This window comes from Fusarium phalaenopsidis (assembly GCF_050370095.1).
Source record: "Fusarium phalaenopsidis strain FUZ10S chromosome Unknown contig_32482, whole genome shotgun sequence".
Taxonomy (NCBI): Eukaryota; Fungi; Ascomycota; class Sordariomycetes; order Hypocreales; family Nectriaceae; genus Fusarium; species Fusarium phalaenopsidis.
Window position 1 is genome coordinate 1 of NW_028145373.1, and position 60454 is coordinate 60454.

The 60454-nt window shown below is 47.4% G+C and overlaps 13 protein-coding genes across 13 annotated transcripts; 5 read left to right on the plus strand and 8 right to left on the minus strand.

The window, feature by feature from the left end:
• Positions 1-4672: 4672 nt before the first annotated feature.
• LRP88_15013 (uncharacterized protein) lies at positions 4673-7810 on the minus strand (the record flags this gene model as incomplete). The annotated part of the gene is made up of 6 exons (XM_083251344.1): positions 4673-4693; positions 4732-5702; positions 6250-6423; positions 6498-6872; positions 6933-7348; positions 7401-7810. 6 exons carry the CDS (start codon positions 7808-7810, stop codon positions 4673-4675), a joined length of 2367 nt encoding a protein of 788 aa, XP_083092878.1.
• A 59-nt stretch (positions 7811-7869) lies between these two features.
• Positions 7870-11033, minus strand: LRP88_15014 (uncharacterized protein; the record flags this gene model as incomplete). The annotated part of the gene is made up of 3 exons (XM_083251345.1): positions 7870-10169; positions 10714-10874; positions 10927-11033. 3 exons carry the CDS (start codon positions 11031-11033, stop codon positions 7870-7872), a joined length of 2568 nt encoding a protein of 855 aa, XP_083092879.1.
• A 1170-nt stretch (positions 11034-12203) lies between these two features.
• On the minus strand, positions 12204-13502 carry LRP88_15015 (uncharacterized protein; the record flags this gene model as incomplete). The annotated part of the gene is made up of 2 exons (XM_083251346.1): positions 12204-12937; positions 13469-13502. The coding sequence occupies 2 exons, from the start codon at positions 13500-13502 to the stop codon at positions 12204-12206; spliced, it is 768 nt and encodes a 255-aa protein (XP_083092880.1).
• A 5174-nt stretch (positions 13503-18676) lies between these two features.
• On the minus strand, positions 18677-19867 carry LRP88_15016 (uncharacterized protein; the record flags this gene model as incomplete). The annotated part of the gene is made up of 1 exon (XM_083251347.1): positions 18677-19867. One exon carries the CDS (start codon positions 19865-19867, stop codon positions 18677-18679), a length of 1191 nt encoding a protein of 396 aa, XP_083092881.1.
• A 3474-nt stretch (positions 19868-23341) lies between these two features.
• On the minus strand, positions 23342-23689 carry LRP88_15017 (uncharacterized protein; the record flags this gene model as incomplete). The annotated part of the gene is made up of 1 exon (XM_083251348.1): positions 23342-23689. The coding sequence occupies one exon, from the start codon at positions 23687-23689 to the stop codon at positions 23342-23344; it is 348 nt and encodes a 115-aa protein (XP_083092882.1).
• Positions 23690-24004: 315 nt separating this feature from the next.
• LRP88_15018 (beta-N-acetylhexosaminidase family protein) lies at positions 24005-24803 on the minus strand (the record flags this gene model as incomplete). Its single annotated transcript, XM_083251349.1, has 2 exons — positions 24005-24220; positions 24765-24803. 2 exons carry the CDS (start codon positions 24801-24803, stop codon positions 24005-24007), a joined length of 255 nt encoding a protein of 84 aa, XP_083092883.1.
• Positions 24804-26857: 2054 nt separating this feature from the next.
• On the plus strand, positions 26858-28312 carry LRP88_15019 (fungal specific transcription factor domain-containing protein; the record flags this gene model as incomplete). The annotated part of the gene is made up of 1 exon (XM_083251350.1): positions 26858-28312. One exon carries the CDS (start codon positions 26858-26860, stop codon positions 28310-28312), a length of 1455 nt encoding a protein of 484 aa, XP_083092884.1.
• A 684-nt stretch (positions 28313-28996) lies between these two features.
• On the plus strand, positions 28997-30801 carry LRP88_15020 (serine hydrolase domain-containing protein; the record flags this gene model as incomplete). Its single annotated transcript, XM_083251351.1, has 3 exons — positions 28997-29417; positions 29478-29919; positions 29985-30801. The coding sequence occupies 3 exons, from the start codon at positions 28997-28999 to the stop codon at positions 30799-30801; spliced, it is 1680 nt and encodes a 559-aa protein (XP_083092885.1).
• A 10088-nt stretch (positions 30802-40889) lies between these two features.
• On the plus strand, positions 40890-42713 carry LRP88_15021 (fungal specific transcription factor domain-containing protein; the record flags this gene model as incomplete). The annotated part of the gene is made up of 4 exons (XM_083251352.1): positions 40890-41436; positions 41493-41646; positions 41709-41867; positions 41933-42713. 4 exons carry the CDS (start codon positions 40890-40892, stop codon positions 42711-42713), a joined length of 1641 nt encoding a protein of 546 aa, XP_083092886.1.
• A 632-nt stretch (positions 42714-43345) lies between these two features.
• Positions 43346-44329, minus strand: LRP88_15022 (uncharacterized protein; the record flags this gene model as incomplete). Its single annotated transcript, XM_083251353.1, has 2 exons — positions 43346-43595; positions 43665-44329. The coding sequence occupies 2 exons, from the start codon at positions 44327-44329 to the stop codon at positions 43346-43348; spliced, it is 915 nt and encodes a 304-aa protein (XP_083092887.1).
• Positions 44330-44356: 27 nt separating this feature from the next.
• On the minus strand, positions 44357-44632 carry LRP88_15023 (uncharacterized protein; the record flags this gene model as incomplete). Its single annotated transcript, XM_083251354.1, has 1 exon — positions 44357-44632. One exon carries the CDS (start codon positions 44630-44632, stop codon positions 44357-44359), a length of 276 nt encoding a protein of 91 aa, XP_083092888.1.
• Positions 44633-45235: 603 nt separating this feature from the next.
• Positions 45236-46268, plus strand: LRP88_15024 (carbon-nitrogen hydrolase family protein; the record flags this gene model as incomplete). The annotated part of the gene is made up of 2 exons (XM_083251355.1): positions 45236-45414; positions 45482-46268. 2 exons carry the CDS (start codon positions 45236-45238, stop codon positions 46266-46268), a joined length of 966 nt encoding a protein of 321 aa, XP_083092889.1.
• A 2735-nt stretch (positions 46269-49003) lies between these two features.
• On the plus strand, positions 49004-50077 carry LRP88_15025 (uncharacterized protein; the record flags this gene model as incomplete). The annotated part of the gene is made up of 1 exon (XM_083251356.1): positions 49004-50077. One exon carries the CDS (start codon positions 49004-49006, stop codon positions 50075-50077), a length of 1074 nt encoding a protein of 357 aa, XP_083092890.1.
• Positions 50078-60454: the final 10377 nt, after the last annotated feature.

Below are 60454 nucleotides of genomic sequence, written 5' to 3' on the forward strand. Positions count from 1 at the left end.
CCTCTTTACAGTGCGGGCAGATATTTTGCAAAGCCAGAGAACACTATCCTCCGCAAACTAAAAGTGATAAAGAAAGCTGTTCGGCGACACCGTCTCACTGTTTCTTATTTCTTCGAAGAAGACCTCGCTCGAATCTTGCGATGCTTGCTCAAAGAAGGCGTGTTCGAATCGAAACGTAGAGCTCAGTCCATCTACTCAAAGCTCTTTCCACCGCCTGCGGTGCATCAAGAAATGGAGCAGGTATCTAAGCTATCTTCTGTGCCTAGCCAAGGCATTTCAATCATAGAGGAACAAAGACTATGTCTGCGCAGGCAAGTTAATCTAGGTATAATTCACGCCAAGGACCTGGTTCTAAGTAATTCATCAGGCTCTATATTACCGGCAAGTATTCAGACATCGATATTATATCAAGCAACAAGCTATACAAAGCCCACCGCACGGTCGTGTGTTCCTGGTCTTCCGTTATAAGTCTATCTTGCGAATTCAACGAAGCAAAGCTTATGAGGGCCAGGCCAGAACCAAGCGAACCCGGCAGCGGCACTACCAAATCTTCATTTAATTTTGGAGATGCCGACCCCCAGGCGGTAGACTGCATGGTACAGTTCTTCTATCTATGGGACTATAAAGTCGCCCCCCCTGCTTCAGGCGGCAATATCAACCATGGCGTATTCTATAAGGAGGACGCCGACGACTCACCTGCCGCAGACGATGTAACCATTCCCGAGGGTCCGCTACTGACCCTCCACTCCAAGGTCTTTACGCTTGCACACATATATGACATCCCTCGTCTCAGAACGTTGTCTGTCAAGAAATTCCAGGCAGTAGCTCGGTTGGAGTGGAGGTCTAGTTGTTTGTTGGATGCGGCACGGGAGGCATACACTGCTACCCCATCTGCCGTCTCAGAAATGCGAGGGGCTATCGTAAAGACATTCTGCGAGCATCGGCAGCTACTTGACGAGGGCCACATCAAGGAGTTTCTGCTAGAAATGCCTCACCTAACTTTGGATATACTACTGTACATAAACAAGCCTCCGCCACCATTAGGGTTCCCCAAGGCACGTAGCCGCAACAGTGCGAGTCGACAGTTGATCCTTCTCACTGAAAACCAGTAGTATAGTTGAACGATGGTGTTTGGATTGCCTGTTATGTTTCTTTATTTAATCGTGTCATACTTCGTTCAACATAACGTCGAATAGCAAAGACCGCGAACATCGCGACTTGTTAGACACTTCCTCCTTACCCTGCACTGGCATGGGCTAAAGAATGCTAACTAGCACGAACGTAAGTAGTCATCTTAAAACAAAGGCTCGACGAATCTCACGGCGTTGGCGTTACCAAAGCGAGCAGGCATGCCTCTGCGCACTGAGCATACAATGCGTTGCACCAAAGGAAGCTTGTTCCCATCGTGTATGGCCCGGTAGCGAGGCAAGCCATGAGAGCGCCAGCGCACCCGGCCTCACAAGCAGCTAGTGAGACAGGTCCTGCAATAACAACTGGTGCGAGAAGGAAGAACGGGCGCATTGCGGACTGTGATCGATTAAGTTAGAGCGCAGAACGACCAGCAGACATATAGGGCAGAGTCGATTGATGTTCTGATATCGTTATCGAAACTTACTGGTTCTAGGTATTACCGTAAAATGGCGGTGTTATGAGCGGCTCGCGTTAAGCCTGTATGGATAATAGAGGAGTGCACTGAGTTGAGTCCGTGGTAGTTGACGCTCTCTGATATACCCAGTCGGAAACAGCCAGCAGAGGGCGTCATTATATAGAGCTTCTTGTTGCTTTGGTATCGTATCTGACCACGAGAAGACTGCCTCGATCATCCATTTAGTGGCTTGGTATCCTTGCTGCCATACAGCGCAGATGGTCAGCTTGGCTATGCTCCAACTTGATAATGGCCAATCATGAAGGCAGCACCTAAGCCCGAACACAGAACAATGTCAGGCTCTGAGCACTCAAGTGCCCAGCCAGCCAGTGGTAGACAAGTTCCAGTGGGTCCTTTTTTCGGACTAATGCATTCGAGTTTTGTATGTAGCCAGTCATCCGAGCTGCATCGCTAGCGAGGTGTGGTGTGTGGCAATGGGTAGTATAGGTGGCGCCTTCTCGTTGGTAGCATTTGTCTTCCTGTCGCGAATGATCTAGCCACTGAATCACATCGAGCAGGGCCTCAGCATTTACGCCACCAATCGCATGTGAATGGCCTGAAAACCGCAGATCCATTGCACGGGTGAATAACAGATCATGTGAAGCTTGACCCTTACGGACCAACAATCTATATAGTGACCTATGGGGCTCACTTAGATCTATGTTACTAGCCCCAGCTCAGAATCATATAGCTACGATCTTATTCCACTACCCACCCTATCGATTACATTTGCAGCGTTAGCTATCGAGCGCTTTGCCAGACCGTTCAATTCATACCATCTCGAACATGGCCTATCAGCAATACCATGATAATGACTGGAAAAGGATGCGGCCTATCATCGAGGATCTTCTATTCGGAAGCAAAACATATGATCAGACGGCCTCGATTCTCAAGGGCCACTATGGATTCAGAGTCAGGTATGCTATAAGCGTCGCATCACATCACATGATAGCATCTGATAAGGAAATAGACCAAGCTGGATCCGAGATAGAGTTACTCGGAAGTGGGGGGTGGAAAGAACTTCACAAAGAAGCGCACCAAGCATTATCTCGAATCAGATGCCTACGAGACACCCAGCCTAGACTTATCATCTGGAACTAGGATGATGAGATCCGCGATCCGACACAACCTCAGGGTATCCGCTTCTCACCTCCACTGCTTGGCAATCATTCGTGACCAATACCTGACCCCGTCTCCTCTGGATTCCCACAAGCAAGTGCTCTTCTCTTCTGTTTCAACCTATGTAACCGGAGCCTTCGACAACCAAGAATGGAAGACCGAGACATTTTCCAACGGTATTATAGATGATTTCGAGCAATGGACGTTTGACAACCCTCCCGGCGTCTTCAAGACGTTCGCATTTCTAATTTGCGCGACTCTGTGCTGCCAGCTAGGATGCATGTTGGGGCCCAGCTTCTGCTGGAGTCCGGACTTAAAGAACTTCCGACCTATCTCAACGCTTATTCACCCGGAAGCTCTTCTAACCCTTATTGTTTTGTTGGGGTTTTTCAGTGATCGCATGCCTACAGAGCGCAAGAAGCTTCTGGATTACTGCATCTCTACGGTCGAAGAGGCTAATCCTTTGGGAGTTGTACTTCGTCGTATACGTGACGCAGAGCACGCAGAGCACGCAGAGCATCAAAGCCCGGATAGCGACTTTCGGGCAAGCTTGCTTCATAACGTCGCGACCATATTCTGCAACAAATTGAGAGATCGACTAGGGCCCGATAAACTTGGTTATGCCATCTTGCAACCCTTGCACGTTACTGGAGAGAAAGAAGATTTCGAAAGCCTCGCATGGGACGACCCTGGATTAGTCCAGAAAAAAGATCAGAAGTTTTTCAACTCTGACCTAAACATCAAACGCTTTATCGTCCTGGCTGTTGAGAGATTCGGTGTGCGAGAACTCCTCCAGATTGAGGATACACTGAAGCGGCAGAGAAGTCTAGCAGAAACCAACAAAGACCTTGAGATGATAGACCGTTATCTGACGTCTCTTCAGCGGCCAATCCAGAGGATAGGGTTTCGGGACTGTTTCGATGACGAGGAGCTATTTAGGAAATACTGGAAGCGAACAACTGGCGACTGGGAGTCGAAGCAGGAACCCCTGTGCCCTAACCATATTATGGATATGTTGCAAGGTATTGGCAGGTTCGAGCTCTGGGGAGATACGACCGAAGTAATGATGATTAGAAAACACCTAGATCATGTCTTCTTGGCTCTAGCAACGGACCTAGGAAAGCGCTATAGGATGGTTGAAGGTGCAAGTCTCTATGGAGTATTGCAGGAAAGCTGAGATAATAGCTCGTGGGGTATATTATACCTCAATTTCAATGATATTTCTACTCAAGTCCACCCCCAGGCCCACATAGATCCACGGCACTCTACCTTGAGTCCATCGCCGTCAAGACCATCTAGTAAAGTGTTGTTTTGCTGATCCCTAAGGCTCGTCATTGCTAACCAGTTAATTAATTAAGCCTCGCAGGACGCATAGATAGTCAATTCTAGGGGTAAAGGTAAGAGGGATAATAGTAATAAAGGCTTAAGGACTATGATGGGCACGCATAGACACTTACCCCCAGGTTTGAAGGGATTCCAAGACCAGCAGGATGCAAGGTCTCTAGAGTCGCGCCGGATGCTGTGTATAGAATTCACTTAAGCGGCGATGTTCTTCGCCGAATTTAGTAGCCAAAACCGCGGCACTCAGACTTATTATATTATTCTTCTTCTTAAGGCAATAACTAGTTAGGCCTTAGATACCTTTTGATTACTAGAGCGCTAGGATAGGAGAATAATAGATCTATAAATTATTTCCCCTCTACCACCCTGATTAGGTAGTGCTTAGTTTACGCCCAACAATCATAAACCCTAGGCCGTTTATCCCCTCATACCTACCCTATCGCATTAGCTAACATTCGCAACCTATATATCGCCGTCCTCTGCTTCCCCCCAAGATGCTTCTTCGTGTGTTCAGCTATGTGTGCCACCACGGACCGCCACGCATCCGTCGAATATACCGGCCCGCCATCACCGGGTGGTCCATCTGGCCTAGAACCCCCCTCGTCGTTGATCCATTCGATACTCACCATATTCAGCCTGCTCTGCACCTCCATCATCCACCCTGATTCTTCCGGCCAGGTCGAGAAGGCATCGTCGAGCACAATGACCTTGCTGTAGTGCACTATCGCTCGCAGCCGTTCCCCGAGGTCGATATCCATCGGCATCGGGTTCTTGTGGAACCGCCCTCGGCTGATAAAGTCCCTATCGCCATCATCCCCCGACACCACCGATCGGGCGAGGACCGCAATCCACCACACGAGCGGGTTGTTCCGCGGCGTCGACTTAGGCTTCCTCAACGCCTTCATAAGCAGCAGCTGGATCGGTGCCCAGACGCCCTCGAACCCTCCCTTCTCCCGCCTCCGCGCTATCGCCTTGAGATCCACCTGCCAGACCTCTTGCTCGATATCTAGAATGTCGTCGATCTGGCTCTCCGTCAACCGCATACCCATCTCCTCCAGCGTGCCCTCGTCTTGCGAATGACAGATGAACCCCACCAGGCTCGTCCAGATGGACTGGTATCGTCGTCGCCGACTGAGGTCGCAGACGGCCGCGAGGCTCTCAAACGCACCTCGACCCTCATCTTCCCCGCTCTCATCCATGCTGTTCAATGCGGCCCGCGCCGCCCGTGGCCATCGCTCCGTCATGGCCTCTATCCCGTCCAGCCCGTTCCAGAAGGCCGACTGGATGATCATGCGCCTCTGACGATCCTGGACAAATCTGCGTCTCTGCTCTCTCGCATCCTCGCCGCCACTCCTGAACTGCACAACCTTGCGGTTCGGTGCCAGCGCTGCATCCGGCGTGGGGCTCGTCGCCGATAGGTATCCGATCCAGTTTCTCTTGATCCTTTTCCAGACTTCATCGTCCTCTGCCTCCCTGGGCGGAGGAAGTTCATCTCCTGGAGCCATCCCTCGCAGGCTGCGCGGTCTGTATCTGATAGCCGTGCCATGCGGTGCGGAGCCTCGTTGTGCTCTGTTGGTAGATCTGGCTGTGTGGACCGCTCAAGCGCGATCGTGTAGAGTTCTGTAGCCGTCATGACTGGATATGCCGGATGTATGCGTTGGCCGTGAGTGTAATTCTGCTGTAATGTTAAGGTAATTGGTATTTGCCGTGAAAAAGGAAATTTGTGAAGAACTATTGAGAACCTTGCTCTCTCCCTCTGACTACTGCAGGTTATGGTTCTATATCACGTGACCTTTGAGATTATGCTACCTACCCTGCTGCTGCTACCTATCCTCAAGCTTGGCTGTTGCCATGTAATATGGAGGCCGCTAGTTTTCGGTCTTATTACTGGACGATCATGAGTCGATCGAGCCAGCCGAAGCAGTTAAGCCACTTGAAGTCCTCACTTAAGAGATGTCAAGGCAATAGAATGATTGTTCTACACTGAGAAGTTCTGGCAATTTATAAAATGGCCTCGTAGTGATGGTAATTCAAGTGCAGCATGCTTTTGAAGAATTTGTTTACTTGTAACCCTGTCTTAGCTACCTATCATTAATAATAGCCGAGCATCTATCTACCCATTCTTCCTTATTACTCTTGAATACACTGCCAATAAAACTCCTCGGCTCCTTCCATGAGAAATATTAGGTCGTTACGTAATTTGAAGAGCTCGTCTTTAGGCGTGAGACGTGACTCGCAGTTGCGTGGGCTATCCCGATTGCCCTTGACTTTAATCCAACCCAGTTCTCGAAGCATTCGGTTGTTGACCCCTTTGTGCTCTACGGTTACAGACGGTTAGGTAATCAGTCATCCTATTTCGTCGACGTTGAACGGGACCGTGGATATGACTCACCGATTTTCTTCGTCATCTCAGACACCCGCAGCACTGAATCACGGTCTTTGTCCCATGGAAATGCCTCCGGCCGCAGGAACCAGAGCATTCTCGTCACCATGTTGGCTGCTAGAAGAGCCGGGTCCCTTCTCCTAGTCGTCACGTTGAAGGCCTTTGTATTGGGCCGAACCTCGGGGGTTGCACTCGACGCTGTGATGGTTAACGTGAGCATGAGCATAAGATCACATAATGGATCCTCGAGGCATTCTGTCAGACAGCAGTACGCCACACAGTAGTGGGATAGTACGCCCTGATCTCCTTTCGCGAATAGCCGACGTATCTCGGTGAAGCCTCTTTCCACAATATCTGGGATCTGCTTGAACGGTATCTTACAGCCTAGATCGATTCGTGGTCGGATCCTCGCTCGCTTGACGCCAACCGAATCGACCGACCTACGAGCCTCCGCCTCGAGCGCCCGCCTCTTGAGGCTGTCGGGCCGAGCCGCGAGGACAGTGGCGGATGCAGCTGCTCCGACGAGTTGTACTACCTGCTGATGCGTCAATCTCCGGCGATGAGAGCCAGGTACCCACTCGATACTCGCAGATACCATAGCAGCTGCGATACCCGAGACCCACTGGGCCCTCGTTGCAAAGACGCCTCTGGTGTGTTGGATGGCGGCCCGGAGGATAGAAGGCCATGTCGAATGTGTCGGTGCGATAGACTCAACTCCTGGGTGACCCTTCCTGCCGCCCTCCATCAGAGCAACGAACATCTCTTCTGCAAAGTCGCGTCTCGTCTTTAGCACCATCCTCGATTCATCTGTCGGACGGTCATCGAACTTGAGTACTTGCGCTGATAGTTTTTCGAAATTTCTGTGATGATGTCAGGAACGCTGGGGAAGCTAAAGAGACTCCTGGCACGTACGATGTTTTGAAGGGACTGTCTTGCGCCTCCCAGGCCTCTAACGCAATCATCGCCCGAGCACTCTCCTCGTTACCCGTGTCGGCATCACCATGCGATCCAACGCCGTCCCTACCGCCACTACGGATACCACGGTTCAAGCCACGACGAACTTGGCGCGCGATAAAAGCGGCCGTCTCTGGTACCCATAGATCTCGGAACACCTCGTGGAGAAATGTCGTCATCCTGTCCATCCCGTCTATCGATCGACCCCCAAGTTCAGCAAACCACAATTGACTGTGTCGGTTGGATGCCACCGTTCTATCGTAGTGATACTCTAGCGAGGCAACGTGCATCAGAACGGGCCGTCCGTTGCTCAACTGTGGCCATCCCACAAGGTTGACGAGTCCTCGCCCTTCTCGGATGTCCAGCATTCGCGGCGATATGAATGGCCATCCGCATGTTCTTAGACTATCAATCGTACCGAGAAGCCTCATAACTTTGGTAGGGAGCACCTCGGGTCCCCGGTGAAGCAAAAGTTGCCCAGTCGATCGAGCGCAGCGACACCCTCGGAGAGAGCCATGCCCAGTCCTTTCGACCCAGCCTCGCGGAAGCGGCGGTCCATTTCTGCTATGGCTGCCTCCATAACCTTGGCGAAAGCCACCATGACTCCTGGGAAGATATCAGAGAGAAACGCCGGAGGATACCTGCATAAAGCTGTTTCTCTTGAGGAAGAGTCGCATGAGCTGGAAGATGGGCTGTAGTACGCTACTGAAGTTTCGACGACGGCGCACGAGTCGTGGAGCATCGATGGAAATAACCTGCTCGAATCGGAACGCAAACTCATTCGCCTGCATGGCTGCCTCAACCCTTTGTCTCTCCCGCGCAAAAGGTGTCGATGCGCCAGGGTTGTCAGGTGTGAGTCGCCCCCGCACCTGGGCCAGTAGCCGCTGTTGCTTGTCCTGAGCCGCGCCGTGCGCTGAGCCTCCGTCGAGGGGATGGTGAGAGCAGCTGTGGCGAGACCGTGGCTGGCTAGCAGGTCGTGAGGCCCATGACGGATAGACCGTTTCAGGTTGGAATAGCCCTGGAAGAAGCCGAACGAAAGCACGTCGGCACCCTGGTTCTGGTGGCTCATGTTCTCCTTCATGACAGTAAACAGGTCACTATCCAGGAAGGCAGGTGGACGATCCGATGTGAAATTGCCGTACGCTGGGTGGAAGCCGAGTGGGTAGAAGGTATAGTTGCTCCCGTAAAACTCCCCAGCCACCCGGTTACGGTCGGCAAGTAAACATACAGGAGGACCTGGTCTTCCTTCTGCATCGGGATGCTTGTTTGCTGCAGTGCAATGAACGTCAACAGCCAGGGCATAGGAGACGTGGCTGATGTTGTCGAGGTTATACTTCGCCTCAAGGGCCTCACGCAACCGCATCAGGCCAGGACTATACAACGCATCATGTTCTCTCTGGTCCTCCGTTGCTGGTACAGATGCTGATGATGGAGGTAGACTGGGTGGCGAGACGTCTGGCGCTTGCCTTGGACGGACGTCGCCACTACCGTCAGTATCTGGGCTCAACGGCTGCTGCTGGGAGTTGTCTTGCCCATCGTATTGATGCTCCTGATCATCTTGTAGCTGAGTCCCGTTATGTTGGCCCACATCAGTGTTCTCGGATTCGTTCATCCATTCAAGGAACCTCCGCTCCCGCTCTTCATCACCATCACCATTGTTGTCGTCGTCACCATTGTGCCTGTTCGCGTCGGCTTCGCCGTCAACAATACCTCGATAATCCGTATCGATTCGCCCTGGACTGAGGCTAGGTGGTATTTGAGAAGCAACATCATCGTCCGCCCTCTCCGACACGAACAGGCTATCGTTGTCTTCCACTTCGACGGTTGGTTGATCATCGTATAGCTCGTCGAGCTCATCCTCTCGTTCCTCCCCTCTAATTCGCTCCCATCCTTGCTGTGTCGCCGGCAAACTATTGTTTTCTCCATCATCATCACCGTCGTCGGTCTCGTTGGACTCGTCGTCCAGACCGTCGAGATAGGCTGGCCTGATGACTGTCTCTTCTTCGAGGTTCGCTATGCCTTCGTTGACTTCTATGTTGATGTTGGCGCCATAGTCGTACGCGTGGAAGGCGGGCTGATGATCGGTCCAGAAAGGGTCGTCTTCTACGGAGAACCTTTCGAGGAACTCCGTCCAGCCATCCATGAATAGTGTCTGGAATATGACCCACTTGTCAAAGGCAATCATCTGCGTCTCCTTGCCTCCGAGGGCCCACCTCGGCTCAACACCTTCACCAAGGAGCTCACCTTGAAGGAAGATGTCCTTGATGTACGATGCGAGTAACAGAGCACGGCCCTGTACGAGGGCAGTCCTCGTATGTGTTGTATCGTGTCGTCGGCGGGGGTGGTTGGTCCCAGCAGCTCTCTGGCTTGGATGCATGACGATGAACCAAGCTTCTCGAGTGGCGCCGGTGGCAATGCGGAAGGTACGGCCGCTCAGGTCGAAATCGACGCCCTGCACATGCTTTGCGACATATGGGGCACTCCAGTGGCGAAAGGATATTGTGATATTGTCAAAGAAGTGGCTAGACCGGCAGATCGGCCGACGCGGTAGACCGACGATGCTAACGAAATCGAGCCGAAATACGGGGTAATAATCGTCGTCCTCGCTCGCCGCCTTTGACCCTGTCTTCTTGCTCCCATAGTCCAATACAACTCGGCGCTGGAGGAGGTCAAGAGCACGTGTCCCGTCGAAGGCTTCGTCGTTCGTCTCGTCGATGAGCTCGTCAGCTAACACGACATGTCAGTCAGGACACCCCAGACAATTTGAAAAAACTAGCAGCGCGTTCTGGCTCAGGTTCTAGGTGGGGAAGAGCGTAGGAAGGGAAGGAAAGGACTGAAATAAGTCACTGCTCCTACACGCTCTTCGAACAATGCTGTGCCATACCATACATCCAGGAATCACCGGCGCGACGGTCTACCCTCCAGCCTCTTTGAAACTGGTCTGTAGCGTCTTCTGTGCTGACTGCACTCCCTTGGATGCTCGCGGGCTCCTCGAGATAATGTTCATCGGCCGAGAACGGCGATATAAGCTCTCGCGCCTCTTCTTGGTCCTCGCCGTCATCAATGTCAGGACCATCAGAGCGAACATCGAATTCGATTTCTTCTGGAAGCCCTAAGCACGACATGGTAGGCTTCTCAGCGTCCGTCACAACGGTTATGTTGACCAACGAGAGGTGACCCTGATGCTCAGAGGATGCTGACTGGTGACGAAAAGGATATGAATTAACATGAAGGGTACGGGGGAATGACAATACTGAGGAATACACACTACTTGTTTCTGTCAGGAATATTCCATCATCGTCACCTGCGAAACTGCTCGCTGATTTATAGGATTCGGCTACTGTGCAAACTGGTACGGCTAGACGCGAGACGCGTCGCTCTGCCTCGTGCTGTCGTGGTCGCAACTGAAGCTCTTTACCAAAGGGACCGCGTCTTCAGTAAGGTTCGAAAGGAGAGCAGCTACCGTACCTACCGCCAGCTTTACCCCGAACACATCCATAAACAACCCGGGCCGGCATACCCAGGGTTAGGTGTCCGAGCGCGCGTGTGGCTGATGTCAAAACCTGAAATATACAGCGCTATCTCATGCATCTTCTTCGAATTATCACACGGAATGACATCAAATCCTCGTGATGCCCTTATGCAAAGGGTTAGGGCGAAACCCGCGGGAAATGAGGTGGCTTGCTCGTCACAGGCACTATGAAACTCTGCAAGCTTATCACAGTTTAAAACAACAAGGGTACTCTACCCCCAGTCCAGTTCTTTCCGGCCTATCCGCATCTTTTTCCCTGTGTTTTCAACCTTTACCAGTGTCTGACTAGCCATCAGTTCCAGCAGGAGCGTACAAGTGGTCGCGATAGGAACGATTTTGGCCTAGCCTAGCTGTATCAATAACTTCTCACGGGTTAAAAACAATACATTTGGTCAAAAATTATGGCTTTTATTATCATTACTATTATTTTAATTACTGCTGCTTATTGTTTATTTATTGCTGTGCGACTGCCGATGGTTCGCCGGATTGAATCGTATATCTTTTGGTATAGGGTATGGCTCGCTCGTCGTTCCCAGCTGCCGCCCCGCCTGCCCTGCGGAAGGATCAACGCTTACTTCCGGACGTCGCTACAGGCCCATCCATCCAGGATGATCTCTTTTGTGGCTGCGAGCTAAGGGCTTGTTCCTGGTGACGCTGGCGTTGTCGTCTCGCCCTAGTCATCTGGGATTGGCTAGGGCTTGGCCGCCCGTTCGGTAACGTTGTCCTGGTTGCTGGTGATTGGTGGATCCAGCCGTTCCCAACATCTCCCTTTGGTAGTTTCTGCAACGGACGGCCGACTTCAGCTGCAATGTAAGACTTCTGAGGAGGTGGCTGATAACCGTGATCCGCGGCATTCCTTGCATGTGTTCCGTCTTGGTGGCGGGGGGCTTCTCAGTGCCGTCTCCTGGGCTGGAGGCAATCCAGCGAACGGCGGCAACGAAGGTGGCTGCTGTTGAGGATGTCTTGATGGCTGGCGCTGTTGCCGCCGCTGCTGCCGCTGCTGCATTCGGAGTAATAGGTCTTCTTCCATGGCCATTGTGCGCCCGCTGTCACGCTGTGCCCTGTCTGCCGTGTTGATCGGAACAAACCTTTGCGAAGATGGGGGCTCGATGATACGGCACCCTGTTGTTGACGGAGCACTTCATTCGGGACGTGGCTGATACGCTCGTCTGGCAAGTGCCGCTGCTGTTGCTGCTGATCATCGTGTTCGGAAATTGCAGTGGCGGACGTCATTCCTGCCAGGATCCTCTCGTACCCTGGTATGCCGCCTGGATCGCTTGGAGTGCTTCGCCTGACCAAGGATTTCCTTCGTCAGACTCGTTGCTTTCCACTGCTTTGCGGCATCGATCGGAAGCCCATGCGAGGACAGCATGATCGATATAGGCACCAAGTTCGCTCGAGGCGTACACGCCTCTCAATGCAGGATTCTCCTTCACCTCGGGAATATTTCCCAGCTGACTACAGATAGCTCGTGTGATGGCCGAAGCCGGTGGTCTGTGGCGCATCTCAGTCTGCGGCTGGTGAATCGCGTCATCCGCGCCGATGCGTTCAGGGATCGAATCCTCCCACACCGGACGAAATGCAGGACCAACAGCGTGTTGGACGATGTGAAATAAGCCCATCCAGAGATCGCCGGTGCTGAAGCGTTCTGCATATTGCTCATAATGTTCTTCTGGCATCAAGTCGAGATAGTGTTTCGTCGAGGGATCCCTGAACTCGGTCATATGGCTGCGGACGTAGTCGAGGACCTGCCTTTCCAGGGTCCGTGAACGCAGGTCGAGCCAGGACGCGACATCGTCGGCGCCATCGACATCGTCGTCTTCTCTGAGCCGAGTCCACCAATCGTCTCCATAAGCAGTCGCCTTGAGACTTTTGATCGCAGGCACCAGGTCTTCTCGTCGTAAAGGCTTGTTGTTCTCGTGAAGACCGATGATATCAGCGGGTTGGGTGTTGACCCAGCGCACTACATGGTCCATGACCTGTGCCATGACCTCGCCTTCCTCCTTTTGATCCGCAATAAAGGCTGCACATCCGGAAAACGAAGAGTAAGGTTCTGTTGAAGATGGCGGCAAAGACTGTCATAGGCTTCCTTGTCAAGCGAGGTCAGAAATCCGGTTCGCCGTGTTGCCTTTGTGCTCGGTTTGCCAGTGGAAGGAACCGATGGAGTGGAGTTGCTATCGCCGCTGCTACTGTCCTCCTTGGGATAAAAGACTTGGTATACATCTGCAGCATCATAGGTGTCGTTTTTGAGACTGCAGGCGAGCATGGTCCAGTCTGAAATCTGAATGGACTCAGAGGCGGAGGCAGGAAGTGCCCTTAAAGTTTCGAGTATCTGATAGAACGTATCGAACCAATACTGCTCGTGCAGGACGATGGTACACCCAAGTTAGCCACATATTATTCTAGGCAAGGCTTGATCCGAGACTGTCTGGGGTGGGAGAGGTGAATGAATAAATGGTAGGTCCATCACGGATGTCAAGGGTGAGTTACTCACATCGTCCAATCTGTACCCTGCGATCTGATACCATTTTGAAATGTTGAATGTGGTTCTCCCAGAGAGGTTCGACACCAGCGGGTAATGCGAGGTCTCCACCGCTCGCTTCTCCACAGCGTGACGAGACGGCTGATGGGAAAGCGAGCTTCACTTGTCAGGCACAGGATATCCAACATCCTTTTCTCGATACCCTTCTTGTTGACATTTTTCTCGGCAGAAAATAGAGTGGGGTCCCGGTCAAAGGCGGAGGCGAGCTGTAACCAGATCTGACCATGTGTATCGGGCAGGGTGAGATCGCGACGGTTGACACGAAGCTTGATGTCAAGTTCGACTGGTAGAGTGTCTGTGTATAAGGATGAGTATTGTTTGTTATGTATGTATAAGTAGTATATCAGGTAGAGAAGATCTGCGGATTGGGGGTGATTGAAGAGGGGTCACACCTTTGTCGTAAAATTCGCAAATCCACCACAAATCGCTCGAATCAGAATCCGTCTGTTTCACGTAGTCTTTCAGAGCCTCGATGCGATGCTGGCCGGCCATGAGCTCAGGTTTCTCGTCGCCGTTGAAGTCGGCCCAGTTTTTGAAGGATAGCACATGCTGACGTCGGTCTTGGGCAGTGCTCTGATCAGCGTCTGGGATGGCGTCGATCATTTTTGAACGGCGGCAGCACTGCAGGAGACCTGGACGTAGTGCTGCTCGGCTCGACGTGCGAGGCCGCCATTCTGGAAAGAGCGACAAAGATGGGCGACGTGATTGCGGTCGAGGGGCCTGTTGTTGCCACGAGACCAGGCGGAATGGAGGAGATGGATGGGCAGCTCAGCGACGGCGAGGCGGTAGGGCTCCGCCTGTTTCCTCAGGGAATCGACCTCGGTGAAGGAAGGTGGAGGAGGCTTTGGTGACTTGGCGGGCTTAGGTGGTGATGATGGGGTATCGTCGGGGACGGGAAGTAGGGAGGAGAGGTGGATAGACGGGGTTCACGGGAAGGGTGGGTAGGGGTAGTTTTCAGCCGTTTGGAGGGCCGGGGATCGGGGTTGGATTTGGGAGGTAGAGGGCGACCAATTTTGATCATTGTTTGTGATGATTGATTGATGATTATTATTATTGGGATTTATTGTTTGTGATTTATTTTATTTGATGTGGGATGTGGAATTGTAAAAGGGTAAGAAGCAACAGGTGGGAAGAGATGAGGGTTCGGGTTATTATATTGAATGGGAGTGTTAAGGTACAGGGGGTGGGGAAGGTGACTAATTAAAAGAAAGGAAGACGGGAGACGGGAGACGGGAGACGGGAGACTTCTGGGCTGCTAGTCAAGAATTAGATGTCGTCAAGAAGTGGCCAAAGGAGCATAGATGGTAGTCAGGGAGAACGAATGAGAAAGGTGGAGGAGAGATGGAGGCTTAGAGGTTTGAGGAGGGGAGGGTGCGCACGGACACCTAAACCCAGGTTTAGGTGGGGAGGGCGTCCAAAAATGGCAAGTTTACTGGTAGGCTTCTAAAATATTAGGGGCTCGTGGTATGGATAGCCCAAAGACGCATAACTTTTAACCCTAACCGGGACCGGTTCGGGGTGATCTTTGACTGCAATTATAATAATAGTAATATAATAATAATAATTATTATTATTATTATTATTATTATTTTTATTATTATTATTATTATTTTTATTTTTATTATTATTATTATTATTATTCTTATTATTATTATTATTATTATTATTATTATTTATTTTTATTTTTATATTTTTTTTTATTTTTCTTATTTTATATTTTTTATTCTTATATTTTTTATTATTATTATTATTCTTATTTTTAATTATATTTATATTATATTTTATTATATATATATTTAATAAAGCTAACTTATAATTCTTAATTACTTTATAATAAATAAGAGATTAAGCTACCTTATAATAAGTAAAAAATAAAGCTACCTTATAGCTAAAATAAGGTAAAAAAATAACTTATAATCCACCTAGGCTATGTGGTTAAACTAGCCCCACTATACCTTATCTTATTAGGATTACCTTTATATATCCCCTCATATATATGCTTATAGGCTTCGTGCCTCGCGGCCGGGGGGAATATAGCTGTAATCAGCCCCTACGAACCTGGCTCCTCCGGGTGCATAGCTACTAGGGGGCGGGCTTCGGGCGGGTGGCCGGGGCGGGCGGCGTTTTTTTTTTTTTTTTCTTTTTTTTAAAACTACCCTATAGCTAAATAAGCTAAAAATACCTTATATTCACCTAGGCTAGTGGCCCATTACCTTTTATTGCAATTTAATATAGCTAATAGCCCCTACAAAGCCTCGGGCATAGCTACTAGGGATGCCTAGCTATAGCTACTAAGGACCTTCTTTTCTAGCTGCTAGATGGGCCTATTAACTTTAGGCTATGCTATTTATAATAGGCTCAGGGGAAACTATATTTAACTTTTTAGGGCTATTTAGGCTATAGGGGGCTATTTGGGCTACAGGGGGCTATTTGGGCTAGGTTGGGCTACAGGGGCTATTTGGGCTACAGGGGGCTATTTGGGCTATAGGGGGCGGTTATAAGGGTTAGGGGCAGGGTACTTGGGCTATAGTGGGCTTATACGGAGTTCTAAGGGTCTTTTTAGGTACTAGGGGCAGTTATAAGGGTAAGAGGTAGGTATTCTTCTTTCTATATTATTTATTATAGGCTACTAAGGAAAATAGCTAAGAGGGCTAAGAGGATAGTGCTATTTTATTAGGTGCAAAGGGTATTATTATTATAATATTACTTAAAAGAAAGACCTAGTAACTATCCTAGAGTATCTTTTAAGCTATGCTAGGGCATATTTAAGGCCTCTGCTAGCTCTTTATAGATACGGCAGATCCGGATAGCATCATAGCTAGCCCAAGAGATCCTCTCCCCTAGCCAGGACCATAAGACCCGATGGTGCTTAGGAGCATAGCTAGGGGGGTTAACTTCCCCCTCAAAGCCAAGCTTCTTATATAGCTGGCTAGCTAGTTGTGGCTGCTGTAATACAGCAGAGCTCCAGAGGGTAGCAATAAGCCCAGGAAACTGGCAATTTCCCCCCTGGATTAGCTGCCAGCCGCCATTATGAGGATCTTCCTCCCAGCGGCTGCAAAGCTCCTGGGGCACAAGGCAATAGGCACAGGCTCCAAAGCTTCCTAGTCTATCCCGCTGCCTTAGGTAGCGGGTAATAGACTTAGTTAGCTCAAAGCCAAGGCGTATATCCTTGCGGCTAGAAGAAGTGGCCCGGGTGCAGCTTAATGGCAGATGGTCTCGCCTATCTAGCCCATCAAGCTTGCAGAAAAAGGCAGCCCTGAAGAAGCTGCTGAGAAAGCAGCCTCTGAAAGGTCTCAAAGTCTGCCCTTTCCCTCTCGGCCCGGGTAGCTGCTGTAGTACGCATCTGCTGTACCTGCATAGCTCTAAGCCTAAGATCCCTCTCTTCAGGGCTCTCCAAGGCATAGCCTTCTTCTGCGGTTAGAGGTAGGTTCTCCAGGCAAAAGTCACACTTTTCCTCCCCTGCCTCGCACGCTTGCCGGCTAGCTCGGCCATCTAGAGCCCTATCTAAGGCTATCCTGCGGCATTGGCTAGTAGAGAGGAATTCTCTGCTGCCTATGCTGAGGAGCCTAGAAGATTGGGCTTCTTGGGTCGAGCTTTGCAAGGGCCTGAGGGTGATAGCCTCGCTAGGAAGCCCATCTCGACCGGCACGGCCGCTCTGCTGCCCATAGTCTGCAAGCCTCTTTGGCATCTCAAGGTGTATAATAACCCTGATATTAGGGATATCAATACCGAGGCCAAGAGCATTGGTTGCAACTATAACCCTGCCGTTGCCATAGAGGGTCTCCCGGGAGCCTTCCATCCAGGCCTGCAGGCGTTCTGCCTTGCCATCGCGAGTATCAACCTCGTTATAGTAGGCATCACACCCCAGGGCCTGGGCTAGGGCTTCGGTTATAGCTATAGTCTTGCAATAGACTATAGCTTTGGCTGGGCGAGGGTAAAAGGCAAGCTTACTATCAAGCAGCTGCCTCAGGGCATTCTCAGCAGACTGCAGATAGCCCGCTTTGGGAAGCAGAGGGAACTCAACTACCTTATAGCTGATATTAGGCCGGGTTGTGGGAGCCCGGAAGATAGTGGCATCCTTGGCCTTGGTATAAACCAGACCTAGGAATTCACGCTCTTCAGCTATAGGCAACGTTGCAGTCAGGTATACTATCTGCACGCCTCGCAAGGCCAATAGGCCTAGCTGCCTTAGCAGGCCTGAACCGGGGGCTGCCTTCTAGAATCGTGTGACACTCATCTATAACTATGCGGTCAAGGCGGGCTAGGGCTTGAAGGCCATCTAGATAGGCCTGGAACCGCTTTGTCATAGCTGACTCGGGCGTCACAAAGATAATGGAAGCCCCCCTCGGTGCCCTATCAGCCTGCCACTGAGCAGCGGGGATATCCATAGCTTGGCAGCGGTCTAGGAGGTTGCCTAGCAGCGAGACCAGCGGCACAACTACTATAGTTATGCCATCTGGGCAGCTAGCAGCCGGCAACTGAAATAGAAGGCTCTTGCCGCCGCTAGTGGGCATGATGGCTAGGATTGGATTCCTATTACCCATAATGGCCTCTAGAATCGGCTTCTGGCCCTGCCGGAAGGTGGCGTTGGGCCGAGTAGCCTCTGCAGCTCAAGGTCAAGGTCAACCTTGCGCAGCTGCTTCCAGCGGGCTGCTTGAAGCTGCTGGAAATGCTCAAGGTCAACGGCAGCTAGGCCTCTCTTTGAGCCCGAGGGGATAGTTGCCCTTGAGAAGCCAGGGGCAGAGGGGAAACCAAGCAAGAAGTGCCACTCTTCACTAAGAAGCCGGAAGCTTTGCCTGCGCTGATAGGTCTCAAAGTGGGCTTCTGTAAGCTGCCGGCCGTAGACGAGGTTGGAAGTCATGCTGCCATGGCCGGTCTGCCTATGGAGAATAGTATCTCTTTCTCCAGGGCCCTCTTCATCAGAGCTGCTTTCGCTATCTCCGTGGTCGACTTCGCTATATAGCCCCTGGCTAGTAATAGCTGCATCGCGGATATAGCGGCGGCCTAGGGCGATAGCTATATGCCGCCAGCTACTGATAGTAAGAGACTCAATGCCGGCTAGCTTGCCCCAGCGCTTAAGGACCCGGCTAAGCCTAGCCGAATTCCAAGAGCCTGCTGCAAGCCCTATATGCAGCCTAGGGTTATCAGCCTGGCTGCCTCTCAGGCCCCAAAGGGAGAGTCTCTAGGGCTATAGAAGCCTAGCTCGGCCTGCAGCTGCTGCAGCTGGGGGTTATCCCCTAGGGCCTCTACCTTCTTGCTAGAACCCTCATCGCCATCTAGGCCAGAGGTCTTCCAGAGAAAGGGGGAAAAGGAGCCCTGAGAGCTGGGGTCAAAGTTGGCCTGCATAGCTTCCCAGAAGGGCAAGATAAGCCAGAGATAATAGACTAAAAGGGTGCTAACCTCCTGAGGAAGAAAGCGGTGAATAACCTTGAGTCTCTCTGACCTAGAAAAGCCCTTGTGAATACCAGTAACTAGCATAACTAGCCCTTGGTCTAGGAAGATATTGCGGATGCCCCCTGCGGCGGTATTGCGGTGCCGAAGAGTCAAGAGCTCATTTGACCTAGCCGGAAGACCGCTGCTCAAGTGGATCAAGAAGGCTAGCAGCTCAAGCAGCTTCTCGATGCTTTGGCTATAAGAAGACATAGCCCTAGCTTCTGGGGTTATAGAAGAGCTACTAGAGCTTCCAAACCAGCGGGCCTTGAGAATAGGGTCTTCCCAGAGAAAGGAAAAAAGCCAGCTCTTAGTGCCTCCCCTAGCTACCTCATAGAGGCTATCTAAAAAGGAATAACCCACTGAATTATCAGTAGGGTTATCCTGGATAGAATCCCAAGGGATAGAAGGCACTAGGGCTGGCTGGCTATCCTCCAAGGTATAGCTCTCTTGCATAAGAAGCCCCTGGAAGAGAAGAAGCCGGGCTTCATCTAAGGCCGCTTGCAGTATATGCTGCAGGCTAGGAAGGCTAAGCCGGTTGCCTCTATAGAGGATAGTCTCCCCTTCCCAGCTGATATAGCCGGGCTGGGCCGTGTTGGCCTTGGCAGCTATTCCATAGCTACGCAGCCGAAGGATAAACTGCATAGGGGTCGTATCAGCCCCAGCCGGGCTATTTAGCATGCACCTAGTTACGAGCTGTTGCACCAGCTCAAAATAACCAGGGCTCGCCTCTCGAGCTTCTAGAAGAGAGCTTCCAAGCTCGGCATGCTGCTGGATAGCCTTGTCTCTTTTTCTAGCTACTTCCCGCAGGATAAGTAGCCTAGAAATAGATACTAAGGCAGAGAGAAAAGGGGTAAAGGTCTCAAAGCCTAGCCAAGAGCCATCAGGGGATATACTAAGCACAGTAAGAAAGGAGACCATGACGCTATTAAATTCACTATCCTTAGTCTGATGATCTAGGATCGAGATGAAAAGCGCCAAGGTCCTTTCTTTTACCCCCTTATAAAGCCCTATAACCTTATGGCTAGAGAAGTTGCCTTTAGCTGAGAGCCAGGCCTCTTCTAGGTCATCAAGGTTATCAGATAGAGCCTTATAGCTAGCTAGCTGCTGCTGGCTTGCTTTGAAAGGTGGCCTCTCTGCGGGCTCAAGGTTAAGGCAGCGGAAGGTATAGACTAGAAGCTGCTTTGCTACTATGGCATAGCGGTCTTGCGTAGCCTTCTTATACCTATAGCTAAAGGGCTTCTTTGCTGGCTGCGAGGCATCTTGCCGGTTAACCTCAAAAGAGAGCATTCAGAGGAATCTCATTAGAAGCTATAAGGCCTATAGCTTCTTGAATAAGCTCCTCAAAAGCCTGCAAGAAAAAAAAGCAATCTAGCTCAGAGGTCTCTTTTAGAGATTCTTTAGTTAGGGTAAGGTCAAGAGAAAGCAGCTCTCTTAGGAAATCCTTTTCCCCACTAAAGTCAGCTAAGTGCCTTGCTGATCCTAGCCTTCGAAGCCAAGGGTTAGGAGCAGTAAAGTCATTTAGCTGCTCTATAGCCTCGGCCTCCTTGCTTCTGATAGCTAGGGCTTGGGCCTCAAAGGCAGCCTTGGCTTCTAGAAGAGAGAGAGCTTTAGAGCTGTCACTTTCTAGCAAGACCTCAAAGTATTCACTGCGAGGCCCTTGCTTGAAGAGTTGCTGATAGGCTATGCCGGCTCGCCAATAGCTTTCAGTAGCTATAGAAGGCTGCGAGGCTGCTGCCTTAGAAGGCCGGCCCTTTTGACCCTTCTGTTTGACCTTGTGAAAGGCCCGTAAGTGCTCTCTAATTCGGCGTAGCTGGGAGCCAATATAGAAGCAGCTAGGCTCAAAGGTACAGCGGAAGCCCTGTTGCATAGGCTCTCCAAGTTGTGAGATAGGAGGGCCTGGAGGAATAGGCTTAGGTAGCCTTATAAGGTCCTTCTGGCCCTGAAGAAGATCAAGCTTAGTAGCTTGCTCTAGGGTAGGCTTGATCTCTTGGAGGGAAAGCTGATGAGGCTGTTGGCGGAGGTGTTGTTGAATTTGGTTGAAAAGAACTGCGGTTTTGCAAGTCTTGCAAATTAGAAGGGAAAAAGCAGGGATATAACTAAAATAATCCATAATTATAAGACTTATAGATAATTAAGATATAGATAGATAAGGCTTTTAGATAATAAAGATAGAAATAAAGATAGAAATTAAAAGTAAATAATTAAGAAGAATTTAAGTCTATATAAAAGAGTAAAAAAAAGAAAAAATATAGAGGTTAAAGCTTATTGGCTAAGGAATTGCCTTAATTGTGGCTGGCGAGGTGGTTAGTGTGGCTAGATAGCTAAGTTGTGGCGGTGGTTGGTGATTTTTAGCGTAGCGCTAATTGCACTGACTACCCCATCAAAATTCCTCTTTTTTTATCTTTAAATAATTCTAAAAAAATTAAGAAATAAGATATAAGAAAAAGGACTTTATTTCTAAAATCCTTATAGCTTAAAGTTATATATATCTCTTTTATAGAGCCTTAACCCTATAGGAACCCTCTTTTTTAGAAAACGTCGGCTGGTCGAGAAAAAAAACGTCGGCTGCCCCATGGTCTGCTAGCGTAAAAAATTTCCCCCATACAAAAAAAACGTCGGTAGCTCAGCCGACGTTTTTAATAGATGATAGGGCTCCCCCTTTAGCCTTAACCTGACGAAAAGTAAGGAAAAGGCTATAGAGGACCTTAAGCTAGAAGGTTTAAAAGCCTTGGGCACGCACATAGGCCCTATCCGGCCTAGAAGAGCCTTCTTACAAGATAAACTAGCTTCCCTGCAGGAAGCCCTAGAGGCTCTGCAGGATCTCCCCAAGCAGCACTCTTTACTTCTTCTTAGAAGTAGTATTCAGCTCCTTCTTAGGCACCTTCAGAGGCAGCTAGACCCGACTGGGCTAGAAGACCTCTGGGAAGAAGCCGATACTCTGATAAGAGAAGCCATTCTAGCCCTAGTGGCAAGAACCCCGAGTGAGTGCCCTAAGAAGCCCAATCCGAGTCTAATAGCCCTCCCAGTCAGAGAGGGAGGCCTAGGAATACCCTTACACAAAGACCTAGCCCACGACCTCTTCCTAGCAGCCAAGGAGGCCTCGCAACCCACCATAGACCTCATCCGGAAACTCCCAGCCCCTTCTAGCCCTAGCGGTAGCCCAGGCCCTAGGCTAGGAAGAACAGCACAGCAGGTGCTAAAGGAAGCAAACAAGACCAGGCTGGCAGGCTTTCTGGAGAACCTCCCCTCTAGCTACAAGCATGCCAGGTTGGAAAACGCTAGCTATCTCGGCCGCAAGTGGCTTGGAGTCTTGTCCACCCAAAAAGCCCTATCCTTTACAGACTCTGAGATCACTGAGGCCCTCTGAAGCCGGCTCTTCTATCCAATCAAGCCCATCAACTTACCTTGTAGCTCCTGCGGAGCTATAGCTGCTTTAGGCCATCAAGATACCTGCAAGGGTGCTAACAGAAGGTAGATTGCAAGGCATGATGCTATAACTAGGGCTTTTATCAGAGCTCTAAGCAGCTAGCCTATCCTAGAGGTCGAGAAAGAACCCCTAGTCTACCCTGAAACTAGCCTAAGAGCCGACTTTGCTATTACCCTTGGAAATAGCCGCTATTTCTACGACATCCAAATCGTTGCTATCTCAAAGGATTCAGCCAGAGATGACCCTTACAGCACCTTAAAAGAGGCTGCCGATGAAAAACGCAGAAAATACAAGTCCCTCAGGGCTTTCTTTCAGCCTCTCATCTTCTCCGCAGGTGGCCTTATGGACCTAGAGACAGCTAAAGCCTATCAGAAGCTCCAGGACCTTATCGGCCCCTTTGCAGCTAACCAGCTAGACTCCTCTATTAGCCTCGCTCTAATAAGAACTAGGGCAACCTCAGCGGCTTCCATAGCCCGAGATCCCTCTAGCAACTTAGCTAGGTCAATCTAGAATACTTCTAGGGCTTCTTAAAGCTCTTCTTTACTCTTTACCTCTTATCTCTCATTCTTTATCTCTTATTTCTTATCTCTTACCTCTTATCCTTTATCTTTTATTTCTTATCCCTTATCTCTTTGCCTTTTCTTATTAGCTATATCTCTCTTTCTTAGCTATTTCTCTCTTTCTTAGCTATCTCTCTTTCTTAGCTATATTTCTTATATCTCTTTTATACTCTTATTTTTCCTTTTTCTTATCTCTTTATATCTCAGAAAAATCTCCTCTCTTCAGTCTATAAGCTATATCTTTAGCTAGAAGAAACCCTCCGGGCAAAATAGCTTAGATAGTCAATACTAACCCCAACCATAACCCTAACCCTCGGCCAGGTCCTTGACGGCGGATCCTCCGAGCCACGACTGCACGAGGACGTCACTGCCAATGGTCAAGTTCTACGTCATCACCGTCTTCTCCTATATTAGCGGGGTTAGACCGGCCGTGCGGACCTTTTTGTGGGTGTAGCTAACAAACTTTTGCAGCAGCGGAGATAGAACCTTGGTGTCGTTAGACCTGATATCGGGGTCAAGGTTCGAGTCGTTCTCCTTGAGCTCGTCACCGCCGGTGTGGAAGTAGGCCGTGTAGGGGGCGATGCGGGGGAAAAGGTCGCCAAAAAGCGTGTCGAGGAAGCTATAGACGGCAGTGCTATTCAGGCGGAAGGCGCCGCAGCGAGGCTCGGCGCAGTACTGGTCGTAGGGCTTGGCGTCGTAGGCAACAATGAGGTCCTTGTAGGCTAGCTCGACGACGCCAATGTGGCCGGGCATGTCAATCTCCAGCACCACCTCGACGCCGCGGGGTATGCCGTACTCGTAGAGGTCCTTGACGTCCTAGGGCGAGTACGAGAGGCCCCTATGGTAGGCGCCCTTCTCGGCTAGCTCGGGCAGCGTGGGGATCTCCAGGGGCCACGACTGCGAGTCGGTGACGTGCAGGTGCAGGCGGTTCAGCTTGCTCTAGGCCATAGCGTCGATGGTGCGCTTGATGCCGTCTACCCCGAGGAACGAGCGGGCGACGTCGAGTAGGACGCCTCTGTACGGGAACCGCGGCTCGTCCTCGATGGACACGGGGGCATTGGGCGTGTACTAGAAGGTGCCGGCGCTGTGCTTGAAGAAGAGCTGCGAGAAGAACTCGAGCCCGTAGAGCATGCCCGTCGACGACTTGGCCTTGATAGCCACCTTGCCGTCCTTAGAGACGGTCAGCGAATACGACTCGTCGACATCGCCGGCCTTGGGCTTAAAGACGCTGGGCGAGTCCTTATATTTCTGGGTAATCTCGATGGACTTGATCGACGTCTTAGACTTGGTATCGGGCTCAAAGTCGGAGTGGCGCTCGCGGAGCTTCCAGGGCACAAAGTTGTCCTGGAAAATGACCTTGAAGGCGCGTGAGACGCCGGACTAGACAATGTCCTTGCTGCTATAGTTGGCGCCGGCATCGGGAGTTTAGCCGTACGTGTAGGAAACCTGCTCGTTGAACAACGTCTTAGTCTCAGCATCGGGCTGCATAGCTTCGTCACGGCCACAGGCATCAGGGGAGTCCAGCGTATAGCTTATCCGTTGTAGGTCATAGGGACGGTTTGGTCCATGAAAAGCACTTTCTCTCCCGTGGAAATGTTCTAGGGGATGGGCCAGATGGCGTTGGCGGAGGCGAGGATGTATGCGGCCACGGCAAGGACTATCTTAGATAACATAGCGGAGAAGAGATCTCGGGCGGATACTAAGGAGTAACGAGGGCAAAGAGTGAAGCGAAGATTGCTCCTCTGAGTGCAGATGGAGTTCATCTGGATATATTAAGAGAAGGGAAACTAGTTGAGGATAAGGAAGCAGATTATATACCTTTGACAACATGCTCATCGGAAACCTCTGCCATGAGCGTCGAGTCCATTTTTGGCTATAGCTCTTCTGTGGCCAACTGGAAAAATAGATTGCGTCTATAACCAGATTTCTAGTACCGGCTTCTGCCATATATAAAGGTTTATTATCTCAGTTCTAAAGGCTCTTGCCACTCTGGATGCCTTTAAGTGCTTCGCTAACTTAAGTATCCCTATACTCCCTGAACCGTCGGTCTATATATAAGGCAGATATTTTACTTTCTATAATCATAGTATTACTATTAACTCCTTTTTAGCATATTTAAACCTCCCTAACTACGGACTATGTAGCTCGACTATTAAAGAAGCTCCAAATCTATCTTTCTTTGACCCTTAAATTGACCTAAAAACCAGTACCCTGGGTGAAGCAGGGTGAGAATGACCGACATCAGGGTAATTGGAATGCTGTCTAGAGCAATAAAGATACCTTCTTCTGATGCCAGGGGCCCATTAAATCCGTCGCTCAATTCTGCAACCCTCCAGCACGAGCGGAGAAAAAGACATGCTGAAGCAATAGCGGCGCCTATCAATGTAAAATTTGAATTAGCCAATGCCTTTGATTTTTTCCATGCTTGGTTGGGTTATATATATGCCACTCACCGAGCATAAACCACCGCTTAGGATCTGTGGCTAGCCTTTCCCTGGTACTCCAGAAGAGAATGAATAGCACAATGCAAAATATGGCGGTGAAGAAAACCTGCGTAGCAAGTCCAGCTATCATGAGGTTCACGCCGATGGGTTGATTGGAATAGATGGCGGCCAAGGAACCTCCCACGCCAATGAAAGCAAGACATATGAAGTCTCCAAGAATAAAAATGGTAGAAAAGAGTTTAGGACCGACGGGTGAGAAGCAAGTAGCATTGAAGTATCGTTGCAAGGCGCTGATCCCAAGATACAGTGAAGACGACAGGAAGGTGGGACCAAGAGTCAGCCCAATGATAAAGCTGAGAATAAGTCAGCCAACAGGCAGATTGTGGTAGATGAGTGAGTAAGTACAAACCCGATGTACGCATTTTTGTTGCTTTGGTTATGGGCAAGCTGGACCTTGGCAGCGTAGCCAATAAGTTCTAGGAGCAAACCCCCGATCATGCCGATGGCATAACCATAATATCTCCAGAAACGAAGGACGAGAATGCAATGTAGAAATAGGAGTATGCAAAAAATGGTTAGAAAGATAGCGTTTGCAGCTAGTATTGGGACGAAGTTGATTGCCCCAACACCGTTAGGGGCAACATGATTGGAGTCGGTGGAATTCATACTGGCTTGAATGTGTGGGCTTGAGGGTTTCTGAACTGGAATTCTGAAATGATGATTTCTTTTGTTCATTTATCTATCCTTATAGCTTGATGGTGGTCACCGTGAAGTCCCGTTTACAAGACCCACGCCATGTCCGTCTGAATCGCGCTATATACCGCTTAATTATATCCGTGGTTTGTCCGCGTAATTACCGCTTAAATCCCGCGTAAGTCCCGCTCAACCACCGATAAGCTTTTCTACTCGCGCCCTTTGCTTCCGCGACAGGGAACATTGCAGAATAATCGATAATTAGCCACCCGCCGCCTTATCTGTTCTGAATTACATCGAAATGCAGCTCAAGAGAGGAACTCAGCGTGGGTCGTGCGACTTCTGTTTCCGGCGAAAGATCAAATGCGACCGCGCAGTCCGAGTAAGCCAGGGCCACCAAAGCTGCTCGCATTGTGAGCTACGCCAGGTCCCATGCCGTCTTGATGACTCCGACGACGCTCGCATTCAAAAAAGAAAGCGGCCGCATGATTTTGATTTCAGGGAGTCTCAAGACGCTGCAATCAACTCGTCTCCCACCACTCCCCAGCCTCCACCCTTGCCTTCAACGCAGCACGGCGATATCGCAGCTCCCACTCCAGCATCGTTTATTCACTCTGCAGCCTCCTTGCCAGGACCAGCAACAGGCGAAAGCCATTCCAATCAGAGTCCACCTGTTAATTTCGAAATCTGGGATCAGCTTCTGGGGATTAGCTCAGACAGCACTTCCTTTCTCGATCAAATATTTATTCCGGATCAGTATGATTCGGCAGACTGGGCTGATCAGATGTTGATGTTGAATGATCCCAGCCAAACGCTGGGTGCCAACAATGCTGAAACAGGCAATGAGCCGCGCCGTGACGATAGACTCGAGACTGCTCCGCATTCATCCTCATCAGAAGCACAATGTATCGACCAAACTCTGTTTGACAATGCGTTGCACGCGTATTTTGATATTGCCGCCAGCTCGATGCCCATCCTTTTTGAGGACTGTTTCTGGGAGGATTACCGCTCTGGTCGATGCAGCCGTGCGCTTTCAAGTGCTGTGGCGTGCCGTGGAGTGCCCTTTATTCCGACAGGCTTGGATAACTGGGACCTTCAGCAGCGGCTTGCTCGTCAGTTTCAAGACGCTATCTTTGAGACTCACAACAGCCCGAATCATGGAGGGTCAGTCCGGCTAGATGACCTGGAGGCCCTCGCACTCATGGTGGGCTTTGAGTACGACGCCTCATACGGGCAGCCGCTTCAATCACACCTCGCCAAGCTTTTCCTTGGACACGACTCGCTCGTCATGATGACTCTGCAGTCCGAAATCCAGTGTCACCATGTCGCTTCATCATCGGAACGGCTGATGTTTTCAAAGGCCAACGAGCGCCGGACGCTTCTTTTTTGGCACGTATACGGCCTGGACGCCTTCCACACTCTCAACCGCAAAACCAGTTCACGGATCCGGGATGATGATGCCGAAATCGCCGAAGATTTATCTTTAAACAAAACAGAGGGCTACCTCGACACTATGCTCAGCCTAGCAATGGTTGCTCGCAAAATTGCACAGTCTCTTTGCTATGGTTCTACAAGACGTCTGGGGATCAAGCTTAAAGACTTGGACGGCCTCTATGCTGATCTTCAAAACTGGCGGGCTAGTTGTCCAGCGCATCTACAAATCCGAGCCGGTATTAAAGCCGACCCTTTGTCCGGGGCATCAGATCCACGTACTAATTTGCGTCGTGCGGCTCTCAGATGCCTGGAACTCAACTGTTACTTGCAAATAGACGATTGTGTCTCCAAGTTTGGTCTTCGGGAACAAAGCACATTGGATGGGGAGATTGCTGCTCTACGCATCGAGTCCGAGACTCTCCGTGCAGCCCGTGGCGTTGTTGAAATAGCCCAATGGGCAAAACAGACCATGCTTCAAGGGAATTCCGGCACATTTTACTCTCTGATTGATGCCGCACCTCAAATGCTACGAAATATATGTGCTGGTACCTGTTTTTGGATGTGCCTTCGGGGTCAGGGGCCACCTCGTCTGCATTCTCCGTTTCTCAAGCACAGCGCAGACCCAAAACAAAGGGTGGATGATGATCGAGGTGGTTCTTCGGATAATCGACATGTTAGGAACCACCTCGGTGCAGCGCAGAGCCTACGAGAAGCCGTGGCGGCGGCGAGTTCCCACCAAGATACTGCTGGGCGGCTTGCACAGCTTGACGGCCAGATTGAGTTGCTTCAGAGCCGTCTCGACTAGAGTTATTGAGTTCTCCTGTTTTAATGTGGTTTCCAGAGGGATTAGCGTATTTGGGCAATTCATGATCAATTATAGCCTAGATATATTCACGAGATGGGGGCAACGCAATTACGAGTTTTTACATCTATACCCATTTGTTTTGATTAGCAAGGACCTATTTGATGGTGGGGAGTTTGAAAACGACGTTCAATGATTATTTCAATGATAATGCGCCATGTTCTGCTCGTACCGTAGCCTGGATGTGTTCTCAATTGCGATCTTACACGGCCAATGTTGTAAAACCATTTGATCTTGAGGGCACCGGCTGGGTGGAATTGAACCACGGCGAATTGTCTAGACCACCTAACTCCCGTCTCCACTTAATTCCCGCTTTCCATCGACCGTCTAACGTCCGCTGTCTTCGGCGTCAAGTATCGAACCGCCTAATTACCGCTTCTGGCGATCTTGGCTATGGCGGGCCGGATGCTGCGAGACCAGCCACGCGGGAATACGGCAGATTAGCTTGACCGAAGATGAAATATAAAAATCTATAGGAGAATCGATATTAAACTTACCATTCATCACTCACGGCTTTTCATCTCTCTCAAGGACCTATAAACATTTTTTACCTGCTTCGTCAGAATGAGCCTCTCTTTGCTCGGACCCGTGGTGCCTCCTCCACTCAACCTGGGGTCAGTGGGAATCATGCACCCCGTTCTTGCCAACCTTTCCGACACCTTGAACACGGCATTTCGGGATCATGATGGTTTTGCCAGTTCGATGAGCGGTGAAGATTCAGTATCCATCACGGTCTTGTCCACTGATGCCGGCAACACTCCCTTGTTCGATTTCCATTACTCGTCTTCCAACCTCAACGAGAGTGCTGGGAGCACTCTTAATGTTACTCAAGACTCGGTGTATCGAATTGGTAGCATTTCGAAGCTCTTCACTGCCTACATGCTTTTGGTTAACTACGGGTGGGAACATTGGGACAAGCCAGTCACAGATTTTATACCCGAATTACGTGGGCATTCCAAGAATACGAATGATGCAATTGACTCTGTGGACTGGGATGAAGTAACCATTGGCTCCTTGGCATCTCATCTTTCTGGTATTGGGAGAGACTGTAAGTGGCTTACGTCTTGGTTGCCGGAAGTCTAGTGAAATGAAGCTGACTTTCCGATAGTTAGCAATGGTGACTTGGCGAGCCAAGACTTCCCCAGGGAAGAGGCTGGTCTGCCAAAGCTTCCGTCAAAGGATGTTCCTGATTGTGCGGGAAACTCTACTCTGCCGCCCTGCAACCGAAAAGGTAAAACTACTCTTACCATTGCTCTAATTGTTTGGCACGAGCCTAACACTTCACGGGTAGAATACTTCGAGGGCTTCATTCAAAGACATCCCATCTTCGCCACCCATAGCACACCCGTCTACTCGAACGCTGCCTACCGCATTCTGGGTTATGTACTTGAACGCCTCTCCGGGAAATCGTATCACGATCTACTACAATCATCTGTTGTGAAGCCACTGCGTCTCAGTGGTACGGGCACGGAGCGGCCAACGGCCCACAATGTCCCAGTGATTCCCAACGGCGATAGTGCGTGGTTTCAAGATACCGGCGACGAAGCACCGTAAGTTTACTTTTAGCCCCTCTCGCACTCCTCTGTCCTGGTGGTTCCACTGACACCGCAACTAGAACCGCAGGATTGTATTCCTCCTCACTGGATTTGGCTCGTTTTGGCCAAGCAGTCCTGCAGAACCGGCAACTGTCTCCGGCCATTACTAGGCGCTGGATGAAGCCCACTTCTCACACCGCGTCACTGAGCTTGTCCATCGGAAGTCCCTGGGAGATCCACCGAACGAGGAGCAACATAACCAACGGACGTGTCATTGACTTGTACACAAAGTCTGGCTCGCTGGGCAGGTACAATTCGTTGCTGGTGCTTATTCCGGATTTCCAAATCACCTTTTCTATCTTGACGGCTGGCATCACCAGCAGCCCCGCCATAAAGGTAGCCACAGAATTGGTGACATCGTCCCTCCTGCCTGCTCTCGAGAAAATCAGCGGCATCCAAGCCTGTGAGAACCTCTGCGGGACATACGCGTCAACCACAAAGCAGGAAAACTCCTCCATCAGTATCACGGCCGACGAGAAAGGGCTTCTAGTTAAAAGCTGGATCAGTCAAGGCGTCGACATTCAACAAGTAGCACAAGGCATGGTGGAAGATGGAGAACAGCAAGCCATACGACTCCAGGTGACCAATCTCCATACATCGACGTCTTCTCATGGGAAAAAATCCGGTCACGTTTCGTATCGGGCACTCTTTATGACAACTTCCAAAGGCAACAATTTTCACATATTGGATGATGCCCCAGAGCAATGGTCTGGTGTTGACAGTGTCAACTATGGGAATGTTGCTGCCGATGACTTCGTTTTCAGCCTGAACCAAGATGGTAAGGCTGCAAATCTGGAAGTGAGGATTCTAAGGGAGACCTTCAAGAAGCAGAAGTAAATTGGGCGCGATGACGCGGGCTCAGGCAGTGTTTATACCTGACTGTCCACTCTTAGCCTTTGGTTTTTCGTCGGTGGCTAATGGACATGTCCAGGAAGGTCTGGATATCCACCCGCTTCTTTGTGTTGGCGATATCTTGACTTTTCCATATCTGTTCTCTTCTGTTATTTCTTCCGTTTCGTTGGTTAGTACTATTAATGCAGAATATGGAAACATAAATCTTCGAATATATTTGCCTTTCCCAGCTACGAATAACCCCGCTCGTGACTTGCGTGGATGAGAGGAATACAGACTCCATTTTTCTACCAAGAAGGGGTGGGGGCAGAGACTCTGAGAAAGAGAGACGTGAAAATCGATAGACTACACATTTTTCATCGGCACGAATTAAATAGGTCTATTGAATCCCCTGTCACCTATGAAAACCGTCGGTTGAGCTACCGACAGTTTTTTTCTATGGGAGATTTTTTTTTACGCTAGCAGACCATAGAGCAGCCAACAGTTTTTTTTCTTGACCAGCCGATAATTTCTAAAAAAGAGGTTTCTAAGATAACTAAAGCTCTAAAAATAAGATATATATTAATACTAATTATTGCGATTTTAATTATATTTTTATTTTCTTTATTAGTGTGGTCTCTAGGATCAATGATGGGTTTAGGGTGTCGGATTTCACTTGTATTTGGGAGGACTCAACCAATAAGATAACGTTTAGGACGAACAGTCCCCTTGTCGATTTCCACAAGCCGAACAAAGCAGCGGCGCGCTAAGCCCAGGGTGGAAAGCTCGACACTAAGATACTACCGGTACAAGTCAAAGTAAAAGTAATCGCGGACGCGCTGCTGTTGTTGGATTGGGCCCTGTACGCAACAAGCTCACATGGAACCCGAGGAAGGAAATTGGCCTAATTAGGCAAGAAGGAGGGGGAGCTACGTATTTCATAAGTGGCGATGACCTCAGACAGTCAGATTGAACTCAACAAGAACAACAACACAATTGTAGTCATCTTGGTGCCACAGGTGCTTTCTGACAGCTTATCTCCTGAGTGCGTGCGGACCTCCGCAAAGTCACTCGCCCCACTTATCTCGGTCACCTCGGAAGTACGTGTTAAAGACTTCTATAAGAAAGGTCTTTTATATAAATAACTCTAGGAAATTTAGCTTATAAAATATAAGTCTAACAACTTGCTACTTTATAGTATATTACTAGCGCTATTTAATAATATGCTTACCTAAGCTATAACTGCTTATATGTAAAAGACTGAAAAATATAGACTATAAGGTCTGAATAAGGTGTAGGGTAGGTAATAGAGATAGAAGGTGAATAAGCAGTGGAGTCAGTCCTTTTAAAAAGCTGATTAGCTAGGTAAGGAATCATAGAGTAATAAAAGTGAAACAAATAGATAGTAGGGTTAAAATAAAGAAGACCAGCTTCTTATTAGTGTTCTTATTGTCTGAATTGGTTGAAGATCTAAGGAGTTATCTTAAAGAGAGAATCTATAGCTTATATATCTAATTGCTCGGAATCTATTAGCCCGATTCGGATAGAAGTTATACCGTCGGATAGCCCTAATTCCGGGCTTTAAAACTCTATTAGTTTTGCTAATTGCGAATAACTAAAAGCCAGGTTATGGCATAATAGAAGTTAAAACCTATAGGGTTTTAAACTAGGATATTTAAAACCAGATAGGAAATACCCTTTGGAAGGAAACGGCTTTAATGGAGTTATCGGGTTTATGATAAAGCCCTAAGTCCGAAGTCACGTGACCTTCCTAAAAGGGAAATAAGCCCAGAAGGGGCAGTATTGACACTCCCTTATATCTTGCTTATCTAAGTAGATATTGCTTAGGTAAGCATTTCATAGGGAAGCGCATAGGCTATAATATAGGGTAATAAGATCCTAGGCTTATATCTTATAAGCTTATTTTTCTAAAATTTTATTTTATAAAAGACCTTCTTAAAGATAAGATATTTTACAGGTGGGTCGCACGTGATCCCGGCGGTTGTCATAACCGGTGCCGTGACATAAGCCGTCGTTATTGGCCTTATAAAAATACTGCCAAAATCGATATATCATGTCTTTATGGATAACCTCTTCTCATCCCCGCCTCTCTTCCGTAACCTCCGCAAGCAGGGCTACGGGGCCACTGGCATAGCTCGTGCGAATAATGGCATCCACGAGGGATTAGTTAGGGATAAGAACGATAACGGCAAGGTTAAAAAAATATATGAATTTAATGCCGTTAAGGCGATACTAACCCCTAACAACTAGGTACTAACTTCAGATACTTTTAGCTAAGAATCTCCTACTAATTCGCCTTCATATTATAACTATAGGTTAACTAAATTGCTTAGAAGGATACTAAGCTTATGTTATTCTTATCTACTATGTTTACCGGCGCTTACGATGAGCGTGTTGTTGGATAGAGGAAGAAGCCATTATCTAAGAAGTCAGAGGCCAAGTGTTACGGGCGAACCCGTGAGGAAGGTTGTTTCCCCCTGGAAAAACCAAGACCGGAGAAATCCTTCTCCGTAGCCCCGCTGTGAGCCCTGCATAAGATCCGCAGCGGGGTCACAGCTAGTTCTTTTCCTTTTTTCTCTCCCTTTCTTAGTCTTAGATATTCAATCAACCAGTTCACCTTAGCTGCATAAGCTCCGGTCCGACCCTAGCACCAAGCCGATACGCCGTTTTTTTAGGAACAAAGCTATTAAAATAATTAATATACTAATAGTGGCTGCTGCTTATAACGATGAGATAAACTATGTTAACCGTGGTAATCAGCTGAGGTCATATTATAAGTATAATCATACTGAGTTGGGGGGAAAAGGTGCTAAGCCATTTTGGGCCATTGGGCAATTTCCTGTACGTAGAAAAAGGTCAGAGACCAGTTGCCTTCGGCCATCAGCATCATCATCGCTTTCGTCATGGTCAACGAGAAAGGAGCAGCTTTTGGGCTCTTTCTCTGACCAAATTTTCATTGTTATCAATTGATCAATTGCCCTTACTATTTTATATTGTGTTTACCTCACTAAGAAGCGTGTGAGATCCCTATTTTGAAAATCCCCCGAAGAAGGTCACGAAGCGTTCAACCTCGCTGTGGTTGGTGTGTTCTGTTTCTCCAATAAAATACCCTCCGCCGGGGCCCGTGGCAGGCACTAGCCTGGACCTTCCTCCTTGATATAGCCCTTGTTAATAGCTATGTTGCTTAACTTCACGGGCAGCTAAAGTAGAAGAGATACACGAATCATATCAGTGGCGAGAGTGTATTTATAACGAATTATTCAACGCCTATAGTCATAATAGTTTGGCAAGGCAGCTTTACTAAGCAGGAGACGAGCGTGATCTATAGGATGCTGAATTACAGCGTAAACACGTGGACCGGGAGATCAATTTTAGTAACTATTATGCCAAATTAGACTGCCTAGCCTGTCAAGGGTATCGGCAGGGGCAGCTGAGAATAAACGCCTCGGAATGGAGCCCTCTTACGGAGGTCAGCGGCAATCAGGAAAAAAAGGAAAGGAAGCGGCCTAAGGTGCGTAGTTAGACCACCTTCGGATGCCATATCTATGATATTGCGATATATTAAAGCAAATATTGCTGGGACTTCTATCACCACCTAATTTAGCATGGGAATTTTGTACCTTTTATTTCGCACATTTTAATTGGCCATACCCCCTCATCGTTACCACAGTGGAGGTCCGCACGCACTCAGGAGATGATCTGAACCCCACCTGCCGTCTGGCCTCATTACTCCGCACCACAGAGAGTGATCCACAACAATGATCCATAACGCCAAGAGCTATCAGGCTGCAATAACGACGGAATGGTCTCCCATCCCAGATCCAAAGTCTCGTCAGGATGCACGTCTTGAGCAATACAAAGAGGAGGTTGTTTGATCACTGACCACCGCTCGAGCCCCCTCAAACGTAGCACGGTCGATCACGCAACACCCCAGTAAGCCAGCTTAGCTCGACTAAAGCAAGGTGCAGCGAGGACGGCAAAGTGCATGACTGTTTTGGAGCGTACCTGCTCAAAAACATCACAAAACAGAGCGAGCAGCCTCGGTTACAGGGACTTGTCATTGAGATCAGGTGGGTCCCGGCGCATCCGGGAATCCAAGGCAACGAAGACGCAGGCCGAGCAGCCAAGGAGGCCACAGGCTGGAGAGAAGAGGGTCCCACGGGACCTAAGGGAACAGAGCCAAAAAAGCTATATCCACTTCGATCAACTTTGAAAACGTGGGCTCATAAAGAGACCATCAGATCCTGGGAGATTAACTGGACAACCGAAACACATGGCCGAGCATCCTTCAGACATAAGCCGAGGCCCTCCCGCAAGGTCCTGCAACTGCACGGTCTCAAAAAGAAACACAGCACCCTTCTCACGCAGCTGAGGACGGAGAAGATAGGACTCAAGGACTTCCTCTTTAACCGAAGGGTACCAGGCATCATCAACAACAGATGCCCCTGCGGAGCGGACCGACAAACGGTAGCGCATATCCTCCTGCGCTGCCGCCAACATCAACAACTTCGAGACCAGGAACTGGGACGCCTCCGAGGACGAAACAACCTCCGGAAGATATTGAACGAGCGCAAAGCAGCCCCAAAGGCAATCAGGTTCATGGAACTGACTCAGATCCTTGGGCAATTCAGGATCGAGACATAAAGCAGACTAAGCTGTACACTGGGGGGGGGGGCTGTAGGTACAATGTCGCATAGAAGAGGGCCAGGAGACCTGAGAGAGCCTAGAATTTTGTATGCGTTAGTAGGAAACCGCTGTTTACAGGGGCCGGCAAGCAAATGTAAATAGTGGTTAGGGAGAGAAAAGCGGAACAGCTGGTCAACGGTGTTGAAGTTGGCGAAGTGGAGCACCGCGGATCAATACTAATCCGAGGGGCTTCGGCTGTTCGCCGGACCCCGCTATCCGGGCATAATCGTATAGACGATTACAACCGCGTAGGATAAAATCAGTCAATCAATCAATTAATCAACGACGTCACACGGTCAACCTGAATCTGTTCAACCCGACTTACGCATCACCTCTTTCCATCGGAAAAAACTTGACATTCTAGTCCCTTCCATGTCCACGGTATTGATTTTACCACCAGAAGTGCTGCAGCAGGTAGAGTAACCGTGCGATCAATATGTGATCCAGCTTAATGCTTAGGTTCAGCGCAGATCCTGTTGCATGTCCACGGCGGCCTTAGGCGGCGTCAATTTGGTGGATTCGAATCTCTGCCGCGTCGCTACGAACTCAAAGGAATCGAGTTTCGTAAGAATCTGTCATCTCTACGCTTAGTTAATCGTGCGTTTTGTGATCTTGTTACGCCGTTGCTGTTCCAGCATGTCGCCATCAGCTTCGACAGCGGCATAGGCCGTCTTCAGGCAATATCTAAAAGCCCACTGCGCCGCCTGGTCCGTCGCCTTGACTTATGCGTCAAACTCCGTCCTGTATCTGGTTTCGAAAGTTACTGGGCGGCTATAGAGGATCAAACGGACGAATATCTGGCCTATCTCAAGCGACTGGCCATCGTTATTCATACTGCTTTACCACGGTTCTCTGAGGTCAAGGTCCTGAAGCTTGACTTTGTCGATATTCCGTACGATGACATCGATTGGGAAGAGAACACTACGGACTTGTTTGAATCACTGGCTACAGCTGTGCGAAGATCTGAACTTGATAAGCTGGATGAACTTGACCTTTGGCTACCTCTCGCTTTCGATTTCGGTCACTTTCTGGACAATGAAGACGCAGATGATTGCTCATCAAAGCCGCTCTTTCGACGGCTTCGATATCTTGACCTTCGATACGAACAATCTACCGAAGACGGAGAGGGTTTAGAGTTCCGCTGGGTATACCCAAACCAAGAGTACGACAAGTACATTCGAAAACTGCTACAGCTTGCACCAAATGTACATGCTCTGTGGCTTCAAGGATCAGATGCCTTGATGCTTGATCGATCAGCATTCTCCCCCTCGCACCGTCTACGATCGTTAAACTTGGAGAGCCTGTCAATAACTAGTGACGCCTTCTGTACGATTATCCATCAATCTATGGAAACCCTTGAATGGGTCATCGTAAGGGGCGTCTACCTGGAGTCCGGAAGATGGAAGAAAATTCTCTTGGAGATGTGTAAGCTTCCACTTCTTACGCACTTTTACATTGAAACTTGCGGTTATCAGGCAGAGGGGGAAAGTGCACACTTCAATCCGTCAGATTTGGGATCGCGCCCGGAGGACTCAATAATAGAGACTACTGAAAGTGATGATCTCGATGCTTGGCGAGCTTTGTTAAAGCGGCTGCGAGAGAACAAGCTTCGGATTCACGGGATCGACTATTCGGAAGAAGGCGAGTCGGAGAACTTGAGAGCCGAGAGAGAAGAGATTGAATGAGGCAAGATTTACTGAAAGCTTTGGTGAAGAAGATGGTTGCTGGCTTGCCTGATACTGAGCCGTCTGATACCGAGACGAGTGATCTCGAGGCATCTGACACAGACTAAGTTCGCCATGAGCCATTCGGTCATGTAAATTATCATGAGCTAGATATATTTCTTATATAGAGGCTATTAATTTTACCGTTTTGTATTGTCATTTGGGATAATCAATAATAACATTCAAGACTCGATACTTGGTATCTTCAACTCGAAGTTCCATTCTACCCACTTTCCCACCGTTACAATGCCCACAAGATGGGCAAAGCAGTGTCAGACAATTGGTTCCGCAGGGATCATTGGTGGCACCAGTCGATTGATGAGAATTATCTAAAGGACAAAAGAAATGGAACAACCATGTGTTCAGGCACAGTTATTTAAGTTCATGTCGTTAGGATTATGCGACAGGCCAGATGCGAAACCGATCAATTGTTGTTGGCTGTATTCTGCTTAAATTCAGGGTCAGGTTTTAGTTAGCCGCCATAGGAACTCAATTAAGCTAAGATTTGGCCCCTGGGGGTGAAGCTTATATGGCATTTGACTATCACTTTCCACCATATTGCAGTACGCAAAATAGTTCCCTCTTGCGGGTAGAATATATCTATTAAACTCTTTCGCAACCTTTATGGGTCCTATCGATAGGCGTTTTCACCCCTGGGGGCGAAATAGGGCGCCAGCTAGAATTTGGCCCCTGGGGGTAAAATCCAGAAGTATTAGATACTAACCACAAACACGCTGCAAGCGCTATCCAGTGCACCCAATTTCGTCCCCAGGGGCCGAATTTTCGTACTACTATATTAATACTTATGTCGTCGTCCCTGTACTGAACCTTTTGCAGAAATTGAAACGCAGTGTCTCCATCCTTCAGCTCACTAGATCCAGTGTCGAGTATGAAGATGTGGTTGATGTCACGCGGCTTTGTTCAAGCCCGCGGACCAACGGGCTCACGTTCCCAGGCCATTTCGGAGGGGAATCTCAAAGGAACCCTTTGTCTTTTGCAATGGCCACCATCATACTTGATCTTAGCAAACTTTAGTCACTATGCAGCCATTTTGCCTACCTAGCTTTCTGTGACCTAAGAGATTACTGCCATAGCAATTAAACATAGAGCAAAATTGAGCAAAAGCAACTTTCAATGATTTGTTTAGCCAGCACGGTATCGGTCGACTCGTCAATGCTCTCAACATGGTGTAGAAAGGTGGGAACAGAGGACAGAAGGGCCAGAACCGGGTGGAGAGGGTTTTGTTCCGGCTCTCTGATTACGTATGACAACGTAAGATTTGCTTGCGCGTCAGGGGGACGGTAGCACGACAGGGATGCCTTAGTCTGTGGCGCTACTGGACTGGTGCGCGAAAGGGGAGTGCCTCCCAACCCAACAGTTGCATTTGTCAAGCCACGTCCAGCCGTCCTCCTGCTTGTTCCGGTCTTACAGCAAATCCTGCCCCTTTCACAACAAACGACCAACAGAATGAAGCGTAAAGCGGGCGAAAATGCCGGCTTGCAATCGACGAAGCGACATTGTTAAGTTAGTGAGCCAGGAGTGAAGCAACATGACCACCACCTAACGTCTTGAAAGACCCTCCGAGAAACAAAGCCGCTCCAAGAAAGAGCACAGCCATATCTGCTCGGCACTGCCAAATTGCCACTGCAAGTCCTCACGACGACATGGAAGAACACTCCAAATCGTCGGCTAGATCGCCAGCATGAGTCCGATCTTTGTCACGCCTTCGAAAAGGGGACCGCTTTGTAACCTGCCCGCTCTGCTTTTCTGACGAGGTTCTCGGTTGTTTTCCGATTCTTGAACATGTACAATTGGAGCATGTAAACGTTGTCACCAAGCTCGTCCCCTGCCGCCTTGATATCTTTCAAGCTGGTCGTGGCATATGTCGACACGCCCATGAAGACCCCTGCTTTGGTGGCAGTCCTGGCCGTCGCCCGTTCTCCCTCTTCGTGCGCCGTGCATTGTATTCCTGATGGGGCGATGGCGAGCGGGAACTTCATTGTCTTCCCGAAACATGCCTTTGCGGTGTCTACTCGCGACACATCGCGTAATACCCTGGGCCGGATCTTGTATCTGTCGAAGGCGACAATGTTCTCTCGTAGCGCGATACCTTCTTCTGAGCCGTCGTTGAAGTAATCTTGTAAGGCGGTTAGCTATGTGCGTGGATAGCGATAGATTGGTTATGCCAACCAAGAGTGGTTTTCCCCAGAATGGCCGACGCGGCGCGTTCGAAGTCGTTGATGCAAAGAATGTCGGCCAACTTCATGGTCTGTGAGTTCAGCGAGGTGCCACGAAGCAAATTCAATCCAATTTGCAGCGTTTCCAAGTAACGATGGGGAGGGTGGAGGTTTTATTCCCGTAGCATACCTTGCTTGTCCGCGAGGCGCCAGCTGCAATTGACTCAAAATTTACGGGTGTGACTGGGCGCGGGTCACTCCCTTCTCATTTCGTCTCAGTCATCGGGAGGTTTCCGAGTGCAAGGCAAGCTCCAAGTGATACCTGCCGCAAGCAATCCCCGCTGACGGCACTTTTTATCAGAAAGGATAACAAGAAGTAATTCACTATAGGAACCGGAGTGCATTAGAATTGCAAACCATGGACTATTGCCAGAACTGACTCTTGGTACATACCTATCAAGGCTACAACGGGATGCTGGCAGTCTGTCTCGGAATGCTCAGCTAGCTACGGATAGTGGGGTAGTTTGATGATCCCAATAGCAAAAGAGTGTCTAGGCTTGCATGTACCAGAGAAGCTTTCGAAACCATCAACCCGGTTCCCGTTGTCCGCCAGTGCAAGAATATGGCTGATCTCAGCATCTCATCTCCCCCTCAATAGCTTACCAAAAGTGAGTGTCTTGGTTCTCAGGCAGGGGAACTAGACCTTATTTGGGAGATGGTCGGGCATTGAACTGAGCCCGCAATAGCGCTAACGGGTATTTCCCGAACCGTCCCAGACATTGTCCGTCCTCAAATCTTAACTCACTCACGACAAAATTCGTCATCACGTCTGGCTGATGCGAGCAGCGACGCACAGTCTTCCCCATTGTGAACAAGCTCTACGCACTCACTCGGACATCGAGAGCAACTCGGTTAACAACATAGCCCTGAAGTTACCTAGGGGCTCTCATCTCTGGACCCTCTGCGATCCTACAATGGACACCGATAACACACGAGCAAGAGTCGCAATGGCCTGCGAGGTCTGTCGCAAGCGTAAGCGGAAGGTGACAACTCCGCATCCTTTCATCCATGCCCGCTAGACCTGTGAACTGAGCTGTCACACATAGTGCGATGGAGCAATGCCCAAGTGTTCATGGTGTTTGGTGAAAGACACAGACTGCAATTATGTCTTGGATAAGCCGAAGAAGTATGCTGCATGATGACCCCCCACATCCCTCCCGTCTCCGCATCTCTCAGCGGTTAAACACCCAGAGACTCCCAGAACTTTAACTGACTAGGGGTCCCAACCAGGAGAAAGCCTGACCCAGACTACATTGTAACGCTGGAGGCCCAGGCAGAAGCTCTAAAGGCCGAAGTACGCCGGCTAGGAAGCCTTGTCACTGATTCAACGATACCGAAACATATTTGCGATATTTTGGAGGAGACACATGATACCGAGAATGCCCCATCTCAGCTAGACAGTAACACCAAGCAGATCTCGGAGGAAATGGATTACACGGGGGACTCGCCGGCAATCCACTATATTAGCGAACTCACTTGGCGACTGAAGATCGATGAAAGGGGCGAGACCGCCTTCATCGGACCCTCGGGCAACTTTTGCTTCCCAGTCTCAGATCCTCCTCGAGGGGAAATGAAGCGAAAGACGGACGCCGGCGATGATCACATACAGGAGCCGGTAACATTGAGGCTGGATCCCAACACATCTCGGGTCGCTAGGCACCTTGTTTCGCTCTTCATCACATTTGTGAATCCTGTTCACCAATTCGTTGACCAGAGCAGACTCGGAAGCCTTGAAGCCAATCCACATTTCAACACCGTGGATATTCTCACTTGCACGATTCTGGCAGCTGGCGCACTCTTCTCGGATGACTCGGAAAGCAAATCCCTTGGTGACAAAATGGCCCACTACGCAGAGTCTGCGATTCTACAGATTTGTCGCGAGAGACCAAGTGTAGAGACAGTGCAGGCCTTGTCAATTCTCTGTTGGCGAGAATTAGGACTGGATAACGAGAATATGGCCTGGATGTATAACTGTAAGTGCCCTCAATCGTGCCTGCAGCTGCCACAATCCCTAACAATCTCCCTGAAGCAATGGCCGCTAGCTTGGCGCTACACCTTGGGCTTACGGTCAGCTCCCTTGAAAACCTGGACAAAAGCGGCGCGCGCGAGACAGCTGGGGTGAGAGCTCCGAGTTCGCAACCTTTGCGCATACGAGCGCTCTGGAGTACGCTGCTTTTAGACAGGTGAGACATATGCAATTCATGTCCCGCCGCCACCCGTTGGACTTGAGCTGACAACGGTAAAGAATTGCTACATCAATGATGGGCCGAAACTGCATCATACCGTGGAAACAAGTTCAGGCATCGACGTTTGCCACTGCGACTCCAGATCCCTCGCAAGATGAGATAGTCTTTGATCATCACTGCAGGCTATGGTTCATACACGACCAGTACATGGATAGAATGTATGTCATGCCGGAAATCTGTTTTCTTGTCTTGCTTACGGCGACCAGCTAAACCTCGCCCACAGTTATGCCTTTGGATTCAACAAACTTGACGAGCTTGAACGCTTCAATCTGCTTCTCGAGGCACGCGAGCAGTTGTTGTCATTTTACCGTCAACTGGACCCTCGCATCCAACTTCAGAAGGACACTAGTTCCCCCCAGGTTATCTTCCTGCACATGTCGTACAACATGTCTCAACTCTTGATTCACCGGCCATACGTCAAGGAGCCAGTCGACAGCGCAGCCCATCGGTTGTCACTGCGGACCATGTCCATCGCGGCGGGCGCCATGGTTCGCCTTCTGCGTAGGTACGAGAAGTTGGACTCGTACGAAAAGGTGCCGCCCTTTGTTGTCCACAATGTGCTCTCAGCGGCAGTCACGCTTTTGTTGATGGCTACTGCCAAGCAATCAAGCCTGCGAAACCAATCAATCAGCCGGTTCCGTGTCTGTGTCAGCGCCCTCGAGGCCATCGGGCGCAGATGGTTGAAGGCGAGACAGGGCATCCTCATTCTGCGTCAGCTGGCCCAGCGCTGGCGCGTCTCCATCGCGCTGCCCATGCACCAAAGCTTCCCTCTCGCACCACAACCAGGCCTGGAACCTCCTGCAACGACTGCTGAAGATGACCCGACAGATACCACGTACACATCCACAAGCCCCGAAAACGATGCAGGGCCGGCGGCGGAACCGCGAATGGCTGAGCAGTTGGATGCCATGGAGGCCGCCTCGGCTTGGCAGACGATTGATCATGTGGATTTCATCCACTATGGTCAAATGGACCTCTGGGCTTTACAATATATCAAAGACTAAAGCGTAGTTTGTGGGGAAGATGCCGGGCAATCCACCACAGCGACGACACTTTTTTCACCGGTGAGGGCTCTAGTCCATTTGCAGGCGTTGGGTAATAGTAAATAAAACGAAAATTTTGAAACAAAAGAAACCCATGCGTTTTTAAACCCATACAATCACACGCAACACCACCAGATGTGAACTGCAGGGTCTAGCAAGATAATTGGATTTTATTACCCTGGACGCTGACTATTTACCATGTCGAATTCGATTTCTGCATACATCATAGAGATTCTATCTCATGTTTTGACAGAAGCCCGGATTTGTTTTCCAAAAATATACAGCGGAATTGTTATCAGAACAATGCCAGATGTAAATGCAACCCATGTGAAAAAGAAAACCTTGGCACCATGATTGGCATAGTAATCGTTCAACATAAAAGTGAGACCAAAAGCAAAGGCGCTCTTGACAAGCTAAAGAAAGACTTGGTTAGTTGCGCGTATACAAAAACAGTTTGAGGAGCAAGTACTCACCATGGTCACGCCAAAGGCATCCGCAGCTCTATGCTGGCAAACATCGTTTGAGTACGCAACAATGCCAGTGCAGCCTACCCCAACACCAAAGTTCAGGAACCCCAAGAAGACGGCACAGGCCTAGATAGATAAACTACCTGTAATGGCCATGCCTAGGCCGAATGAGCCAATAATAATGGTGATCAGGGTAGGTACGAACACTACCAGCCGGAACTCAGGCTCATAGACACCGCCATTTCGTTTGGCCATAAGCTGCGCCACCCAATCGCACATCCAACCACCCAGAATGGTCCCGATCGCAGATCCAACCAGAGGGGCAATACCGATGAGGAGACCTACAGATGTTGTGGACAGATTATTGGGGGGGGCCCTAAAGATCTGGTCGGCCACAGCACCCTGGATAATGACCCAACCGTAGGTGACAGATCACATTACACACGCCCAGATGATAGCTGGGTGCCGGGCGAGGCCCAGGGGGCGGAGAAGAATGGGTATGAGACGGGTGATGGGCTGCATCTGAACATTTTGCAAGCCCAGGGCTTGCTTCCACAGCGCCGGCTTGTCAGGGAGGTAAACGGAACTGGCATCTTTGACAGAATCTGGCGTCTCAGGCACCGGACTATCCGAACTCTTTTCTCTAAGGTGGTCCGAGACGGAGATGGAAGGTCCAACACCGGCAACAACCGAGTCACGGTCGAAGAGTGTCTCGGGCATAAGGAAGAAGCTCAAGACAAAGGCGAGGGCGAAGGAGATGGCTAGCAGACGGAAGCTCCACTGCCAGGAGAGGCCGGTGATGACGTAGCCACTGATGATTGGGGCTGCGTTGACCGAAACGATGACGGCAAAGTTCCAGAAGCCAGCACGACTACCGCGTTGGTGAACGAAGAAGACGTCGTTGATGGAAGCTGTGCCGGCGACGGAGAAGAAGGTGCCCATACCGAGCCCCTGGAAAATACGGGCACCCATGAGGCTGTTGTCGGACTTGGCACTGCCAGCCCAGACGCAACCAAAGACCATAATGAGCGTCGTAAACAGGAAAACAAGCCGCCGACCCCAGAGAGTGGTTAGAGGACCGCAGACGTAGGCGCTAACCCCCAGAGCCATGATCAGAGATCCATTGAGAAGCATCACCTAGGTCAGGTTAATTTGAAAGGCGGCGGCGACGATGGAGAAGCCCAGGACCAGGACAGGACCGACAACACCAGTCACGCAGGCCCCATAGATGAGAGCGGCAAAATACAGCTCTTTGCGGATCCGTAACATGTTCAGGGGATCAGCTGGCGAAGCAGACGGCTTCGGCACGAGTACTACCTCAGCATCTTGCGTGTCGGCAGACACATTTTCGAGGAGTGCTGTACCAGGGGGTGAGGGCTGGTCCGCCGTAATCTCGAGAATGCCGAATGCCATCGTTTTTTATTCCTGTAACAGAGAGGGACAATAGACCAGGACTGACGGAGGTGCAAAGAACAGGATAGGATATTGTTTGGCCAAGAATCTCGGTATGATGATCCGTCCACTATATAGTGCTTACTTTATCAATCAATTCAATATGTACTACCCATACCAAAGGTCCATCTAGGCAGTAGATAACTAAGTACGGGGATGTCGACGCTTGTGAAGGGTGACCAGAGATACGCGATAGCGGCACTGATCTAGCCGCCGTGATAGGCGCAGACGCTCCAATCAGAGCCGTTCCTGAGCGATAAAGGCCCGCAATCTTTCGATCGCGGCGGGAGTGGAGTTCCCGCCGTGATAAAGTTGGGATTACAAAGTAGATAGACATGGAATTGTGGGCAAGGTACCGATAAGATGCCCAGAGTTAACTTATCGATCTATCATCTTTGACTTGACACATTGCAAACAGGGACAAATAAGACACATCATGGACGCTTATCTGCATAGACTGCAAAAAGCATACAGCCTGCAGTTTCTCATAAATGCTCGACATTCCCTCTCGTTCGTCTGGCGCCAGACTCCTGATTATCACCCACTTGAGAGCCACCGCCCATCATGACACAATTCAAGCAGAAGCATGTTCGCGTCGCTGTCACACAGGCAGAGCCGGTCTGGCTCGGTCTTGCCGGTACTGTCCAGAAGACATGCGATCTGATCACCGAGGCTGCATCAACGGGCGCCGAAATCATCAGCTTCCCTGAGTGTTGGCTCTCGGGATATCCGGCTTGGGTCTGGTAAGTGGATCAATTCATCCATCAAATATGTACGAAAGAGAGAAAGTTACCACAGTCCAACGCTCAGTTGTGGTGACAGGGACCGTCCGGTGGACCCAGAGTTGGCTGCCTGTTATATTCGCAACTCTCTCGTTGTCGAGTCGGTCGAAGTGGAACGCATCAGAGCGTGCGCGGCGGCAAACAAGATTATTGTCGTTCTGGGCTTCTCGGAGAGTCGTCACGGCTCGCTCTACATTTCGCAGGCGATCATTGGGGCTGACGGACAGATCTTGACGCTTCGGAGCAAGATCAAGGCTACCCACATGGAGAGGACCATTTTTGGCGACGCTACCGCCGAATGTCTCGACAGTGTCGTAGATACGCTTCTTGGCCGGATCGGCGCCCTATCCTGCTGGGAGCACGTCCAGCCGCTTCTTAAATACCACACCTACTCGCAGCGCGAGCAAATACATATCGCCGCCTGGCCACCCGTATTCGACCACGACGGCAAGTCGCTGTGGTCCATGTCACGCGAGGGAACCGAGGCCATCGCTCGAACCTATGCTATCGAGTCGCAGTCGTTTGTGCTTCACACGACGGCCGTCATCAGCGAGTCCGGCATCGACCAAATGAGCACACACAATGGCTTGATCATGAACTCGCCCGGAGGAGGTTACTCGGCCGTTTTCGGTCCTAACGGTCGGAAATTGTCAACCAATATCTCAGCGGACAAGGAAGGCATTATTTATGCTGATTTGGACATTGACGACATCCTTCATTCAAAGGCCTTCTTAGATGTGGTCGGCCACTATAGCAGACCTGGCCTGCTTTGGCTCGGCGTGGATCCAGTGGTGAAGTCTCACGTTAAGTTATAAAAAGAACCTGGCACTCGTTAACAGTTTATGGGCGGGGATCAAGCTTATACTTGAGCGGCTGAAGGGATGAGGCTTTATTGTTGAAGGAGAAGGAAGGAGTTTGAAACAATATGATGCCTTTAGTTAAGCAAGTTAATAGTGCTTCGGTGCTTTCTCTTCTCACTACAACCAGGATGATCTTGTTACCTAAACTATGCCTATCAATCATACGTGCCACAACTCGGTTCGTTAGTGGCTGGGAATTACCCTGCATGATGCAGCTCAATAAAGTCGGGCAGGCCCTACTTCTTAGTCTCTCAGTTCACGTAGCAACATGGGGCCGTTGGCATAGTTCTCTCCAGTGAATATCTAACGCATTATAGTCTTACAATAGCAGGCTGACAAAAGACACAGGTTTCTAATTAAAATTCATTGATTTGAGAGTTTAATTAATATATCTTTTCTAGATGTCAGGGATAAGCAAACAGAAAATCCGGCCAAACCCACACACCGTCAAATTAAGCAAGTATAGCAGCAAACAGGATACATTAGGCTTGGCCTATTAAAATATAGTGCGGCGGATCTTGGTCAAGTATCATGGTTATAATACTAACTCTCTTACAGTATAACATTAGGCACGTAAACATGTATTAAACTCCCGGTTCTTTAGTTCCTCCAAAATAAGCTTTTCCATCACGCAGCTCCTCGCACATGCCCACCAGCATCTTTTTGGCGCCAACAACAAACGTCCAGCGCGATAAAAGTGAAAGAGGAAAACGAGGGCTCGCGAGTCTCCCTTTGCAATCAGCTCGGCGAAGGGTCCGCAGCAGAGAATTGGAAACCCATAGAATAACTCCTCAATATCGGCTGCGAGCGGCGTGTTATTGGTGTGTGTTGAAGCCGACTTGGGAAACGCACAGCAAAACAGAGGCGACATGCGGCGTATGACGTATTCAAACGACGAGCGAGTCGGCTGTGATGATGGTAAGGCTGACATGTCCTGATGATCGACCGAGGTATATTTGGTAGTAATTTTGATAACCGTATCCCTAAGGAGCACCAGTTTCTTCTTTTCATCATGTCCTTCCGACACTGCTGCTGTGGATGGTAAGGGCTTACGACATGACAGTTCTGTCTCCAACCCAAGAAGAAGACGCTGAGCGTAGGATACAGATTCAGCAGCCGCTTCAGTAGTGGTGTAACCCGAAGTCTGATAGCGTGGATCGTACCAGATCCTCATAAAAGGCTCCACGAAGCGGGCTGGGTTTTCACCTCTTCTGACTAGAGCTTCTTCAATGTTTAGCCTCGGATGTTGACGAGTCAGTTCGGTGAAGACGCTTCCCTGGTCGATGAAGATGGGCATGGCCTGAAACCACAGCTGCAAGATACCTGGACTGAGGAAGAATAACTGGTCCTGGCCGAGATCGAGCCTGGCCGCGGAGCCGGCGGTTTTCATACCGTCTAGAAAGCCGAGGTCAAACCATGATATGTAATTGACGAGAAGCGCTGTTCCCATCAGCGCCTCGCAGTTATCTCTTGTGAAGGGGTGCGATAGGTTCTTGCGAAATAGTCGAACCGTCTTGTCCATCAGCTGCATCGAAGCGTGCGAGTATTTGGTGCTATCTGGACAGAGTGCTGTGAGATGCATAGCGGCGACGCATAAGATGGCAGACATGATAAACCCTTCCTACGATACATTAGTACAGGTTATTGCCACGACTAAGGCAGGTATACATGGAAGGCACGTTGCATGACGATGGGCCAGACTTTGGGAAACGCGAGCGTTGAACGAGTTTCCTTATCCCAGTGATGGAATAACTCGAGGTGCAAGAGGCTGATATGGGGATTCATATCCATCTCGAAATGGGCGCTGTGCGTTGAGAGTCTTGGGCCAAGGATATGAAGATGGGACGGCGGTAGACATTGGATGTTGCGCTTAACGCAGCTGGAGCACGGAAGGCGCTCATCACACTGAGTCGTCAGGGCAGTCTTCAGAGGCACACTGCAGTGACGTACCTTGACCTTCCGGCGCTTGCATGCCACGCACCCTCGCCGACTTTTGAAATGGGGCCGCTTCTTACGCGCCTGGTCCGTGGCTCCGACGGTCTGTAGAATAGGAGTCTGGCCTGCCGCGTGTGGCACCAGGATGGTGTTGGCAAAGACGGGGGGTGTCGAAGTGTTGGACATTGGGAATTGATGGACGTGCTTGAGAGGACGGAGCTACTCCAACCTGGAGAATAAGACGGCGAGTGATTTTACCCCAGCTGTCAAGTGGAGACCGTGTTGGATTGGATCATGATGGTGGGCCTGAGTCTCGCATTCCGGATTGGGAATGCGAACGGCGAACGCTATGCAGGGTGGGTGTCGATGGGTCCCTTCTAAGTTGGCTGCCTGTGAGCGTCGTACCAAATGCTAACTTAACCTTGACTTGCCCTAAGACCGAGTTTGGCCTCGGCGGAGACCGAATTAGATAAACGAGTTAAACGAGTTGCTGAATGAGGTAAGTGAGTGAAACAACAGCAAGGTCGGGTCGTGGCCAACCGACACGTCAGACTTGAGCGAAAGAGCAGATGTTGCTATAGAAATTAGTCTTTCGAGGAAGGAAGGACCGGCCCGCACTGACGAAATCGTGTTTACTTACGCGAAACACTTTCTGGCCTTGTCTATATAAAGCGACCTATCTTCCCATCATCGAGCTTCCATCTCCCCAACGGCATCGGAACATCTTGCACATTTACAACACTACAACTCTTACAATGTCTCCAGTTCCACTAGGAGGTCTAATTCTCGTTTCCGGCGCCAACGGCTACATCGCCAGCGTCACCATCCAAGTTTTCCTCCAACGCGGCTACCGCGTCCGCGGTACTGTCCGCTCCGTCGCCTCCAATGCCTGGATGACGACCCACTTCGGACCAAGCTTCGAACTTGTGGAGGTACCTGACATTGAATCCCCTGGTGCCTTCGACATGGCTATCAAAGGCGTGGACGGCGTCGCCCACATTGCTATGAACATGGATATGAGCCCGCAAAAGCAGGCAATCATCAACAACACCATCAGATCCAACCTGCGACTTCTCGAAGCGGCTGGGGCGGAATCGAGTGTCAAGAGCGTGGTCATCACGTCGTCCCTGGCTGCGTGCATCCTTCCAGAAACTGGCAAGCCGTACAAGGTTACCCCAGCGACCTGGAACACCGCAGCCATTGAACAAGCAGCCAGGCCGTGGAACGGCGAAGGAAACCCCCGCTGGCACGGAATTGTGCTCTACGGAGCCGCCAAAGCGCGTGGTGAGCAGGAAGCCTTTGAATGGGTGCGCGATCATAAGCCGGCCTTCTCCTTCAACACAGTTGTGCCCAACGTGAACTTTGGTACCACTGTATCGCCAGAGAACATGGGCTACCGCAGCTCCTCGGCGGTCATCGATGCTGTCGTTAAAGGATACCCTGCTGCGCCATCGATTTTGCCGTCGCAGTGGTATGTCGATGTTGAGGACACGGCCCTGCTACACTTAGGCGCCTTGACGCTTGACGAAGTGCGTGACGAGCGTCTGCTTGCCTTCGCGGGAAGATACTCGTGGACGCAGATTCTGGAGATCTTGCATAGACGGTATCCTCAGGAGATCATGTTGCAGTCAGTGGACGAGCCGGCCGTAGATGCTGGCGAGGTAGAAAATGAACGCAGCATTGAGGTGCTGAAGAAGATGGGTAAAGAAGACGGGTTTACGTCATTGGAGGACACCCTTGTCAAGGCTGTTAATGTGATTATTCAGAACCAGTCTAAGAACGTGCCTAAGACGAGGATAGATCTTTACTACGAGTCTCTAAGTAAGTAAGTAAATAAAAGCTAGATCATTAGTCTATTTCGGGCTCGGGTTAAACGAATTACCAGCACGACTGCGCAAAGTAGCTTAAGGCAAATATATTGTTTCTTCCAACATTTCTCAACAACTGAAGGTGGATTAACGTGACAGTCTATTACCTTGAATCTCTGCACCAAGCGTTTTCGTGGTTTCCGGGTAAGGCACATTCCACGGTGGTCCTAGAGACAGAAGTCGATCCAATGCTTTGGAATCTCGAAATTATCCTGTGGTGTCACTCTCCTCCCCTAGCATCTCAGAAGCTGCGAATCTGCATTAAATTTCTGCCGGGTGCGTCAGATAACGTACATGATAAGCGAGCGTCGCAGACAAGTAAGCGTCGCACTTTTCCTTACCTCTTTATAATAGATCGCAATAAAAATACCATAAACTATTTAATTAATTAAAACTACTAACTATACTCTTCCCTAGACGTCTCAATCACTACCTAATAGGTCCTTATATTATGCCCGGGCTTACTATAGATACCACAACGCCGAACGCCTAGTCACGCTAACCTTCTTTAACTACTACTCCTCGACGATTCCGCTACTACCTAAGCATCTATATCTACTTAATTAATTACCTGCCTTCCTACCTCTACTATTATTACTCCTCTTTTCTATAATCTAGTCCTTTTTGCCCTCTGGCGCCGGCTTAGTATCTCATTCGCCTCTCAAAGGTCTTTAACCTTAGCCCTTAATAATGCAATCTTATATATATTTCCCTTTATTGCCTTCGTAAGAGACTTCATAGCCTCTATAATTGACTCTAGGGAGCTACTATGATGCCTTCTGATTTATCTTTCAAGGTATTCAGACTAAGATCCGGCCTTAAGCACGGTCTTTGGGGTCCTTAAGACCCAAGGGGTAAAGGGTTTAACCCCCTCCTCGGCAGGCATTAGAGTCCATAGCTACACATCAAGCTTTAAGACCATAGTTTCTGGGTCAAGGGGAATAAGGCCGGCTCCTTTAAAAGCCCCCCTGATATTTTTTTCCGTCATAGTGGCCTTATATGCTACATAGAAGGCCAGAAAGAACTCAGTCTTTAAAACGTGGGTAATAGAGCATCTAATCAGATGCTTTATTTCTCGACCATAAGCCTTCTTTAGTAGCCTAAAGCACCCGACGTTAAGTAGCTAAAGTAGGTAAGAGGAATAAGGTGGCATATAAAGCCAGATAATCTTCTTCTCCTCGTAATATCTCTCGAATTTGATGGACTAGTGACTTTCATGGCCATTAAGGATCAGGAGATAATAGCGACTATTTAATCGCTTAGCTATATACTGGTCAAAGTACTTGAGCCACTCGAGACCGGTCTCATTATCAGTCTAGCTATTTTAGGTCATTGCAATAGCCTAATCGCCCGGGAGGTTACTATCTTAGTACTAATTAGCGAGGTGATATTCGCCTGCGCCAATGATAAATGGCTAGATCGCCTGGCCTTCCACATTAATCGCCTGGATGACTATAATCCATTCCCGGTTTCCAGGCTGCACTGATTTCGGCTTTAAACGCCTTTCTAAACCTATGACGACCATTCCGCTTGCAATCATGCCCATAAGAAAGCCAGTCTCATCAAAGTTATAGAGATCATCTAATTAGATGCCATACTTCGCGATTATATTCCCCACGAGGCGAAACTAGTTATAGATAACTATTAGATCTTCGCATTTAGCTCTCTAGTAGTCATATTTCTAAAAGAAATACATCTTAAGCTCTAGGTATCGCCTAACAAAGTTTAAAGCCCAATGCACGCCAACTAGTAACGCATCGCGGTCGGCAAGCAATTAATCAGCTATTTCTTTTATACCACATAGCCAGGGGGGAAATCCTCGCGAATCTAGGTCAAGAATAAACTAAATAAGGATCTATTCCTCTAGATCTAATAGTTTGCGTGATTTAGGGATAGTATTAAGTCAAGCTTGAATGCCATTCTATCGCCGACATAGCCTATACTCAGAGACCCAGTAGGTCCCTACAGCGCATCGGATACTTAGCTTAGGGTTATTTTAAAGGGCCTAAAGGGCAAGAAGGGTTCTAGCCTCTATATTCAAGTCTAACATATTTAGTGGTTAGGAATCAATTGATCAAATAGAAAGTTAGATATAAGAGGGAAAAGTGCGACGCTCACTTATCTGCGACGCTCGCTTATCATGTACGTTATAAACATTTACTTCCTCATAATTAACAAAGCACCAATTATAGCAACCGCTATGGTTACGTTTGCCCCCATAGGACTCTCTAATTAACAAGCGACTCACGCCCTAGGATAGGTATATACTATAAGCCTCATAAGAAGACTTATAGCTTATAACTCACCATAAGCCCTAGCTAATAGTTATAAGCCACTATAAAGTATATAAAACATACTCCTTATACCTTCTCATATATTATCTACCTTAGCTATTAATATACTATAGTTGTACTTAATACCTTAAGTATAACATGCATAATAAGCGAGCCGGTCAGACAAGCGAACCAGTCAAAAATCCCTCAACCTCTCCTCTTCTCATTTAATCAGATGCTCCTCAACCACGTAATATGCCACAATCAAATAACGAGGCAAATATCCTTCTTGCGCTTCAAGCCTATCAGAATAACCCAAAATTAAGCCTCCGACGGGCCGCAAAGATCTATCAAGTCCGTTATAGTACTCTCTTCGACCGAGAGAATAGCGTCCCTGCGCGATGCGATACTACGCCTAACTCGCAGAAACTATCCGATCTAGAGGAACAGATCATAATTCAATTTATTCTCGACCTAGATTCGCGAGGGTTTCCCCTAAAACTATATGGTATTAAAGAAATAGCTAATCAACTGCTTACCAACCGCGACGCATCACCCGTTAGCAAGCGCTAGGCTTCTAACTTCGTTAAACGATACCTAGACCTTAAGACGCGTTTTTCTCGTAAATATAATAATAAGAGGGCTAACTGCGAAGATCCGATTCTTATTCGCAGTTAGTTTACCCTCATAGCAAATATAATCGCGAAATATAATATCACCCTAGCTAATATCTATAACTTTAATAAGACCGGCTTTATAATAGGTATGATTATAAATGGAATGGTCGTTATAGGCGCAGAAAGACGTGGAAACCCGAAATCAGTCCAGCCTGGAAATCAGGAATGGGCTATAGTCATCCAGGCCATTAATGCCGAAGGGTGGGCGATCCAGCCATTCATCGTGGTTGCGGGCTAATATCACCTCGCCAGCTAGTACCGGGAAAGCAACCTCCCGGGCGATTGGGCTATCGCCACGACTCAAAATAGCTAGACCGATAATAAGACGGGTCTCAAGTGGCTAAAGCACTTTGATCAGCATACAAGCATCTAATTAAATAGTCGCTATTATCTTCTAATTCTTAATAGCCATGAAAGCCACTACTTAGTCAACTTCTGTAACGGGCTGAGCCCGTGGGGGTCTCGGCTTGCACTCTCGACCAAGACCCACATAAGCTCAACAGCTAAAAGGGGCTCTTTTTACTTCTCCTTTTTCACTTTCTTTTCCTTTCTTCCTTAGCTTTAAGATACTTATTAGAGTCATTTAGCTAGTTATTAATATACTTAGCTAGACCGTTATATTATCCTAAAGCTCCGTCCTTTAATAAGAAGACTAATTAATTAGGTTAATTAGTCTAGTCCCTGCTCGGCTTTCTATGTGATCAAGCCCGGAAGAGCAGAAGGCTCCTACCTATATAGCGGTCGAGCTATATATATACCTCTATGAAGACCTCGTGCTAATCACGAGTAATAAAAGGCTCTTGCCTATATGGCGGTCAAGCTAAGTATATCCCTGCGAAGACCTCATATAAATCATAAGTAATAGAAATTCCCCCCCCTAAGACCTCGCTACCGGAGCGAGTAATAGAAGATCCCCTAAAGGGATAAGCATTTAATCAATCGACCTTACCTAACAAGACAAACTGACACAAATAATCGATATAAGTAGCTTCCACGATAGAAGCTCTTAACCAAGATAGGGGCTCCCCTAGCTAAGCCTCCTAGATAATAATATAAATAATAACATAAATATTAGAGGAACTACGAGCCCTATGCGCCAAATAAGAAACCAACCGCGAGGAGACAAAGAATCAGATTCGCGCTATCTAATCAGCGATTATAATATTAGCTCTAACGCCATAACCGCTAGAGCCCCTAAATATAGCCAGACCTAAACCTCAACGAAGCTCCTCGCTAGAATAACTATTAATAAAGAGGAAACTAATCCTCTTAGACCCCTTATAATTTAATAAAACTTAATAAAAATTCTAGGCCTAATAACTTAAAATATAAAATAAACTATATATTAATAACCTTACCCTTAGTAAATTATTAAATTAATTTACTTATATCTACTTTAAATTAGCTAAAATACTATAAGTAATAATAATAGCCTTTTTTAAAAAAAGAGGCTTAAACTAGTAATTTAAGCTAAGTGAATTTATAATATACTTAGCTAGCTATTATAAGGACTTAAATATTAAGTAATAAGCTCTTAGCTAGCTAGAGATAATAAGATAAGGAAATAAAAAGAGCTTTATATCTTTCTTCCCTAAGTTTAAGAGGGAGCTCATAGATAGCAGAGGAGCTAGCTAGGTAGACTTAGTGCGGATTAATGCCCTTAAGCATATGGTTAACTAAGAGCTCTATTCCTACCTTATAGGCTAGCTTAGTTTGCCGAAGATATATCCCTCCTTTATTAATGCGCTATAGAGCCTTAGGGCCAACTTAGAAGAGCTCTGCTTCTATAACCGGAAGCTAGGTAACTAGTAGGAGTAGCGATAAGGCCTAAGCCCTAACTAGGAATAACCTAGATAGAGGTCACTGCCGTTAAAGGAGGCATCTAATCATATAGATTAGGAACCCATAAAGGTTAAGAGATATAAATCAAAGCTCCTAGATAGGCGGAAATGCTACCGATGCGGCGAGGTTAGCTATAATATCGCTTATTATACTTAATACCAAAGAAGCCAGTAAGACTTAGAAGAGGTAAGGAAGCCTAAGCATAAAACCAGGGCTATAAGGAGTAAGCTAAGGAAGAAAAGGGACTAAGACCTAAGCGATAAAGATAAAGCTAGTAGCCTAAGCGAGGTAGCCTTGGCGGAGGAATTAGAAAACAAGTAGCTCTTAACTAAAATCGCTATTAAGAGCACTAATAGGCTTAAGCTAAGTAAGAGGAGCTAGAGAATTAAATAGATAATTAACCTTTCTATATTAATATAGGGATTAATTAAGAATATTACTTAATAGCCCTTATTAATAGTAGATATCTATGCTATAAAATAATTATTAATATCCTTACCTATAAGCTATGCCTGCCGCGTATTCTTATTATCCTATAAATACTTAAGCAGGTAAACATATCCTCGCCAGGTACTATTAGGCATATAATATATATAAATATAGATATTAATAGCTACTATAAGAAATAAGTCTTCTTTTATATTATAATAAGCTAGGGAGATAAAGTTATTTTTAGATAAACCTAGATAAATAAAGAGGATATTACTATTTAGCCTATAAGAGGATAATTATATATAGGCTTATATAACCACTAGGTAAATAAGTAAGACCCTAAGAGCTTTTAATAACTTAATTTACTAGGCCTAACTAGCATAGTCTTTATAGGTCTAGTTTAATACGCTAAGAAATAAAAAAGAAAATATAATAGCTTAAGAGTATTTTCTATAAGCCTCTTAGATATTAAAAAGGCCTTTATACTAAAAAAGAGATTAAATCTAAGGGAAAAGCTCCCTAAGTATTACTATAAGTTCTTAAGAGTATTTAATTAGAAGCTTACTAATTAATTACTATTATATTAACCTAGTATTAACTATAAGATTTTATTAAAATAAGGGCTTAATAAAAGAGAGAAAGAGCCCCCTTAGGGCCTCTTATATAAAATATCTTATGAGGAATTAATTATTCTTAGAAGAACCTTAATAGAGTTACTTAATAAGGGATTTATATATATTAGTAGCTCCCTTGCCTTAGCCCTTATCTTCTTTATATAGAAGCTAGGGGGTAGCTTATAGTTTTATATAGATTACTAAGGTCTTAATATAATTACTAAGAAGGACTAATACTTATTATTACTTATTAAAGAGACTTTAAGGTCCCTATCTAAGGCAAAGTAATTAATTAAGCTAGATATAATCGCTGCCTTTTATAAGGTATAGGTATAAGAGGGAAATAAGTAAAAAATAGCATTTTATACTTAGTATAGCCTTTATAAATAGCTAGTTATACTATTTAGCCTTATAGGCGCCTTAGTAACCTTCCTAATAATATATTAACTATATATTATAGGACTACTTAGATAAGTTTTACTTAGCTTATATTAATAATATTTTTATTTACTTAAATAAGTCTCTAGCTAATTATAAGAAGAAGGTAAAGCTAGTCCTCTAGAGGTTATAAGAGGTAGGCCTATAGATTAATATTAATAAATATAAATTTAAGATTATAAGTATTAAATACCTTAGATTTATTATTAAAGCTAGGCGAGGAATTTAAGTTAACTTAGAGAAGGTAAAAGTAATCTAACTATAGGAGCAGCTCTATTTAGTTAAGGAAGTTAGAAGGTTCTTAGGCTTTATAAACTATTATTAATAGTTTATCCCGAGGTTTTCCTCTATTATATTACCTCTTATAGCCCTAATAAAGAAAGAGGCTATATTTATTTAGTTAAATAATTACTAAATAGCCTTTAAGGAGCTTAAAGCACTTCTTATTAGCATACCTATACTAGCCTAATAGGACCTTAATTAAGAAATAATCCTTAAAATTAACTCTTCTAGATATATTACTAAGAATACCTTTTTATAAGTAAAAAAAAATAAAGTTCTTTAACTAATAATTTTCTTTTTAAAGAAAAACCTACTTATTAAATATAATTATTTAATCTATAATAAAAAGTTATTTATAATTATTTATTATTTAGAATATTAAGATATAAAATTAAAGAGTATAGCCTCCTTTCTAATCCTTATAGATTACCTTAACCTCTAATACTTTAACGTACTTGATAAGCATGTGTCTCAGATAAGCATGTGTCTCAAATAAACCTGTCTCAAAAGTACAGATTTCTAAGCTTAATAAAAATAGCTTTAAGATAGCTATAAACTTAAAAAAAGCTGTTTTAGGTATTTAACTATTATATTAATTATATATAATTTTAATAGACTTTTAGAAAAGCTTCTTTATAGAGAAATAGCTTATTACACAGTGTAAATAGTACTTTTAAAAAATACGCTTACTAAGATTTTTCTAAAAATATATAAAAATTATTATAAGTAGCTTATTATATAAAATAACTAAAGTTTTAATTCTAGCTATTTTAGGCTTAGCTTGGTTTTATAAGAGCTTTTTTAAAATTGTTTAGTGTAAATTTTTGGGTTTTTTTTGGGGTTTAAAAAATAAGGGGGGGTTTGAAGAGCTTATAAGGATAACTCGGATTAGAGGCTAGTACCTATAGCTTTTATAGCTAAGTGAAAGGAAAGATAAGAAGTATCTAATTATAAGGGAAAAGAAAGTAGGCTATATTTAAAGGGTAATATAGATTAACCTAGAGATTAAGAAGTAAACTAAGATAGATAAATTAAGAACCCTTTTGCTAATAATTAATTATAATAACTATAAGACTAAGAATTATAATAATATAACTAATACTAGCTAATCTATAAGGCTATATAATAAGGCAAAAGGCGGCTGCCTTTATAGTAGGGACTCCCTATTATGCTATTTAAATGCTTAATTAATAAGAGAGAATAGCTTTATTAGCATAAGCGGATATAAGTCCTAAGCTATGAGCCGCTCCGCACGAGGATTATCTAAGATATATATAATTCAGCGCTTACTAGTCACCTAGGATGAGATATACTAAAGTCCCTTATTAGTAAATAGTTCTATTAGCTAGGGCTTAACTTAGATATATAGTAATTTATATAGAATTATAATACTTATAGCTAGAGTATTATCTAGAGAGAGAAATATTATAGCCTCTAAAGCTACTCCTAATCCCAGACTAGATATAATTAGAGATATCTATTAACTTTATTATAAATCTCTTATTAACTTAATTAAATAGTTCTATAAACCTTATAGTTATTATAGACTATCTCTTAAAGAGTATTATCCTTAAACCTATAAAGGAGATTATAACTAGTACTATTACTAAGACCCTATTATAGTGCTTTATCTAATACCATAGCATCCCTAGGGGAATTATAATAAATAAAGGGACCTAATTCACAAGCTAAATATAAAAGAGGCTATATAAGCTACTCTGCATCCAACAGAGGCTATTAACAGCCTAGCACCCCGAGACCGATAGAGCTATAGAGAGGGCCAATTAGGAGGTTAAAAGATATATCCATATCTTCGCTACCTACGCATAGGATAACTAGGACGAACTCCTGCCTGCAGCAGCAGTGGCTATCAACAACCGTCTAGCAATATCTATAGGACTAAGTCCGTTCTTCCTCACGCATGGCTATAACCTGGAGCCTATCGAGATCAATAAACGGCTCTAACCAGATAGGAAGTCGCCGGTAGCTCGGGCCGAGTCTATTATCTAAAGACTAAAAGAAGCTACTAAATAGGCATAGGCCGCGATGGCCTTAGCGTAAGAGCAATAAGAGGAGAATATAAATACCTAACGGCAACCATCTAATTAGTTTAAACCAGGAGATAAGATATAGCTATAACTCTATTATATATATTTAGACTAACCCTCTAGGAAGTTTAACTAGCTCTTAGCTAAGTATATTATCCTTAAGACTATTAGATTATACGCTTACCGCCTTAATACCCCCCCAGGGATCTATAATATATTCTATATTTCCCTCTTATAGCTAGCTATAGATAACCTATTGCCTTCCTAGCGGTCTAATAACTATTAGCCGCCTGCTATATTAATAGATAATAGCGAGGAATATAAAATTAAGGAGATCTTATAAGTTAAGAAGGTATATAAGTAATAAAAAGCCCTAATAAAATAAATAGGCTTTTTAAAACTAATTTAGGAACTCCTTAATTAAATAGTTAATATAGTGGCTTTAGCATATTTTAAGCCTTAAAATAAGATAAGACACCCCCACTCCCCCCCAAAGAGGGGAGGAGGGGGGTGGTATTGGCCTTGGGCTGGTGGGGGGCTTTCCTTCTTTCTAACACCCCTAAAATCCACATAAAATATAAAAGGCTCTTTTTTTCTTCTTCTTTTTTTTTTTTTTTTTTTTTTTTTTTTTTTAGATGTTTCTTTTGGGGGTTAGCTAGTTGTCAATATACTCAGCTGGACCAGTTACAACTTTGAGACATTACGAGGAAAATAAGATTATCACGCTTTGTATACTGCCTCATTTATCCTATCTACTCTAACTTCTTAATATTAGGTGCTTTAGGCCACTTAGAGAGCCTATAGTTAAGAAATTAAGCATTTAATTAAATACTCTATAACCCATGTTTTAAGACTGAGTTCTTTCTGGCCTTTTATGCTACCCACTAAGCCGCTATAATAGAAAGCAATATTAGGGGGGCTTTAAAGGGGGCCAGGCTTATTCCTCTAGACCCTTAAAGTGTTATATTAAAGCTCGTATATATAGCTATAGACTCTAATACTGGTTTAAGAGGAGGCCAGCCTCCTGACCCTTTAGGTCTTATAGACCCCTAAAGACTATCCTCGAGCTAACTCTTAGTCTAAATACCTCAAAAGACGAATTAAAAGGCACTAAAGTAGCTCCCAGTATCTATTCTTAAGGCTCTTAGGTTATTTTCTAAGAGGAATAAAGGTAATAATATATTAAATAGTTGCCCAAGCCCACACAAGGGTATAGCTCTTGGGGAGTAAGGTAATATACTAAAGCGGTGAGATGAGGTAGGGAGTAAAGTATATTATAAAGCAGTGAGATGAACTTAGGTTAGAGTCTAAAACAAACAATAAAACAAACACGCTAAGTCAAAAATAAAGGAATAAGTGAATGAAGAAGGTAATTAAGTATCCATCGCTAGTTGATTCTATAAAGCTGCTGGATCTGGCCATTATAGAGCTAGATTCGTCACAGATTGTGGGGACCTATGTGACAATTGGGAGGGATTAACATAGTTTTCTTAATAGAAGATCCTTGGTTGGTAGAAATAAGGTCCTTTAGTAAGCAGCGCCGAGACAAAGTTAACTGTAAAACAGAGGGAAGATAACTATGGACGAGGAAGGGAAGTAATTAATTAGGATAGGTATTAATCTATAGGTAGCGGCCAAATCATTAGAAGTAGTGGTTAAGGAAGGTTGTCGGGAGCTGATACAGGCACAGCTAGCTGTGCACTTATCATCACGTGCCTTTTCGCTACGAAAG